Below are 60948 nucleotides of genomic sequence, written 5' to 3'. Positions count from 1 at the left end.
CAACACAGAAGAAACTGAGGCCCACGAAGGGAAAGCATTCGCTCAAGGTCATCCTTGGAGCTTGGAAGTGGCAGAAGCAGGTCAAGGCAATGTCTTGACTTCAAAACCCGTGCATGTAAGACAATTTCAAAAATTTTGTCGAAAGTATCTTGCTCTATCTCCCCCCCCCGCCCCCGGTCCATCCAACTAATGCTGCCCCCCTCCTCCCAGAAACAACATTTGTCAACCCATGCCACTATTTATCATTGTATTTGCTTCCATATTTACAAGTCATAAGTATCTCTTGATTCATTGATTTGACCATTATTGCTTGACTTCCAGTTTTACGGCAGATAAAGTTTTTAGCCCACTTATATCTTCTCATTCCCTTTCCCTCCAATATAATTTATCTCAGCATTTTATAAAAGCTTTATTCAGTATTTACATTATTGTGACCTTGTAAGCATTATTCACTGTTGAATCTGCTAGTCTACTGTGGTTAAATTTCCTTTCTTGTACAATTTTTTTGTTTGCTTAGTTTTCTTCCAGTACCTAACCAGTCATGTCCTGCTCTTCAATAGCTCTGTAAACCTCTCCGTATAATTTTCTATGCAGTCACATCTATCAGGTAATTAATTCATCAGTTTAACAGTATTCTCCAAGCCCTCCCTCCTTCCACATAGCTATTGGCCGTTGTGGTATTTCCTTTCACTCCTACGTGGGATATTCGTTTGCCTTTTTCTCATGTTGGTTTCCTTTTCCCTCAATCCTTTGCCTTCCTTGTTTCCTTGGAGAATACCTTTCAGCAATTTTCTCAGAAAGGATGCACAAAAGGTGAATTCTTGAGATCTTGCATGCCTAAAATGGGTTAACTTTTAATCTCTTTATTGGATTTATAGTTTGGTTGGATATAGAGGTTGAAATTAATTTCTCTTAACATTTTGCAGTCATTTCTCCATTTTCCTCTAGCTGTTGAGAAGTTGGCTACCATTTTATTTCTTGATCTTTTTCTGTGTGATTTGGTTTTTTTTTTCCTCTATGGATGTTTTTAGTATCTTTATGCTCACTGTTCTGAAATTCCAAAATGATGTTTCTTGGTACAGTTATTATTATTTTTTTTTATCATTTATTGTGCTGGGAACTTTGAGGGCTTTTAAAACCTAGAGACTCGTGTCTTGTGATTTTTTTTTTTTTTCAACGTTTATTTATTTTTGGGACAGAGAGAGACAGAGCATGGACGGGGGAGGGGCAGAGAGAGAGGGAGACACAGAATCGGAAACAGGCTCCAGGCTCTGAGCCAGCAGCCCAGAGCCCGACGCGGGGCTCGAACTCACGGACCGTGAGATCGTGACCTGGCTGAAGTCGGACGCTTAACCGACTGCGCCACCCAGGCGCCCCTCGTGTCTTGTGATTTTGTGGAATTTTCTTGTATTCTTTTGGTGATGATTTCCACCTTGCCATTTTATTTGCTCTCATTTTCTAGAATGCTTATTACTTGGATTTTCATTGTAGCCTTCCTCAATTGATTCTCTGATTTCCTTTTGATCTTTTCTCACCTTTTCTCATTTCATTAATTTTCTACTGGGGGAGAAATTCTAATCCTTTTATTGAAGGATTGTTTATTTCAGCAATAATTAAAACAAAGAAAATTACCCTGAGAAATTTCTTGTTCTTCGGCCTCTCCTTTTGTGTAGTATGCTGCTCTTGTTTCATGAGAACAGTATCTTTCATGGAAGCAGAGGGTATTAATTATAATTCTTTGAAGTGTCCTTGAGCTCTGAATCCTCTCTGTTAACTCTGAGTTTCTTCATTGTCTTTGAATGTTTTGGTTTCTGTCTTTCATGGCCAAAGTGTTTTCAAGATTCTGGCAGTCCTTGCCTCTGAGTTTATATTTAAATTTTTTTAATGTTTGCTTTTGAGAGAGAGAGAGAGAGAGAGTGTGTGGGAGGGGCAGAGAGAGAGGCAGACAGAATCCGAAGCAGGCTCCAGACTCCCAGCTGTCAGCACAAACCCTGAAGTGGGGATCGAACCCATGAACTGTGAGATCATGACCTAAGCTGAAGTGAAGTCAGATGCTTAACCAACTGAGCCACCCAGGTGCCCTCTCAGTTCATATTTAAATCAGAAGAAACTGGTTGTAAGCTCTGTGTACTCTTTTTTTTTTTTAAATTTTTTTTCAACGTTTATTTATTTTTGGGACAGAGAGAGACAGAACATGAACGGGTGAGGGGCAGAGAGAGAGGGAGACAAAGAATCGGAAACAGGCTCCAGGCTCTGAGCCATCAGCCCAGAGCCCGACGCAGGGCTCGAACTCACGGACCGTGAGATCGTGACCTGGCTGAAGTCGGACGCTTAACCGACTGCACCACCCAGGTGCCCCCGTGTACTCTTTTTTTAAAAAAGTTGAGATATAATTCCCATACACAAAATTTATCTTTTAGTGTACAATTCAGTTGCTTTTAGTATATATATAAGGCCATCCAACCATCACCACTCTTTAGTTCCAGAACACTTTCATGACCCCAAAGAGAAACCTTGTACACATTAGCAGTCACTCCCCGTTGCCCCTTCCCCCAGCCTCTGGCAATCACTAATATTCTTTTTTTTTTTTATTTTTTTTTTTTTATTTTTTTTTTTTCAACGTTTATTTATTTTGGGGACAGAGAGAGACAGAGCATGAACGGGGGATGGGCAGAGAGAGAGGGAGACACAGAATCGGAAACAGGCTCCAGGCTCTGAGCCATCAGCCCAGAGCCTGACGCGGGGCTCGAACTCCCGGACAGCGAGATCGTGACCTGGCTGAAGTCGGACGCTTAACCGACTGCGCCACCCAGGCGCCCCCGAAATATTCTCTGTCTTTGTAGATTTGCCTATTCTGGGCATTTTATATGAATAGAATCATTCAATATGGGATCTTTTGTGTCTGGTTTCTTTCGCTTAGCATTGCTTTCAAGTGTCATGCATATTGTAGCCTGGATCTGGACTTCATTCCTTTGATGGCTGAATAATATTCCATCCGATGGATATATCACATTTTGTTTATCTATTCATCTGTTGGTGAACTCTGTGTACTCTTTAAAGAGATTTTTCAAACAATTCCTGTTTTCACTCCCTGTTCTACCTCTCTCTCTCTATATATTTTTTCAAGTGGTGGAGCCTGACATGGGGCCTGAACTCATGACCCTGAGATCAAGATCTGAGCTGAGATCAAGAGTTGGATTCTTAACTGCCTGGGCCATCCAGGCACCCCTCTACCTCTATCCGATGTGGGAACTTGATGCCTCCTATTCCTGAGCCTTTTGGGCAGTTCTGTGAGAACAAATGATGTCCCTCCACCCAACCCCGCAAGCCCTCGGGTCCGACATGCTTCTTCCCTCTTGGATCCTTTACGTTCCTTCAGTTGCTGTGGTTTTATATGTTGGGGTTGAGGGCTACAGGTGTCTCTTGGCTTCACTGGAGATGCAGTTTGTGCCTGTTTCTTCTTATCCTTGTGTGGTTTCTAAGAGGAAGACTTTGTTCCGCCCTTTTGAAACTGAGCCACTGATGTGCCTTCCATTAGGCTGTGCAGCGTCGTGTAGAGTATAGTACGTGGGTCAGGTGGTAAGTGCTAAGAAGAGTTATTCATTTCATCGACTCGTTCAACAGATATTTACTGATCACCTATTATATCTGGGCAGCATGCTAAGTCCTGGGGAATCGGGGACGATAAGAGAGATGCATCCCCTACCCTCAAGGAGAGTACACGTTAGGGAAAGATCTAGACGAGGAAAGAAATTGCAGTGCAGTGCTCAGGACTCAGATGGTAAGATCGGAGAATGGGTGCACATGGGGGAAGCACTTAGCTCAGGCTTGGAATAAAGCTCTGACTTTCCAGAACACTTTCACACGTTCAGAAGAGCTCCAGTTAAGTTCAGAGATGAGAAAGCAGCCCTATATTGTGTCCTTCCTGCTGTCCAGTGGCATCTTCCTTTGGTGTGGAGAGAGCTCCCTGAGGGGTCCCGGCTCCCTGCAGCCTCTGGGAGGTAACGATATTTAAACGGCCAACCCTGGCCCAGGTTGGATGCAGTGAGGACACACTACAGGTGATGGCTGTGATGGCTGTCGGTGGAGGGGTGTTCGTGCTTCTAAGCAGGCCTGGCTCACATGATACAGGCCTTGTGGACAGAAATGTGTTTTGAACCCAGCCCTGCCTGCGCCATTTATTCTCAGTGCCTGAGGGTGCTAGAATAGGACAGTGACAGCGCAAAAGCCCTGGAACAGACACCTGGACAAAGGCCTCATTGCAGGAAAGCTTTAGCTGTGAGGATGAGGGTGGCCGGGGGAAAGAGTGGGGATAGACGCTAAGAAATCAACAAGTGTCTCAAACTAAGATTCGTCGCTTCACAAGGAGCTCCAAACACAGCTATACTTTTTGTTTTCAATATTGTACCTTTCATGTCTTTCCTCCTACTGCCACCCCTCCCCCCATTTTGTTAATGTGAAACAAAAGGGGATCCATTTTGCATTAATATTGGCCCAGGTCAGGGAACTGGCAGGGCCCAGCTGGACCCCTGCATCCTGCCATGGGCTTCTAGGGACAGGGATGCTGAGTGTGAGGGGGGCCTGGTGGGGCAAGGGGAGGGCTCTGAGGGCCCAGGCACTCAGCTTGGAGGCACTGCCGAGCGGGAGGGGGACTGGCTTCCTTCTGTCTCTCTTCCAGGGCAGAAGTAGACTTGGGGGAGGATGTATGTTGCGCGAGCCAGATTTAGCCCAATGTATTAGGACGATGTTTCTAATCGTGAATGCCTTAATGAAAGAACAAGCTGCCTACTGAAGCAAGGATGGCTCCTTGGAAGTTGAAGCAGAGACAGGAAGTTGTTACACGATGTCGGACCAGGTCACTTTGGTCTTTTCACGTCCGGGCCCTGTGATCTCCAGAGCAGTAACTAAGATCTACTGAGCACAGACTCGCTGTCACTTTACTTACCTTAACTTGTTTTACTCTCACAGCAACCCTCTGAGGTTAGGTGTTATTATTTTTTCTAGCCCATTTTACAGATGAGGACCCTGAGGCTCAGAGGGGTTGCTGCGTTTTTGTCGTTGTTCTTTTTACCATCGAAGTGGCCTGGCAGAGTGAAAGGCACCATATTGTAGTGGTTGGGAGCTTGGACTCTGGAGTCTGTCCTACTTTACCAGCTAAGGGGCCTTGGGAAAGTTCCTCCTTGTCCCTGAGCTTTGGTTCTCTCATCTGTGAAAGAGGTACGGAAGCAGGGCCTCCCTTGTTAGGACTCTGTCCTACATGCAGATGTCAGGCAAAACCCAGCCCAGCCCAACCCAGGTTATGTCCCATGAGAAATCCTTTCTTTTGACGCATTTGCAGATTGGCCAACACCATCCTCACAGGCGCTGCTCACGCGAGTTCTAGGCAAACGGGGTTTGAACTGAGCTGTTTGACCTTGGAGCTTTCACACAGTGGAAAGACTCTGGCTTCATGGGCCGGTGGGCTGTGTCCCCTCTCCGGCTGATGCTAAGAGGCAGGAAGACCAGAGAGAAGGAGCAACTGAAGGAGCCAAGAGTGGAAACCGGGACCCACGAGCATCTTCTGAACACCCTCCCTGCACAGCCTCCTGCCAGTCAAACTCTTCGCTTTAATCCCAGCAGCAAAGGTACCCAGAACCTGCTGGCACATAGCTCTCATTCATGTCACCATGGGGATGAAGACAGGGTCTCTGTGCAGCCTTTTCCCCCTTGCTTGGTGTTTAAGGCCAAACCCGGGTCCTGCCCCCCATGGAGCCCTGCTGGGTGTCCTCTGGCTATGTGTGTGGTAGAAGGAGCCCAGGCTTTGGGAAGGGACACCTCTGGTTCAAGGCCTACACCTTCGTAAGCTATGTGACTTCAGGCAAGTGGCTTCTCACAGCCTCTATTTTTCATCTATGAAAGGAGGAAAGTAGCACCTACTATCTCATGAGGTTGTTTAGTGCATTCAGTGGAAGAACATGCGTGAAGTGTCCGGTGTTCTGCTTGGGACCTAATAAACAGGAATGCTTAATAAATGGCAAATTATTACGATGATGACAGGAGCAGTAGGTAAGCCAGGTCTGCTCAAATAAAAGATGATTATTATGGAATAGTATCTCCTTCCGTTTTCTTCCATTCTCTTCCCTTCATGTTGAAATTCTGCTTTTCTTTTTTTAAAAAAATTTTTTTAACGTTTATTTATTTTCGAGATAGAGAGAGACAGAGCATGAATGGGGGAGGGTCAGAGAGAGGGAGACACAGAATCCGAAACAGGCTCCAGGCTCTGAGCTGTCAGCACAGAGCCCGACGCGGGGCTCGAACTCACGGACCGCGAGATCATGACCTGAGCTGAAGTCGGAGGCTTAACCGACTGAGCCACCCAGGCGCCCCCGTTTATTTATTTTTGAGACAGAGAGAGACAGAGCATGAACAGGGGAGGGGCAGAGAGAGAGGGAGACACAGAATCGGAAACAGGCTCCAGGCTCTGAGCTGTCAGCACAGAGCCCGACGCGGGGCTCGAACTCACGGACCGCGAGATCATGACCTGAGCCAAAGTCGGCCGCCCAACCGACTGAGCCACCCAGGTGCCCCGAAATTCTGCTTTTCTACAAGAAAGGGAGCTAACCTATTCAACACCCACGTTCTTCTTTTCCAATGTATTAAAAAAATTTTTTTTTGTCTACTTATTTATTTTGAGAGAGACAGCACGAGTAGGGGAGGGGCAGAGACAGAGAGGGAGAGAGAGAATCCCAAGCAGGGTCCGCGTTGCCAGAGCCCTACACGGGGCTTGAACTCCCGAAACTACAAGATCACGCCCTGAGCAGAAACCAAGAGTCACACGTTTAACCGATTGAGCCAGTCGGGTGTCCCTCCAGTGTGTTTTAACAGTGCTTGTCCCCTCCTACTGGCTGAACATTTTCTTTAAAAAAAAAATTTTTTTTTAATGTTTATTTATTTTTGAGAGAGACAGAGACAGAATGCAAGTGGGTTAGGGGCAGAGAGAGAGGGAGACACAGAATCTGAAGCAGGCTCCAGGCTCCGAGCTGTCAGAACAGAGCCTGACGCTGGGCTCGAACTCATGAACCGTGAGATCATGACCTGAGCTGAAGCCGGAGGCTTAACCGACTGAGCCACCCAGGCGCCCCTGGCTGAACACTTTCTAGCTAGTCTCTCGAGACCATTTGTATTTTAACTCACAGGATTACCTCCACGGTGGACGCCCAGTGACTTCAGGGGCCAGAAGCAGGACTGTGGGATTATGGAATCTGCGTGTTTTCTGCCACATTCTGCTGCACCAACACCCACTAAGAGTCCCGAATATTCAAAAAGGGATTAAGCAATATGAATGCAAAACAGAATATATGAAAAAGTAACTTATAGTCCTGTTACCTCAGGAATTCCTTTTTTTTTTTTTTTTAATTTTTTTTTTCAATGTTTGTTTATTTTTTTGGGACAGAGAGAGACAGAGCATGAATGGGGAGGGTCAGAGAGAGAGGGAGACACAGAATCTGAAACAGGCTCCAGGCTCTGAGCCATCAGCCCAGAGCCCGACGCGGGGCTCGAACTCACGGACCGCGAGATCGTGACCTGGCTGAAGTCGGACGCTTAACCGACTGCGCCACCCAGGCGCCCCTAGGAATTCCTTTTTTAAAAAATTTATTTCCATTTCCTTTTTCCTACAAGCATATATAATTTTGAGATGGCTGCCGTATATAGAACAAAATTCGCATCTTCGTTCTGCTTATGTAATTGTCCCAAGTTGCTGGGTACTATTCATCATTAGAATTCAACACGTCCATTCAAGTGGATGTGCCATAATTTACTTAGTGATCACAGTCATTGACATTGCTTGCAATTTTTTTATTATCCATAGCTAGGTCTGCAAAGGTGCACATAGCTCCCCATGACCTCATCTTATTTTTTGTCTCTTTATCTTCTGACACCAGCTTGTACCACTTTTAGGGAAGTAGCATGTTTCTACTTTGCCTCTAGAATGGCTCTTCGAAAGTAAAGAAGAGCCTGGTTTTGAGTCCGTGCTCCGGTCTGGGGAATTGAGAACGAGGAGGAGCGGTCCCCCCCCCCCCCCCCCCCCCCCCCCCCGCCCCCCGCAGGTTGGAATCTGAAGCTCAATGTTGCCTCCAAGCGAGAACGCGCGGAACTGCAGGGTTGGGAGCCGGGGTCTGAGCCTTTAGTGAGGGACGCTTTGGTTTCAGACTTAGGAAGTTGAGAGAACAGGCCGTCCTCTCCAGTTTTGAGGAGACGCTGATCTGGTTAAGAGACGGACCTGGGCAGTTAGACGACGACTGCCAGGCTGGAGACTTTCAGAATTCAGTTTTATGGTGGATTCCTTTCTAGAGGAAGAAAAACGAGATTAATAATGAGTATGGTCACCGTTAATTAAATGCCTATTATGTGACAATATTTTTTGTTAGGTGGTTTGTGTACGTCAGTGCTGAGTTTTACAGCAAAGCTCTTGGAACTGCTCTTTTGCAAATGAGAGAACTGAGGCTCAGAAAGGTCAACTCTGTTGCCTAGAGTCAACTAGCTGTCAGATGTGGGAGCCAGGTTCAAAGTCAGATCTGTTGGGTTCTAAAGCCCTGCCCGTTTTATTAGACCAGGCCCATCTGCTGATGAACCTGTTTGGGCAACATTGACCTGAGTCCGGGTTGGATTGGCAGGTCCCAAGGCGATACCTGTTGCTTTCACAAGACCACGGTCCTGCTATTCTCCCAGAGCTCTGTTACCCAGGCCCTGCTGGGAAGCTCTGTTTTCTATGTCAGTAGGCCAGAGGGCTTTCCTGGTCGGGACTGCAGTACCAAGCACCAAGCCCTCAGTACCCAGCGGACCTGTCCTGGTTCCTCAAAGGTGGCCACCAAAAATCAAATGGTGCCAGCTTCCCGGTAGCTGAGGGTGTCCTGGGCCCTGTGCCCCAGGGCGGAGACTGCCACCCTGCCCTGGAGAGGGAGGGGCACTGTGGAGCCCACCTCTGCCAGCTGCCCACCTCCCACTGTGGGTGCCAAGGAGGCGGGGCCACAGCAAGCCCTACACTGCCACCCTCCTCCATATTGATTAGGTTAAAAATTAAGAGCATGTGAAAAGGGAAAAGCAAGCAAACAAAAAAGTCTCCACAAACTCCGGTCTCCAGACCACCCTCATTAATTAAAAAAAAATCAATGCATTCCAATGGCAAAAAAGTACCTCCAACAGCATGAAAAGGCAGGAAGGAAAAAGTAAAGCTTCTTCTTCCAAAGGCAGCCTTCAAACAGCTGCTTGGATTTCCTTTAAGACTTTTCTTTTGCATGGACTAGCGCACCAATAACACATAAACTTATTTGCACGTGTGTAAAACTTACACAAATGAGGTCGCGTTACGCACAGGTCGAGCACTTTGCTTTTTTCTCATTCAATGTATGTTGGGGACTTTCCGTATCAGCAGGGGCCCCATTCTTTGTAAGGGCTGCGCAGCGCTAAGCTATACATGCTGTGATTGTTTTAAGCTGCCCCCTAATGGCAGTCACTGATATTTTGGTTATTCTGGTGTTTTCTTCAGCAAGTCCAGTGTGGTTACCCTACCCCATCAGCCGGTGCAGGAACGAACCTGCTACAGGGGGCCGGGGGTGGGGGGCGGGGGCATCTGGTGGAACCTGCTCACCCAGCGGTGGCCTCCTGACCCAGCACTGGCCGCGGGGTGGGGGTGCGTGTACCCGGAGATGCTGAACTGCTGCCCCCTTGTGGCCTGGCGAGGGCGAGCCTCTTGCTAACCAGGTGCGATCTAGTAAAACAGAATCCCACCTAAATCCTCTCCATGGAACCTCAGCTCATCAACCCATTCTTGGTGTGAGGGAGGGAGGAAGGCAGAGAATCTTTGGTCCTTACGCCTCATGGTTCAGCCCTACCTGTGGCTGAGTCCAGCACTCAGTCTTGGAACAAGGATGCTCAGCTGCTACGGTGCTTGGGCGGGAATGTTTGGCAGTGATTGGGTGCCTGTAGCCTGCCTGCTTAGGGTGCTGAAACCCAGGATCTCCCTTATGCTCAAATGGAAGGATCTTGTTGGAGTTAGGTAAACCTGGGTCGGCCACTGACTTGCTGTCTGTTCATCCATCCATCCATTCTTCCAATCATTCAAAATTATTTATCGAGTGCCAACATCTTGAGTGCTAAGCTCTGTGACTTTGGATGAATTACTTCACCTCTGTGAACTTTAGTTTCCACACCTGGACGTTGAACATGTTGACATTTAAATCATACTGGGAAGGTGTAGATGAAATACGTGTTGTATGGTATAGACTCAGAAAAAGATATTTAGTGGATCTGAGAATTAGGAGATGCCTAATCTTCCAGAAGCTTACACCTTAGTTAGGGAGACCTGATGTAGGTACATAAAATGGTCAGGGACTTTTAGCAAGCACAAAATAGTGTAAGCCCATTGTGTGTGCACATGTGTGTGCACGGGTGTCCAACCTGTAGGCCTGTGGGCTGAAGCAGTGCAAAGTAGGAGGCGGACCGGAAGGGGCTTCTCGGAGAGACAACTCTTTAGTCAGGCTGTGAAGCATCGGAATTGCTAGAGAGAAGATGTCAGGAAGAAGGGACCACACAACCCAAAGGACTTTCTTCCACAGAAGTGCAGTGCTGTGGTTTTACTTGCATTTCCAGCCCGTGCGCCGTGGCTTCCACCCAAAAAACAATGGCAGGTCCTGTCGAGACAACCTGTTTCCTGGGGCAGTGAAGCACCCAGCCTATTCCAAGCTCAAGCTCAGTCAGAGTCATTTCTTGCTGCCCAATCAGTCAGTTGACCGCTAAATGCATGCAGTAATGTTGCCCCTGCCCCAGTAGCCTCCCTGGCAACCCAGATAGACTTTGTTAGATTAATTGCAGACCAAAGTTCAAGGATTCTGATTTAACCAATGATTATTGAGCACTTGCTTTGTGCCGGGCCTTGTGCTGGATTCGTCATGTAGTTGTAAGGTTGAACTGTTACGCTCATTTTTCAGAGGAAAAGACTGAGGGTCAGAGAGGATAAATGACTTGCCCAGGACCTCACAGCTAGTAAATTATAGAGTCAAGATTCCAACCAAAGCCTCCTGACTCATTGGTTTCCCCCTATATTTCCTCTGCCCTCTCCCATCCACTCTTCTGGAGTTTAGCTCCAGGTGCAAATTAATTCCCAATAATTGGGTCTTCCATGATGTTGGCCTGAGTCTCCCTCCCCATCGGGGAGGACATAAATGGCCTCACCCCATCCAGAGTGATTGGAGGGGACTCAGGAAACCCCTGGGGGCTTCTCTTTCTTTAAAAGGTAACCCCAGGAGCACTGGGTGGCTCAGTCAGTTGAACAACCAACTTCGGCTCAGGTCATGATCTCACGGTTTGTAGGTTCGAGCCCCACACTGGGCTCTGTGCTGACAGCTCAGAGCCTGGAGCCTGCTTCAGATTCTGTGTCTCCCTCTCTCTCTGCCCCTCCCCTACTTGTGCTCTGTCTCTCTCAAAAATAAATAAATAAATAAATAAATACATACTAAAAAAAAAAAAAAAAAGTAACCCTAAACACAACTCTGAATTTCAGTGCCAGAGTCCTTTTTTTTTTTTTTTTTTAGAGAGAGAGAGAGAGAGAGAGAGAGAGAGCATGCAAGTGGGGGAGAGGCAGAGGGAGAGAGAGAGAGAGAGAGAAAATCCCAAGGAGGGTCTGCATTGACGGTTCAGGGGCTCAGTCTCACCGACCGAACTGTGAGTCATGACCTGAGCTAAAATCAAGAGTCGGGTGCTTAACAGACTGAGCCACCAGGTGCCCCCGACTCAGCATTTCTACCTCTTTAAGAATCTGCCATATAGAAACCTCCCCCACCCCCACCCCATGCCCCAGTCCCCGCAGTGACCAGAGTTATAGGTACAGGGATGCTCTGCTTGTGTAGTGACATCCAACTGCAAGGGACTGCTCTGAGAGCAAAACTCTGTGGCAACACTGATGAGAATACAGTAGCTTATGGTAATGTGGGAAGACGTCCAAGATAGGTAAAAACAAAAAAAAACAAAAAAAACAAACAGCTGTAATGCACATCTTATTCCAGTTTCATAAAGAATATACTGTGTGTAATCTCTGGTTTTATGTATAGAAATACTTAGTTGAATATGCACCAAATTATTTATGGGCATGTGGGGGGGGTGTTGTCCATATTTTTTAATACTTCTCTAATTTTATTTTATTTTTTATGTTTATTCATTTTTGAGAGGGAGAGACAGAGTGTGAGAAGAGGAGGGGCAGAGAGAGAGGGAGACACAGAATCTGAAGCAGGCTCCAGGCTCTGAGCTATCAGCACAGAGCCCGATGCGGGGCTCGAACTTGCGGACTAGGAGATCGTGACCTGAGCCGAAGTCGGACGCTTAACCGACTGAGCCACCCCGATGCCCCAGTATTCCTCTAATTTTAAAATTCTGTGTCAGGTGAGAGGCCAGCCTGCAATCTCTACTGGCCAAGGCAGGCAGGCGGTCTCCATCTTGGGGGGTGTGGAGACGAGGTCAGCAGGGCCTCGGGTGTACAGGTTCCAGGGCGTGTGTGCTCGTCTTGACATCACTGGCTGTGTGTGTGGAAAGGTGGAAGGTGGGGGAGCAGCTGTGAGATGGGCTGTCGGCTGCACAGGGTGGGGACTGCTTCTCTTCTACTTATCCTGGCCGACTACAGGCTGAGCCCACCTGCACAAGGTGGCTCCCACATCTGTAGGGTGCCTTATAGCGTCCCAGGCTTGGTTCCTGGTCCTTTTCATCCAGGCCCCAATAGCTTTGTGACACAGAAATTATTACCATCTCTATTTAATAAATGAGAAAACGAGGGCCAGGATGGGTAAGTGGCTTGTCTGAAGTTACATGGTTGACGGTAGAGCCCAGACTGTAGCCCAGGTCCTTGGGCTGTGGAGCCGTTTCTCTCTCTCTCTCTCTCTTGCTCTCAGTAAATTTTCCTTGAGTCAATGGTATTTTATACACTTAGGATTGAACAGTTCAATGCTCAATCTAGTTAAAGAAAGAGGGACAGAATATATTAAGTTACAACATTGACAACTGCAAAGAATAAGGTTTCAGGCATAGCTGTATCAGGGTGCTCAAATGGTGTTACTAAAGATCTACTTTCTCCATCTCCCAGTTCCTCTTTTCCCTGTACTGGCTCAAATCTCAGGCAGCCTCTTTCTACATGGTGGCAAGACAGCCCTCAGCAAGCCCCAATTTCTTTCCGTGGAAAGATGCCTTAGAGAGGCAAGAGGCTGGACTTCAACTCGGACTGAATCCCTGTGAAGCCAGAGCCGGGACCCGTGAGTGAGGAACATCGCTTTGCATCAAGACTACAAAGTGATGGCCGAAAGGGTCTCTTTGTTTGGCCTCCACAGTGTTTTTATTTATTTACCTTTGCATTTTAATTAATTAGTTAATTAATTAGCACAGTGGTTTTTTTTTTTTAAACTTGGAGTTGGTTGCCAATATTTGAAAATCAGATTTCATGTTCAATTCGTATTTCCAGCTTTTGAAAAATAAATCGGAGTCCTCATCCTCGTCAGGGAGCACACTCACTGGTAGCTTTCCCCTCCAGTCTGGGTGTGCGGTTTCCAGAGCATCACAGTCCCCACCCCTCCTTCTTGTCTCCTGTACCTGGTCTGCTTCACTCATAGAAAGTATAAGTCGTAGAAAGAGTAGTTAACAGCGTGGACTTGAGCCAGAGTGTCTGGGTTTGAGTTTTACCTACTGGCTGTGTATCTTAGACAGGTTAGCTAATTGTTTTCTGCCTTAGTTTACAAACCTGTGAAATGGGGACAGTAGTAGGGTGTATCTCATGAGGCTGTTTGGGGAGGCTTAAGTGAGCATATATAGAAAAACTGCCTGGTGCACTGACAGCATTTTATAAAAGTTAACTATTATTAAAATTGTCTTCTGGCTATATATATGTGCAGTTTTTGGACAGCCCCTTTCCCCTTACAGTGACAAACGTTTTTCCTTCTCAAATTGTGAAACCGTCTTCATCCAGTCTGATAGACAGAAGAGTTTGCAGAGGGGGTTATGAACTTGTCCAAGATGTTGGTCGAAGCAAGGCAAACAGAGAAAGGAGGCCAGTGTGAACCTCCCGCCATGGCCGTGCCTTTGGAGGCTGCTGCTCCTGGCTGGGAGCCTGCCGTGACCCCGGGGAACCGCTGAGCAGGCTGTCACTCGGCGTCCCCAACACCCTGGCCTGTCAGGCAGAGACCATTCCCTTCTGCTCGGCACCAGACACCTTCAGACCCTGGAGTTGGGAGGCCCTGCTCTCCTGCTGCTCAGCTGGGCTGCTTGGCCCTGCTCTGGACAGGCTCAGAGGACAGAGGCAGAGCTTAGAGCCCTTTCGGATGGCAGCTGGGATTCAAGCTGTCAACCGGAGGCGAGTCGACACAGCCGGGCTGCGGAGACCAGGCGGCCGCGCGGAAGGGCAGGAGGTGATGCTGTGCAGGTCTCCCGCCCCTGCGCTCTCTTCTATTTATAATTCCCCTTGATAATAGGGCACATTCATCCCCCTGCAGGCCACTAATTGCTCTGGAGCGAAGGGATGACAGCCTAATTATTCACTTCACAAAAATTAAAGTTGGGCCATGTCAACAAAGTCCATTCGCTGTCACCCAGATGCAATTTGTTGCCCTTCGTTGGGGCAAAGGGCAGTTAGAAAAAACCCCCAGACCCTGGCCTGGTTCCAGCTCGAGCAGACTTTTATTTTCTGGCCTCAAATTATCTCTGGGAGGTTCTGTTTCTAGGAGACAGAATGCCTCTTCCCCTTGGCCGTAAACTGCGGTCAGCCGGTCACTGCTTCCCTGACAGGAGGCGACATTTTGGTTCCTGGAAATAAGGCATCTGAGAGCTAGAAGGACCTCAGGGAGATTAAAAACCGGCAACTACTGGGCCCAGTTTAGCCCATGGATTTGTTTTATTTGGCTAGCGGGGTGTTTAAAAAGCTAGACGAAAACAATTTGAGATAACATCCACATTACATAAAATTAACCATTTTGAAGTGTGCGATTCAGTGGCATTTAATACATTCACGATGTTGTACGACCTCTATGTGGTTCCAAACAATGTCCATCACCCCAGAAGGACCCCCCAGTCACTCCCCATTGTCCCTTCCCGCCAGACCCTGGCAACCACCAGAGTTGCTGGTCGATACTCTCTACTCTGGATATTTCACATAGATGGAATCATATAACAGGTGGCCTTTTGTGATTGGTTTCTTTCACTTTGTGTAATGTTTTTGAGGCGAGTCCACCTCAAAACGGTGCGGTGTGTTTCCGTACTTTATTCCTTGCAAGCTGAATAACTTCAGAAAGCTTTTGCATTAGTTTATAACAGCCTCCCTGAGATACACTCTGCACGCCATCCAGTTCGCCTTCTGAAGCACGCAGCTGCGTGCATTTCACGATGGCGTGCAGCCATCAGCACAACCAAATTAGCTTTTGACCCTGAAGAATCAGATTTCGCAGAATGCCTTGGAAAACCAGAAGATGCGGTAACACCGAGCCCCCGAGTCACAACACGGTACTGCGGCCCAGCCCTCTCGATGGCACTTGGGTTTACGGGTCGTATGGCTTCCTGCGGTGCGGAACAGGCCCCTTCACTCGTTTGCCGATCGCCTGGTCCTAGAGGCGTATGTGAGCGTGTGAGACTGTCCGATGCCCTGCATGGACACATGAAGAAGCTGAGACCCCGCCAGGCCACGCTGAGGTCACGTGAGATGGGCTGCAGGTTAGAATGCAGACTTTCCAACTCCTAGCCCCACACTCCCTCCACTCTCGCATGGCTCTTTCTACAGCTGTTGAAGCTAATTGTCAGAATATCTTAAGGGAGGTGTGACCCTATGTTTGTGACAGCCTTTACACCGTGTTATTTGATTAACGGGTGTGTTGGGGATGTCTGCTTCCTTTGGTGATTATACTCCAAGCTTCTTTTGGGGAAACCCCCCAAATAATTCCATGGTTTGGGTGGGGGCAGGCCCTGAGCGCCCCCATCTTAGGGAAGCGCTTGTAAATTTCCAAGCCTGACAGTCAGACTCTGTCCGGATCAGGGCTGAGGAACTTTTGTTGGATTACTGGAAAAGGGAAGCTCCTTCCCTGGTAAGGGTCCTGATGCGGTGAGATGTGAGTGGAGGCCTGCTGAGGGCTATCTCACCATCGTGTGGAAAACCTGCCTGAGACTTGAGGCAGTGTAGGAGGAAAAAAGAACTGAGAGATGGCGAAAGCAGATCTGTAGTAACATTTGAGCACCCTGATACAGCTGTGCCTGAAACCCTAATCTTTTCAGTTTTCAGTGTTGTAACTTAATATATTTTGCCACTGTTTTTTTTTTCTTAAACTAGATTGAGCTGGGTTTCTGTCACTCACATTGAGCCACTGAATCCTAAGTGTATGAAATGCTATTCACTCAAAGAACCTTTATTGAGCACTTATCCCATATCAGTGTATTCACATACGTGATCTTATTTATGTGAAAACTCTGTAAGATAGGTAGCTACAATTATTTCTGGTTTATGGACAGGATGGGAGGGTTGGAAGGTGACTTACCCAGAGATACTCAGACTATGAGTGAGTGACCTGGGCTTTTAACCTCATTTCCAAAGCTAGTTCCCACACCATAGCTCCCCAGTGCATGTTGGAAATGTTTTCCATTTTCCAAAGAGCTTAAACACATTCTGCCCCCAACTCCGTGATAAACTGTGAAAATGTTGGAGTATATAGAAAGTATATGAAAAATTCTACAACTCACAAATAACCCTCGTGAACATTTTAATGTAGACACTCATGATTTTGTAACATACGAAAGTTTATATAGAAAGAATAAAAGATCAGCCAGTATGTACCATTTCATATGCTGCCTTTATCACTTAAAATGATGTCGTAAGAATGAAGACAGTTTTCCTTGTGTTTCTTGAGTCAGAGGAAAGAGGCAGCTTGCTAAAGCTTTGGGGTAGAGCTGGCGCTGACCCGCCACTGGCTTGTGGCCTAGAGCCCCGTGTGGCACCTCTGTGTCCAGGTGGCCCCTTCCCCGCCTGGGGCTTCATAGACTAGCGGGACTCCCCGGAAGGGTCGGCGACCCCAGGTCTGTACTGGATTCTGTCCAGCGGCAGCCAGAGCCACGGGAGACCACAGGGCCAGGAAGGGACGGCTTCCATGTCCGTTTCCTACACAGGTAGGGTGTGTTGTAGTGGAGTCAGTATAAATGTGAGTCCCATGGGGAGGTGGAGCAGGCTGTGCTGGAAGCTCTGGTTTTGCTCCCGGTGTGACATTCCCATCACCTCCAGGATCACCTCCAGACCTAGGAGGCGCTGAGGCTTCCTCCCTTCGCCCGCTTGATCAAAAACACGCTGTGCTTTCAACGGCCGCCAGGTGGCGCTATAGAATAGGAAACGAAATTGCCGCTCAAGCTACCGGAGGAGACCTGAAGGCCGAGGGAGATGAGATCTTGAAGAGAAGGAGGCAAGCTGGGAATGTACAGTTACTGAGGGTGCACCATGCAGGGTGAGCAGGGAAGGTGAGATCCCAGACAAAAGTAGGAGCACACTGGGGAAGAAAGATACAACGGTAATGAATCAATTAACACGTCGTCATTGGAAGCTAACACGAGAGGCATCTGATGGAGAGGAAATTCCCGTGGGTGGTGGGGTCACACAGACTGGGTGTGGATCCACGTTCAGGGAGTTACTGGCGCGATCACAGCAAGTCACTTCGTTTCTGAACCGGAGTTTCTTCATCTGTAAAAGGTACCGAGCTCTTACAGGCTGCGTTGTCCTGAGGCAACCTCTGGGCTCCAGGGCTGATGAGAAAAGGAGGAAGGGAGGCTCTTGTCTGGATGGCTCCCATTGCCTGTTGGGAAGGTGTGATTAGCCCAAGATTCGCTATGGTGTTTTGGTCCTCTGTGTGCTCACTGGGGCCAGGATGGTGTCATTTTTTGCACAATGCCTGCCCTGCTACCTTGTACATACAAAGTGCCCAGGACATTGTGTATTTTATTTGAATCAGTTGAATGGATGTAAATTACAGAACATAACCATGGGTTTCAAGCTGTGATATGGACAGTGGATAGTGGCCATCAGGTAAAATAAAGGGGTTTAGGAAGGCTTCTTGGAGCAAGTGGGGCTTAGAAACAGGGCAGGATTGACTAGGGAGATGAGAATCCCAGCGTTTTGGGCTAGGGGGCAGCATGAGCAAAGGCCCTGAGGTGGGAGTGGGGGAATGGATGTGGTGCAGGAGGGAGGTGCCTTGCTGGTGCTGGGAGAAGAGTGAGGAGCTGGAGCAGCTAGGAGGGAGGGGCGCCGTGTGGCAGCCCGAAGAGCCCAGCTGTGAAGTGCTTGGATTTGCCTTGGCAGGTGCAGGCCACTGGGCAGTCAGGTCTAGGACACCTGTCCCTGGGACAGTCACCAAATCAAGTCTGTCTTGGTTCCAGACCCTCCCACCTTGCCCAGAGGCTCAGGGCTACAGGGGCTGCCGTTCATATAGGTGCCTGCCTGGTCTGGAGGGTGTCAGTGCAGGCAGGGGCCATGGATATCCAAGAGTCTTTTGAGGTTCAAGGCCCCCTGCTGTCTGAGGCCTTACCTGCGAGGAGGGAGAGGAGAGGTTAGGAGGCTGTTCTAGGGGTTTGGAGGGACCGTGGTAGGCCAACATACTCTCTTCCATTGGATAGCTTCTGTGAAATGGGAGTGGCTACAACTGCCCTCCTTGTGGCTTGTGGGGCAAGGAGCCAGGAGGCCAGGCCCAGGGGCCCCTGACTGGGTGAGTGCTAAATAGGTCTGTGTAAACTGCAGGGCTCTGGGACCAGGAACAAACTGGTGGGTAGATGTGTGCTTGCTCACAGGCAGCTCCTGGATCCTGGCTGTGGAGATCCTAATTCGGAGGTTTATGGTGAGGACCTCAGTGCTTCTGGGGCATGTGGTCACCGGACTGGACTTGGAAGAAAATGCTGGACTTTACCTGTGTGATTGATAAAAGTAATGTGCCCCACTGCCCGACTTGGTAGGATCTCCTGACAAGGGGAACCGAATTTACTGTGCACCTATTTTGCGCCAGGAATACATAATCTTATTTAACCCTTTTCATAAATTTTTTTGGTGTGTTTCTTTATTTTTGAGACAGGGAGAGGCAGAGCCTGAGCAGGGGAGGGGCAGAGAGAGAAGGGGACGCAGAATCCGAAGCAGGCCCCAGGCTCCGAGCTGTCAGCACAGAGCCCGACGCTGGGCTCGAACTCAGGAGCCGTGAGATCATGACCTGAGCCGAAATCGGACACATAACTGACTGAGCCACCGAGGTGCCCCTACCTAGTACTTTCAAATGCACAAACTGCTTTTGCTTCGTTCTCTCTCGAATCTGTTTTTAATCCCCTGATACCCGGTGAGCAAATAAGGCAGTTTAAAGAAAACCATCGCCCTCATTTTACAGATAAGGAAATGGAGGTGCAGAGAAGTTGAGGCTGGCCTAGGAGGCAGCTGACCAGCGAGAGGAGGGAACAGAACAAGCCTGAGTCCACAGATCCCAGGTTGGGTAGTGACAGGCAGGGGCAGGCTGCATTTCCTGTTGCCACTGGGGGCCTGGCAAGAAGGGTGTATATTCACGCTCTGGCTGGTGGGCAAGAGCACCTCAAGCCTGGGCCCCAGAAGGCACCGTGGGGCGAAGGGAAAGGAACTCGCCTACCGTTGTATCAGTTAGACCGCCTTTGGCTGCAAGTAACAAGAAACCCCACCGACACTGGCTTGAGCTACAGAAAATTGAATGATCTCATGGACAAAGAGTCTGGAGAAGGCATTTGCAGGTATGGCTCAGTAGCCCTGCCATGGCCTCGGAGGTCAAGGCCTTCTCTTGCTTCCTTTCTTTTTTTTAAATTTAATTTAATTTTTTATTTTTTTAAATTTACATCCAAATTAGTTAGCATATAGCGCAACAATGATTTCAGGGGTAGATTCCTTAGTGCCCCTGACCCATTAAGCCCATCCCCCCTCCCACAACCCCTCCAGTAACCCTCAGTTTGTTCTCCGTATTTATGAGTCTCTTCTGTTTCGTCCCCCTCCTGTTTTTTTTTTTTCAACGTTTATTTATTTTTGGGGGGACAGAGAGAGACAGAGCATGAACGGGGGAGGGGCAGAGAGAGAGGGAGACACAGAATCGGAAACAGGCTCCAGGGCTCCGAGCCATCAGCCCAGAGCCTGACGCGGGGCTCGAACTCCCGGACCGCGAGATCGTGACCTGGCTGAAGTCGGACGCTTAACCGACTGCGCCACCCAGGCGCCCCCCCCTCCTGTTTTTATATTATTTTTGTTTCCCTTCCCTTATGTTCATCCGTTTTGTCTCTTAAAGTCCTCATATGAGTGAAGTCATGATTTTTGTCTTTCTCTAATTTCCCTTAGCATAATACCCTCCAGTTCTATCCACGTAGTTGCAAATGGCAAGATTTCATTCTTTTTGATTGTCGAGGAATACTCTGTTGTGTGTGTGTGTGTGTGTGTGTGTGTGTGTATGTGTGTGTGGGTATGTGTATATGTATATATATACATATATATACACCATATATACATATATGCATATATACGTACATGTATGTAGATATATACATCTATATATATGTATACATATGTATATGTATATATACGCATACATATGTATGCGTATATATACACCACATCTTCTTCATCCATTCATCCATCCATGGACATTGGGCTCTTTCCATACTTTGGCTATTGTCGATGGTGCTGCTATAAACAAGGCCTTCTCTTTCTACTCCACTGGCTTTAGCATGTTGGTCTTACATCTGTCCTCTAGGTCACTAGATGGTTGCTGCCGCTCCAGGCCACACATCCTCACATAGAGCAGGATGCCAAAGAGGACATTTCCCACAGTGCTCTTTTTTTTGGGTCAGCAACCTCAGAAAATCTTGGCAGACTTCTTACATCTCATTGACCAGAGCCGGGTCACACGACCATTCCTGGACTCTCACTGGCAAAGAGGAGCAGGATGGCCGAGACTGGCTCAGACAAAGCATAACTTATCTGCTGGGTCTAGGAGCGAGAGTCTGGCTTCACTCAGCAAGGTGTCTGAGCAATGTCCATGTGTGTTATTGAGGAGGAAGGGGCAGGCAGGTGGCGGGGTGATACAGAGGAAAGCTTGTTGTATAGGAGACCACTTGTGTCTTCCTCGATCACGGTGGGGCTGGGTCTAGCCTGGCTCTCCTTGGGCAGGGGCGGGGGCCGCCGTGGCAGGTGTGTACCTGTGATATGGTGGGCCCGCCTGTGAGCGAGGGCCTGGGTGGCTCCTGACTCAGCAGCCAGCAGGACGGCACAGGTGGGAGGGGTGAGTGCAGTGGCCTTTGCCTTGCAGTGGATTCAATAAAGCTTTTTTTTTTTTTTTTTTTAATGTGGGGCTGCAGTCCCTTTAATAGGGGAGAGAGCAGGCCTGGAGCTTGGTGTTTCAGAAGAGCCTTTGGGGGCCGTTTACCTTTCTTGGAGCTTTGCCATGATCATTCTATACCTTTGTCTCAATGTCAGGGGCAAGGTTAGGGTGGAGGCTGCCAAGGTGAAAGAGAGAGAGTTGGAGGAAAGCATCTAGTGGGGATGGATGTGTCCCAGGGGTGTGGCGAGGGGCTGCCCAGGCTGTTCACTGCACAACCCAAGTGGCTGTGACTTGCGTAGATCACGGCATTTAAGGGCCCCCTAGAGCTGTGTGGGCACAGTCTGGAAGACCCGATGAAACCATACATGTGTGTGGACAAAGGGCACGGATTTGGGGCTGTGGGACACTTGCTGCATTGTATTTGCCATCTCTCCTCTTCATTCCCCCCACCCTGTTCCCCCTCCCTGCCTCTCAGTCACCTGGCCCTGCACATCTGTCTTCCTGCTGTTGTCTTCCACTCCCTGGGGCCACCACTCCCTTTTCTGGCCACCTTAGCCCTCAAGGCAAGGTTCTGGTGCTGGAACCCAGAATCCAGGCCTGCTAGTGTGAAGACGGGGACCATTTTCAGTCCTCCCTGAATTTTCTCCATCTGCCCACGCTCCAATGTCTCTGAGCAGCCTCTCTCTCACCTCCTGTTCCCCTCAGGCTCTTCACTGGGGGCCCAGCTTCCATCTAACGTCAGCTGAGTCCAGAGCTCAGTGAGGGAGAGGGCACTGGCGAGTCAGCGGATGCGGGTGGGGCGCAGGCCCCGTGCCGCCGAGGTGTGCTCCTTCCCCTTGCCTGCTGGATTGTTCTCTTCATCTCAGGTCAAGGGCTGCCCTCTCCATTTCTCCAGCTGACCTGCAAATGGGCCCCACTGTTTTGGGGCAAATGGAGAGATACAGGGGGAGGAGCTTGGAGAAGGATCCGGGCCAATTCCTTTCCAGGGCTTGATGAGGCTTCTTGCTCGGGACTGCAGACCAGTAACGTCACCTTTCTATGGGAAGAATGACACCCTGTTGCCACGCAGCCCTTGAAAACTACCTCGGCCCCTTTGTTGTCTATAAGCCCCGTTGGGGAATGTGGTGAGTGATCGTGTCCGATGACCAGATAACAACAGCAGCAGCACTGTCCCCACCATGGCAGACCTGAACAGAGCCTGGCAGACAGCTCCCGGGGCACACACTCTTTGGATGGGATGCCAGCATTTGCACGCCAGTCTGGTTCTTGAGCTGCTGTTTTTCCATTTCCTTGTCTGACTTTTAACATCCACTTTTGCAATGCTGATCCTCGGAGGGCAGATATCTGGGCAATCTTGCAAGAAAGGTACCCAGGAGATAAGAAAAGTAGAAAGATAGACACGATAAAAGAACGATAAAGGACTGTTAAAGGAACGATAAAACTGACTTTTAAGTTGTGAGTTCCCTCTCTTGAATCTGGATTTTGAAATGTTTTGCTGGAGACCTCTTTTCGCCCCCCGAAACCTAATAACACTAACGACAACAATAAAACAACAACAACAACAACAACAACATCAGTGACAGCAGCTACCATCACTGAGTGAGTTTTATGTGCTGGTTGCTGAGCTCATTTAATTTAACATAGCAGCTATTATCACCATTTTACAGATGGCAAAACTGAGGCCCAGAAAGGGGAAATGACTCGCTCAAAGTCACATACCTCATAAGACTTGGAGGCAGTATTTGAACTCAGCCAAGGGGGCTCTAAAAGGTAGGTCCTGAATTTGGCTGCATTGCCCCCTCCAGTGAGCTGTAGTGAGAGGAACGCCAACTCAGAGAAGGTCAGTGATGCACGGGGTCTGTGCCAGGTGGACCTGATGAGGAAGAGGTAGTGGTCTTTCCATTCTTTTTATTTAAGAAAATTTTTAAAATTCATTTGAGACAGAGCGAGTGGGGGAGAAGGGCAAAGGGAGAGAGTCTTAAGCAGACTCCAGGCTCAGCCGGGAACGTGATGTGGGGCTCGATCCCGTGACCCTGGGATTGTGACCTGAGCCGAAACCAAGAGTCAGATGCTTGACTGACTGAGCCACCCAGGCGCCCCCAGAGGTAGTGGTCTTTTAAGAGTTGCACCCCGGGGCTCCTAGGCCAGGGGTTCTTGCTCTGGGTAGGTCCTGTGGTTGGTGAGTGGAGCAGTGGGGGAGCCCAGAAGCTTCCCTAGGCTCATGGCTCTCACTGCCTTCTCTGCCGTATCTTGCTCCCACCTGGGGCCTGGCACGGGTCTGAGGGGACAGATGCTAATTCCAACCTTCCAAACTGGGAGATGAGGCTCCAAGTCCTGCAACCCAGAAACGACAGGAAGCCGGAGTCATCTGTCACACCTGCTCTCCTGCAGATCCTCTGGTAGAGCACATCTCCCCTGCTTGGCTTGCTCTGACTGCACTTGGGAAGGTCTGGAGGGAGGTTCTCAGTGACAAGAATCTCTTGAGGAGGCGAGAAAAGGGAAGGAAGGACCTGTGAGGCTTTTGGGATGGCCTCCCAAAATCAGTGGCCTGCTCTTTCTTCCTTGTGACTGCTCCTCACTGGATTCCCACCCACATCTGGGCCGTGATTGCTGTCATCGTGTGGCCCTTTCCAGGAACAGTGGGTGGAGTTATCCTGATGTTTTTCTGAATTCAAAGAATTTCTCCAGCCTCTCAGAACTCAGGGATGGCCTGGACTTGGCCCGAGAGCTGCCGGGCTATGTTTCCCCGGCCTCTAGTGAGGGTCAGATTCCGAAGGTCACTTCTCTGTCCCTTCCCTCTGCTTCCCTTTCCTGTTCCCCACTCTTCCCCGGCAGTCCCAACCCCATTCCCACCTTGATGCTTCCCAGCCAGAGATGCGTGTTTGGAGGCTCTGCATTTGGCTTTCCTGGTGGTCCTTTTCCTGGCCCTGTGGTTCTTGATAGCTCATGATGGCTTGGGTGGAAACTCCTGCTCCAGCCCCAGATCCCTAGGAACCCAACCCCAGCCTCGGCCCCTCCAGGGCGCCTGGCATGCCCCATCCCTGCCTCCCAGGCTGCGGCTGCGAGATGGAACACGCTGAAGCCAATGGAGAGATGGGTGCAACAAGGCCTTACGCTCCCAGCCCCCTGCCGTCTCTCCACCCCCAGCACTTCCCGGGGCACTGAGTAATGCTGAAGGGTGGCAAGTCTCTGGCAGTCTTAAGGTAGAAACAGAGAAAAGGGAAATAAAGTGAGAAACAAGTGGCAAATAGAAAAAAGAATAGCATTACTGTTGTTGAGTGCACTGTGCTTGGCACCTTACATAGATTATCTCGTTCTAGCTCCATAGCAGTCCTCTGTAGCCGGCACTGTTAACCCCATTCACAGATGAGGAAACAGGTTCACAGGGGGACTCTGACCCCCTCAAGGCCCCACAGCTGGGCAGTGGCAAAGCTGGCAACCCTGGCTCTATCTTTATCCCAACGAATCCCTTTTAAATCTCCAGTCCAGGCCTTTCTCTCAGAGCTCCAAATCCTCATATCGGATACTCCCTACATGGCTCTGCTCTGAGCAATCAGTGTATTTCTTCTCCCTGGCCACAGTGACTGTGGAAAACACACACACACACACACACACACACACACACACACACGGGCCAACGAGAACCCTTGGGAAGGAGAAATTTTTTTCCTCTGTGATTGCCAGTAGGAAGGAGGCTGTAAGCCTGCAGCATCCAAGGGATGTCACATGGCATCCTAGAAGGAGGCTGGCATGGAGAGAATCGGGTCTGAAAGATGGAGAGGAGGCGGCTAAGTCCTCATGGCACCGTTTGAGCCTGGATCCAACTATGCCTGAAGCTGGAACCCTGACCTTTTTAGCCAATAAATTCCCTTTGTTGGCTTAAAGCAGTTTGAATTGGGCTGCTGCCACTGGCAAGCAAAATCGTCTAATACAATTGCCAGGACTTGCCCTAATTCCCATTTAAGTGATTTTGTTAGATCTGTCCTTTTGAAGCACCTGGTGCACAAAGGCCTTATAGTCCGCCTTGCTCCCAAGTGGGCTGTCTTTTATAATTAGTTGTATGCTCCCAAGCCTGGGGCATAGAAGGTGCTTTATACAGACTTTTAAAAATTTTCTCTCTCTCTTATTATCATTATTTTTTTAAATAAATAACTTTTGAGTTCTAGACTAACAGCCAGCAACCACCTCCCTCTTGCCTGTTCTGACCTAGTCATATATTTAGTTCTTTTCAACCCTCTCCCTAAACTTTGTAGCCTCTCCATCTCCCTGGTTCTTGCTGTCTTTATAAATACATGAAATGCTCTGAGTGGCAGGTTGTGAATCCTCAGGGGCTCCCTTCACTTTGGTGTTCCCAGATGCAATGTAGGAGCCTAGGCCCTAGAGTTTCGGGACACTTTGGCCTGTCCTGCTTTGCCCCTCTGCCAGCCTCTGGCCTCTTCTGAGAAATGCTTAGGGAGCCATACACCTACATCGAGTGGCTCAGTCCTCCAGATTTCTGCTTTGTCCAGTGACCTGGGTAGACCGCGATTGAAGACACAAGCTGAGCTAGACCATGGTTCTCTCTCCTACGGTGGGGTTGGGAGTCCAGAAAGTTCTCTACAAAAATGGTTGGCTTGGTTTGGGGCTCCTGTTGGACCCAGCAGAACCTGGATGGAGAATCTCCTACTTTATCAAAGCCTGGCTCACTTCCTTGAAATGATCTTTCTCACTCCCACTGCCCCAATGGGAAAACTGAGGCAGAAACGAAGGAATGACCTGCTGGAAATCATAACCCAGAGTCTGACCTTTGGACTCGGAATCCCACGCTGCGCTTTTCTGCACACGTAATTCGTCCTGCTGCTTTATTTGGTCTCTTTCCTTCCGAGCGGGAAACACAGCTGTTGGAGCTTTGGGGGAGGATGTAATGCTTATTAAGACCCCCGCTCCCCAGGCAATGGCTCAATGGCTGAACTCCTGACCCTCGGGCTGCTGCAGGAAGTGTGACGTACTGGCTCCGGCTGGATTCCGAGGTCCGTGGGGAGAGGCAGACAAGCCAGATTGAATTCTTGCGTCCAGGAGGTTAAATATGTGTAAGGGAATGGCAGAGCTAAAGCTGCTGATGCACTTCTCTCGGCTCCCGGAGGAATCGGCTCTGCTGGAATGATGTGTGAGCATCCGTGAGCCTGCTGCTGGGAGGGTCCTGGCGGGATCTGGTGGCCCTCAGAGGCTGCAGGTGTGAGCTCTGGGCCCCGGGGTCGCCTTCGGACACCTGCAGGCCTCCCCCGAAAGGTTGGGAGACTCCACAGCTGGGAGTCTTGGCCAGAGCACGTGGCGGGGGGCAAGGGGTTGAAGGGGAGCGGGACAGACCTATCCCTCCTCTGGGAGCCCCAAGCTCTCGACAGGAACCTCAGCTTTCATTTGAGAATCTCCTGTGGGGAGGCAGGGAGGTCGGTACCTTTGTATGACTGCCTCGGAGGGTGGGAAGTTGTTAGAATGCTGGGCCCCGGAGGCAGGAACGGTTGGTATAAAGTCTGCCCAGCCTCCCTCCGCTCCTCCACCACGTGCCCGTAAGAGTTCTGCTGATTTTTGATGCCTAGTATCCATTCCCCTTTCTCTTTGGTAGCACGTCTTGACTTCTTTGGGGAAATCTGCCACCGACCGATTAAGGTGGGGCTGGCCTTAGCTTCCTGATTCCAGGTCTGTGACTCTGCCCAGCCAATCAGAGCCCCACACCCTGACTCAGCCTAGCCAATCAGAGCAGCATGCCGTGACTCAGTCTGGCCAATCAGAGCACCATACCTTGCTGGTGCAGGGGTGAATCTGTATCCCAAGGTAGACCAAGGAGACATGCATTAGCGTAGGCCACGTTAAGCTGCTTTAGCAAATCCGTTTCTAATTTCTTTACAGCCACAGTGTTTTGCTTGTTTGTTTTGTTTTGTTTTGTTTTAAATCCCTTCTCAAGTACCTGCTGTCTTCCTACTGGGGTGGCAAAACTGTAAGATCGAAGTGTAGGAAGCCACTCTTGAGGGAACCTGCCTTGGAATGAAGCCAACACCGAGGAGAACGGAATGGAGAGAGGCAGTTCCTGATAATCTATCATTTGAGCATCTGGATCTAGCCACGCGTACATCCCATCTCCTGAGCCAATACAGTGACCTCTATTGTTTTCTCTTTCACCCCTCCTCTCCTTCCTTCTTTTCTTCCTTTTCCTTTTTCTTTTTAAAATGTTTATTCAATTTTGAGGGAGAAAGATAGCGAGCGGGGGAAGGGCAGAGAGAGAGGGAGACAGAATCCCAGGCAGGCTCTGTGCTGATGGCGCAGAGCCTGATGCAGGGCTCCAACCCCCCAACCGTGAGATCATGACCTGAACCAAAACCACGAGTCAGAGTCTTAACACACTGAGCTTCTCAGGCGCCCCTCTTTTTCTTTTCTTGTTTGGCTTAAGCTACTTTGAATTAGATTACTATTGCTCGAATCAAAATAACCCTAATATATAAGTCCAAACTCTTTTTCTCCCACTGGCTGGTTCAAAACTCACCTTCTCCAAGATTAACAGTTCTTCTTTCTGACTCACTTATTTTTTTCAATGCTTCCTCAGAATTTACAACTTTTTGCATGACGTCCTTTTGTGCCTATTTGTGTATTGTCATTTTCTCATACAGTTCTTTTGAAATTTCCTTGACTAGAGTTTCAGTCAAGTAAAAAACAAAAGATATTTACTGGGCTCTTCTGAACAAGTGGCAATGTGCTGGGTGGTGGGGTGGAGGGAGGGTAAGTCATTTAAAAATAACAATAGAACATTTGAATTGGGTCAGAGACAAAACTCGTGCATTAGGAAGGCCCATTCAAGCTGGGAGAGTCCAGGAAGGGGTGATGCATGAGCAGGGCTTTGTCCTGGCTGCTGTCATGGACTCAGGACTGGTTTGCAGGTCACTTGCAAATCTGATGATGTGGAGAAGAAAGACCTGTAAGCAGCGGGATGGGACGGGAGGGAGCTAGCTGAGCAGGTGCCACTTCGCGAGTTGCCTCCGGGGCTCTCTGTCCTGAGGTCTGTGAACTCTTGAAGCTGCTTCAACTGCAGGCTCAGGCGTCAGTCTTGTGACCTGTCAGGGAATATGAAAATTCTCTAAGGTCTCTCTGGCCGAGTCAGCGTTGTATCACCTCACTCTGACCTAGAACTCAGCAGGCCTGTTTCCTGATGACCAAGCCTTGACTAACTTCTGCCTGGACCCCTTGCCTGACAGCAGATTCCCTTCTGGGCACGCGGTCCTGCCTTGACCAAGGCTTTGCAGGTGCCGAGCCCCAGGCTGGGTCCCTCCTGCTGGCCTCCACGTGCTCTGTCTGGCCCTCTGCTTATTTCTGTCTATCAGGCTCTCCCTGATCCACCTGCTACTTTCCTGTTGGGCCGTCTGGGCTCTGGGCTTTGGTTGGTCCCCATGAGCCCATTGCATCCAGACGGATCTGGCTAAGATGGATTCCGGGGGCAGGAAGCTCCCTCTACCCTCTGCCAAGGTGCCTCCGTCTCCCTGAGAACCATCTGCTTCTCCTCTGAGACCTGGGGTTCAGGGGCAGGAAATGACTGTCCCAAAGTCACTTGCGAGGGTCTGCAGTTTTCCCTAGAAATGTTAGTGAGACATTGTGGGACCTTCAGACGGAAGGCAGCAGATAACTATCATTAGAGCAGCAGAGAATGACTCTCCCTTCTGGTATTGGAGAAATTGGAAGAGAAGGGCTTGGAATTCTATATGCTCAGGCTCATAGCCCAGGCTTGACAAAAGCCCTTTCAGGATTGAAATAACTGCCGCTCCCAGCTCGGCTGTCCATTTCTGGTCCCAGCAGCACTTTCTCTTTGTCTGCAAACTGCTGTGCTGGTGTTTGCAGAAGGGGTTCCTGCCTGCTAACTGTGTACTCTTGCTGCCCTGCAGAAGGCAACTTCCTAGGAAACAGGGCCTCTCACCCCACCGGGCCTGCCTGTTGTTTATCTTGTCTTCAGATGAGTCACTGCTTCTTGTGACTTATTGACAGGCCTGATGTGGCTCTGCAGAGAATCCAAAAGCCGCGGGTGCTTCCTTGGAGGAATGCCTGTCTCGTGGAGGAGAGAAACCAGGACTTAGTCCTGGGGATTCCTGAGGTCATCTGTCGGCAACTGCAGTCGTGACCTGGGGAAGTTGCTTAATCTCTGGGCGTCTGTTTCTTTATCTGTTTTTTTTTTAATTTATTTATTATTATTTTTTTCATGTTTATTTATTTTGAGAGAGAGAGAGAGAGAGAGCGAGCTGGAGGGGGTGGCACGGAAGAAGAGAATCCCAAGCAGGCTCTGCACCGTCAGTACAGAGCCCAACACGGGGCTTGAACTCCCGAACTCCGAGATCATGACCTGAGCTGAAGTCAAGAGTAGGACGCTTAACCGACTGAGCCACCCAGACGCCCCTGGCTCTTTATCTGTAAAGGGGGAATAACCATTTCTGTCTCTCAGGGGCATCGTGCAACGTCATCTTTTGAAACCCTGGTCTAAATGTGGAAGTTGAAGAAAGATTTCAGAGCTTGGGGCTGCCTGCAGGGCTGTTGTCTCGCAGTTACCTGGACCGGTGCCAGGTTATTGCCCTGTGTGCGCTACCCAATACCTTAATTCCCTGACGTCAGCTTCTCAGTCTTCCTTCTGTGGGCCTGCTCCTGTTCCCTGGCTCTGGTGGGAGGCCCGAGGTGGCGTTCATGCTCTCATTAGGTGTTTTCAGCTGCCTGCCCAGTTGTGTGCTCAAGGCCCACGAGCCTGCTGTGCTGGTCCACCCAGCACAAGGGAAACTGCTCTTCCCTTGGCTGGTGGCTGCTCATGCTATTCCTTTTCACTTAAATTTTAAGTTTCAGCTAAGTAGTACCTATATATAGTTAAACATTTTAAACACAAGTTCTATTGGCACAGACTCCTTTTCCCTCACAGGCACATGCCTTTCCAGAATAGACATGGTTTTTTTTCCAGCTCCCCTTTGCAGCGGGGAATGACCATGGGACTCAGTTCTGGCCAGTGGGATTGACACAGAAGTGCTGTGTGGTCATGTCAGGGAAACATCCTGGAAGGACAACTGGAATATACTCTCTTTCTCCTCTTTGTCCCCTTTCCCACCCAACTGGCAGGAATATGGATTTGATGGTGGGAACTGGAGCAGCCATATTGAACTATAAGGTGATCTTGAAACTGGAGGCCATGTGTGGTCTAGCAGCAAGAAAAAGGAGCCAGAGTATTTGAGAACTTTGTGGAGCAGCCCCGAGTTGCTTATCTTCAGTCTTTTACCTGGCACAGAAATGCATTTCTGTTTTCAGGATGGGCTTTTGTTTTGGGTTTCTGTTTCTTTCTGCCAAACCTAATTCTAGCAGACCCAAATGACCTGCCCTGCCACTCCCCACTGACAACCCCTTGCTGTCCTTTAGCTGTTTCTTCTAGTATTTTCCTCCAGATGTCTGCATAATACACCTTCATGCTATTTTGTTGTGTATTTGATTTTAGACATTATCTATGACTTCATGCTACAAAATATTTGGATGTAGCTTTCTTTGCTCATCCCCTCACCTTCTGCTAGCCTTGCATACTGCCCTCCTGCCCGATCTGGCCAATATGGATTCTGGTTGAATCCATAGATAGTGTATTTATCCATTATTACCACTGTGTAATTACTGTCTATAGTACAGGGAGTATCCCACAACTACATTTTCTTTTTATTTATTTATTAAAAAAAAATTTTTTTTTTAACGTTTATTTATTTTTGAGACAGAGAGAGACAGAGCATGAACGGGGGAGGGGCAGAGAGAGAGAGGGAGACACAGAATTGGAAGCGGGCTCCAGGCTCTGAGCCATCAGCCCAGAGCCCGACGCGGGGCTTGAACTCACGGACCGCGAGATCGTGACCTGAGCTGAAGTCGGACGCTTAACCGACTGAGCCACCCAGGTGCCCCTACATTTTCTTTTTAAACATAACGTTTTGCTTTTCATGCAATTAATAATGAATCTTTTTTGGTTTGTTTAGTTTTCTTTCGAGGCTTTATTGAGGGGTAAATTACGTGTAGCAGAATATGAATCTCTTAAGTGCCCGGCTTAATGGCTTTTACATGTGATGTACCTGTGACACCAGACATGTGACATCCCAGAAAGTTCCCTTGTGTCCCTGTCAGTTAATACCCACCGTAGAGACAACCACTCCTCCCCCACCCCAGAGATAACCACTTTTTTGGATTCCAACTCCGTAGACTGGTTTTTTCTGTTTTTGACACTTATATAAATAGACTGATACCACGTGTATTCTTTTTTGACTGACTTCTTACCCTCATCGTTTTTATTTATTTATTTATAATGTTTATTTTTGAGAGAGATAGAGAGAGGGAGAGAGAGAAAAAGTGTGAGCGGGGGAGGGGCAGAGAGTGAGGAGGACAGAGATCCAAAGCGGGCTTTTTGCTGACAGCAGAGAGCCCAAAGTGGGGCTTGAACTCATGAACTGTGGGATCATAACCTGAGCCGAAGTCCGACGCTTAACTGCCTAAGCCACCCAGGCGCCCCACCCTCATCATTTACAGATTCACTCGTGTGCTTGTGTGTATCAGTCATTCATTCCTTTTTAATGATGAGTTGCATTCCTTGGATGGAAATATCACACTTTGTTTATCCATGGACATTTGGGCTGGTTCCAGTTTTTGGCTATTATGCATAAAACTACCCTGAATATTCTTGAACTAGTATTTTTCCGGCTCTATGTACTCATTTCTGTGGACATATGCCTAGGAGTGGTGTTGCTGCCATAGGATGGACGTATGTTTACCTTTATAAGAAATTGCCACAGAGCTTTGCAGAGTGTTGTAGTCACCATTTGGCCCCCATCAGCAACATATGAAGGGGCTCCTCCTCAGCACTTGGGATTGCCTATCATTCTTAAAATTTTTTTAATGTTCTTTAAATTTTACCTTGGGGTGGGGAGGGGCAGAGAGAGAGGGAGACACGGATTCCGAAGCGGGCTCCAGGCTCTGAGCTGTCATCCCCCGACACGGGGCTCAAATTCACGGGCGGCGAGATCACGACCTGAGCTGAAGTCAGATGCTCAACCGACTGAGCCACCCAGGCGCCCGTATCATTCTTAACTTGATCAATTCTTCTGGGTGGATAGTGATCATCCTTGTGGTCTTAATTTGCATTTTCTTAATGACTAATGTTGCTGACACCTTTTTCATCTGCTTGTTAGCTATTTGGACATCTTCTGTTGTAAAATGCCTGTTTGAGTCTTTTGCTCGTTTTTGGTTTGCTTAGTTTCCTGGAGCTAATTTAAGCATCACTAACTTACCCCTCAGCCCTCTGACAGAACCATGAAGTGACCATCTGCATTCCCCTCTGCCCCCTGCTCTCCTCACCTTGGACTCCTCTTCCCACCATCCTGGGAAGCCTCTTCCCTTTCCTTCCCCTGTGCTCGCTCTCTGCTTCCCGGATCAGATTATGTCTTTGTTCCCACTTTACTCCCTCCTTTTGGTGGAACACAGCCTCTGAGCTTCCTGTGAAAGGATATTTAAGAAGGACATTTTTGGGGACTTGGCATTTTTGAAAAATATCTGGATTGTACTCCACTTAATTGATGATCTGACTGGGTGTAGTATTACTTCCCTCACAGGGGTGAAGGCTTGCTCCTTTGTCTCTGGCTTCCAAAACTGCTGTTGAGAAGTCTGAGGCCATACTGATTCTTGATTCTTTTTATGTCACTCCTCCCCCTGCCCCTTAGAAGCTTTTGGGATCTTTCCCCCCTTTCTTCCTAGGAGTTTCAAAATTTCACAAAAATGCTTCTTCTTGGGCAGTTTTTCGTTCATTGTCAGGTCCTCTTTCAGTCTTTTCAGGCAGATAAGTCGCGTTCTTCGGTTCTCTACTATTTCTTAGATCATTTTCTCCCTACCGTTTCCTCTGTTCCCTTATTCTGGCATTCCTGCTGGTCGGATGTTACATCTCTGAGACTGATTTTCTTTCTTGCCTTTTCTCTTCCATGATTCATCTCTTTCTGTGGGATTTTTCCCAAATTGGTCTCCCGGTTGTTTTATTGAATTTTTTATTTTTCTCGCTTATATTTTAATATCGAACTCCTTTTAGGTTTTCTAAATGTACCTCTTTATGTCCCCAAAGGGAATGGAATGACCGTGAATGGCTTGGCCGCATCCACGCGTGTAGACAGGTGGCCTACAGGGGCCAGGCTCACCTAGTGTGCGCGGGAAACAGGTAGAGTGTAAGACAATAGGGAGTGGGGGGACCGTGCTGAGCTGGAACGTGGACTTGGGGTTGGTGGATGTTTTTATTCTCGAAGAGAAGCTGGACATCTGGATTTTTACGGCTTGTATGTGCTAGCAACTAATTTGGCTTAAAAAAAATTATCGACATGTGAGTTAAACCAAATACACGTACAGGCAATATTTGACCTGTGAGCGAAGGGTGTGCCTTCTTGTTTGAAAATTACCCTTGCTTTCATTCTCTACTTCGTTTCTCACAACAACTCCGTGAAGCCCCTTGCCTCAGGGCTGGTCATGGGTAGAACCGTTCTCAAGAACTAAGTATAGTCCTCTGCTTAAAGATGCTCGGTCGGTTGGGCGTCTGACTCTTGGTTTCGGCTTGGGTCACGATCTCACAGTTCACGGATTCGAGGCCTGTGTCAGGCTCTGCGCTGACAGTGTGGAGGCTGCTTGGGATTCTCTCTCTTCCTCTCTCTGCCCCTCCCCTTCTCGCGCGCATGTGCGCGTGCTCTCTCTCTCAAAATACATTTAAAGAAAGGTGTTTTTTGGGGCGCCTGGGTGGCGCAGTCGGTGAAGCGTCCGACTTCAGCCAGGTCACGATCTCGCGGTCCGTGAGTTCGAGCCCCGCGTCGGGCTCTGGGCTGACGGCTCGGAGCCTGGAGCCTCTTTCCGATTCTGTGTCTCCCTCTCTCTCTGCCCCTCCCCCGTTCATGCTCTGTCTCTCTCTGTCCCAAAAACATTGAAAAAAAAATTTAAAAAAAAAAATTAAAAAAGAAAGGTGTTTTTTAAAAAGTGTTGCCAATGAGCAGCGATGGGAGCGTGCTGCTCGGGTCTCCCTCCTGTGCAGGGTGTAGGGAGCTCAGCCTCCACCTGCCTCTCCTTTGGAGCCTGTCACGGTGTCGAGGCTGAGCCATACTCTCCCCAGGCTGTTGCCAGCAACCACCGACCACAAAGCAGTAGGGAACAGAGCCGGCCATTTCTGCCCCACTCAGCCCATCTCTAGCGTCACACCTTGCTCTGGGGTCCCCAGGCCCTGGATGACACTTTCTCAGAGCTTCACTGCAGTCTCACTCAGCTCCCCCTTCCTTCTCCTCCTCCCCCTTTGCAGATGTCAGGCCTGCACCGTGGCCTGAGGCTCTGTCTGCCCGCTCCTGCTCTCCACCTGAGCCTTCCCAGCCTTTCCCCAACAAATCTTGCACACTTTTAATTCTGTCTCTGCTTCCCCAACTGACGCAGCTTCTGAGGCCCCAGGCCCTTGAAACATGCGTGTGGAGGTTACTTCCATCTCTGCCGGTGGTAAAGGACTCCTAGGACATTCATGCCTGGCAGGGAAGGGCCTTGAGAGGGCAGCTGGCCCCATTCCTTCTGCAGAGCTGTGGCCGTTAGGAGGCCAGAGGGCCCCCCACGCCCCCAGTCCCCGAGTCCCCTTCAGGTGCTGGCAGTTGTTTGAATGGGTCAGAGAAATGGCTTCTCTTCTTGAAGATGCTGGGATGACAAAGGGTCTGGGGGGCGAGGGGTTCTCTGCTGGTTTCCCGTTTTCTGTCAGAATGTAGGGGATACAGTCAAGGAGTTTCCTCACAAGGGGCAGGGGAGTACCCCCTCTGCCCGCCCCCCTACCCCTGGCTTCTTACTTCGGGACAGTTGGGGCATTGGGGTTTGATCTGCTGACCCCCTCCTGGGGTCTTTCTCTGTATCCATCATCGTGTTCCCTGCCAGGCTGGCCTCCCTGCTTTACATCCTCCCAGGAAAACACATATGTTTGGTTTCCCCAGTGACAGGAGCCTCTGGGTAAGAGGAGGTTGGGACACCCTTACAAAAGGCTGGTAGGGTTGACCTGCCTCTGAGGGGTTGCGGTTCTTAGGCCATGCTGAGCTGCAGTCTTCCTCCCAACCCCCTCCTTTTCTAGAAATGTGAGTTTCCACAGAGTTCCATGCTTGGGAGGAGGCGGAGCGCCGATGCGAACCCAGCACTTATTGGATGACCCCTGGGAAGGGACACACAGAGCTGTGGCTTCGCGTGGTTCTCGCATCTCTTCTCATTATCACATTTGTTCTCCACTGAATGTTTCAAGATGAAGCTTTTGCAATCAGGGTCATCTGACCTTGGCTGTCGGAGGGGACGGAATTATGGCAACCTCTGGGGAGGGTGCCTCCTTCCACCTCCCTCCCTCGCGGTCCCCCGGATGGTTTTGTGGATGTGATACTGTAACAGAGCGAGGGAGGAGTCACAGGGCCCGCGCCAGCCCCCCCTCCCCCCCCCCAGGTGACTGAGCCCGAGGTCACCTTTCTACCCAACTCCTTGGTCACAGAACTCACTGCGTCCTCGGAATCAAAAGTGTGGAGAGGCTTCCTCACTGCTGGGTGGCTTTCAGCATTTTTCCTGCAGTGGTGGGCACCAGCCCCCGGGGCCCATAGGCCTGGCAGGCCCCAAGGACTCTCTTCATTTTCCTGGTGTTATTCTTGGTTTCGGAACCCCAGCGAGCTCTCGAGCTTTTTGTAGATGCGTCCCACTTACTCTGAGAAGGCATTTGGACCCTATCCTGGGGCTCCATTTTGTTCCTTTGTGCCTCTCATCATTTTGCTTTTTAAAAATACATTTCTCTTCATTTCAGCTGAGTCATTTTCCTCCTCCTCCTTCTCTTCTTCTTGACACTCCCAGGAGCCGGAAGGAGCCCTGTCCCAAATCCTTGGCTCCACCAGGCCAGATCTTTTCCAAATGTCAAACTCTCAGGAGCCTTGGCACAGAGCGGAGCCGACTGGGTTCTGGCCCTGACTCTCTTCCCTCCCTCATCTCTGTCAGCCTCTGCTTTCCTTTCTCATTAGGGAGGTTTATTAACTGGCTTTTCTGCGGGTACCTTTGCCTTGAGGTTTGCAGACAGAGCCTGGCAGGAAGGCCCTGTGCTCCCTCGCATGGCCCTGCTGCTGTCTGGCCCAGCCCGCCCCTCAGAGCTCCCCTGGGCACTCGCCTCTGTCAGGAGGTGCAGCATCAGGGAGCTGCTTGGGGGCCACCCTCCCATCAAGAGAGGGGCCGGGCCTTGCTCCAGGGTCTGGGCCTAGGCGGCTTCGGACCCTCGTGTCTGCTTCAGGGAACGCTCCCACCACGAGGGACCGCCCCTGCCCCGCCCCCCCGCCGGCACCGTGGCCCTGGCCACGAAAGGCTTTGTACCCGCCTCACAGAACCGCTGAGACAGTGGAAAGGTTGGGCCGCTCGTCCCGTCTGTACTCTTGGCTGTAGGGGAGAAGCCTCCCAAAATGGCCGGGAGAAAGAGCACCCAGCCTTTGCAGGGCACTTCATGGGCTTCGAAGACTTTCCCATGTATTGTGACTCCGGTGCAGTTTCAGCTGTCTCGTCCTCACCGACCACTGTGAGGGAAGCTGGGTAGCTGTTCGTTTCCTTATGTTTGTAGCTGAGGAAACAGGCTTAGAAAGTTTAGCAGATTTGCCAAAATCTCAGGGCCAGTCCTGATTTAGTTTTTCAGTTGTTATTAAAGAGAGAGAGAGAGGGAGGGAGAGGGAGATTGACCTAGTACAAGACAAGTAAGGGGCTGGATCACTAGTCCTGTCTGCGTCCCCTGATGCCAAAATTACAGGCTTCTCAGTGATTTTCAATTTTGATAGCCACTCACTGATTCTATGACATGTTGGGGCCTCTCACAAGGACAGAAGGGTATATTTGCTTTATTTTTTATTTATTTATTTAAATTAAAAATTTTTTTTAACGTTTATTTATTTTTGAGACAGAGAGAGACAGACCATGAACAGGGGAGGGGCAGAGAGAGAGGGAGACACAGAATCGGAAACAGGCTCCAGGCTCTGAGCCGTCAGCCCAGAGCCCGACGCGGGGCTCGAACCCACAGACCGCGAGATCATGACCTGAGCTAAAGTCGGAGGCTTAACCGACTGAGTCACCCAGGCGCCCCCGTTTATTTATTTTTGAGACAGAGAGAGACAGAGCATGAACAGGGGAGGGGCAGAGAGAGAGGGAGACACAGAATCCGAAACAGGCTCCAGGCTCTGAGCTGTCAGCACAGAGCCCGACGCGGGGCTCGAACTCACGGACCGCGAGATCATGACCTGAGCCGAAGTCGGACGCTTCACCGACCGAGCCACCCAGGCGCCCCGGTATATTTGCTTTAGAAGTGAATTGAAATGGGTCTGATTTGACAGCTTGGCACTCTTCTAGACATTCGTTCATACATTCACTCTGTGCAATGGCTGGGCTGCTGGGGAGACACGAAACTGTGTGCAAGTGACATGGTCTCTTCCCTCATGGCATTGAGGTCCTGGGGTTGTTACGGTACCAAGGATGAAATCAAAATCCCAGTTTGGATTTGAAGAAGGTGCTGCAGGATTCTCTAAGTTCACTTAGGGAAGCCAGTCTCCGTCTGTCACTCTGAGGGAGCCACACTGTGAGAGGTCTTGGGACCTGATCATTCTTCCTGTGCACAGCCCTCTCTGGCACCCTCCGTCCTTTGCTGAGTGCCATTCCTGACTCTGGAGGGCCAGCAGGCGGCTGGTCCCCATCCTTGTTAGCATCCCACTTCTTTCCATGCATGTGGGCACTCCCCTTAACTTGAAGAACTATAAAAAGTCCTGAAAACTCTCTGAGGAAAAGTGGAACCAGCTGATTGTCGTCCACACCTTGTGAACAGTTGCCCTGCCTCTGAGAATTCCGTCGGGGGGACTGTCGCTTGTCCCTCACGCTTTTAGTTCACCTGGGCAGACCTGATGTTAAGCGCTGGCGAGGCGGACGTGCGCCCTCAAGAGCCACAGGGCTTGGGTTCTGTGGAGCAGACATCGGGGCTCATCCCGGTGGGGCCCGTTTCGTGCATAAGCTGAGGTTGGCTTTGTGGGTTTTTTTCCGTTCTCTTTGGGGAGTGACTTTTGGTGTGTGTGTTCTGAGCTGCTTATGCAAGCAGCAACGCATGACTCCTAGCCCAAGGCTTCTGTTACTCTTTTCTTCTCTTCTCCGGCCACAAAAAATAATTTCACATGAAACCTGTTCTCTGGCCAAGGCTTGTCCCCTCCTCGGCAGGGGGCTCTCTTTTGTGTTGACTTTAGAACAAATTCAGATTTCTGTCTCCAGATTTTGGGGCGCGCAAGCTCCAGCTTCCTTTGGAAACTTTGCTTAAATACCAGCATACTTGGAAGCCCTCTGCCTTCTTCCTCCCACAGTCTAATAATTCCTGAACTGATGGATGGGAGCAGTCCCGAGGGCTGGGGGGGGGGGCGGTGGCGGGGAGCCAGCTGCCATTTTTGAACACGGTGTATTTCACCCACGTTTTCACACCCGGGGTGAGAAATTGGGAGTAAGACTGAGCAGAGCGAGCCCTCGGTGGGTTGGCACGCCGAGTCTAGAGCTCGCTGGCCTTGTGATGTGATGAGCTCCAGGCATATTAAGATGCCTTTGAGCCTCAGTTTCTCCATGCGCAAAGTGGGGTTCAGAAATAATGCCCATAAAGTGCGTGGGGGGGGGCACACAATAGAAACTGCAGGTGTCACGAGGAGGGTGGTGATGATTTCCGGGGAGCCTGGCTTCAGATGGAGCTGGTGATTGGGTGGGTTTAGTGGAGAGAGTTCTAGCTGCATATTCAGAAAAGCCAGCCGCTCCCCAAAGCTCCCCTCAGCCGCGCCCGAGAGAGCCTTAAAAAAAAACTACCTATGTGCACAGAAAAGTGATGAGACTCCACGATTCTCCTGCTCTCCCTTATCTGAACCAAAATTTGAGTCTTTGCAGAGAGGAAAGGTGAGGGCAACAATTTTCCTCTCCGTTCTAAAGCAGAGCTCCTCAGAGGTGCTATAAATATAAAAGTATAATTATTCTTTCTCTAAGCCTTGTGTAAAATGGGCATACTAGTGATTGGTTTAAATTAAGAAGAAATCAAATGTGGAGGTTCTAAGCCCGAAGAAGGGGAAAGCAGGTGGGCTTAGAGTCACAGATCTGGGTTTGGGTGCAGACCCCCCCCCCCACTAGCCACATGGTGGGGCTTGGGGCCAGCTGACCTTCCCCCAGCTCAGTTCCTGTGCCTGTGAAATGGGGGTGATACCCACTACTTGTAGGACGGAGTCTGGAGGAGGTAACAGATGCAAAATGGCGCCCGGCACGTGGTAGGCACACCAGTGGCGTGTACCCTGGGGGGAACCAGGAACTCCAAGCTCTGCTCTGCTGTGGTGAGGCGCCAGTGAGCTTCCCTGCTGGTGCCAGGCCGCTGAGCTGTCCCGCCGGTGGCACTTGCCGCAAGCTCAGTGTGAAAGAAAGGGTGGCCAGGCCACAGGGGAGATGCACAGGTGAGACCAGAGGGACTGGCGCCTCTAGGCAGGCTGCACGGAGTGCATCTTCCTCTTTGTCTTGGCGACTCAGGCAGCGGTTTGGACAGAGTGCCTCTAATGGAGGAGAAGCCCGGGCTGGTCATCTTCACCTGGTCCCCACCCCCCCACCCCCGCCCCGTAAACGGAACACCCAGCATTTTAAACGGACTCAAAGGCTCACTTGCTCACAGCCTTCCCCCCACACACTGGATGCCCAAAGCACTCTCAGACAGGAACAGTTACTCAAGGGAAAGCCATTTATTTCAAATCTTTATTCATGATTGGAGAAAAATAATGCCATGTGACAGTGTACAGGTCCTGCTGCCTAAATCCATAACAGAGACAGACGTTATGACTTAGCAAGCTCACGTGGTGCCAATTCTGAGATCAGATGAGGTTGTTCTTCCGTAGGAAATGGGCCCTGGTAGCATTGTTTTTCCATGTTGTTCTAGAAAAGCCTTTTGCTTGGTTCACGTTTAAGTTTCTCTCTTTGTGTGTGTGTCTAAGTATGACTACAGCTCTGGGCTGGTGTTTTCTATTTATTTGGTGTCAGGTGTCAGCATTTCACGGTACTAGGGTGGTCCTCTCCTTTGAGAATAACAGGGCTATTTATTGATACAAAGGAGAGGTGTTCAGATCATCTTGTTAAGATGCAAAGCTCAAAATAAACACCGTATCTTTATTTGGAAATCCACATCCTTCCTTAAAGGAAGGCTCATGAGTAAATTTGTATGAAGTATGAAGCCCAAGCTGAGTGTCTATTTTTAATGACTTCTTTGCTTACATTTTAGATTGTACAAATGCCTCTGTCAACCCTTACAGGAATTTGGACTTCACTCAGTTTCGAGCAAAAGAACCTCAGCAATAAATACTACCGTATGCCTCGAAACATTACGAACCAGAACGAAAGGAGATCTACCTGACTTCTGAGAAGAAACAAACCAGTGGCAATGAAAAATATACAACCGAGATCAGTGAAGGGATTTAAATGGACACAATAAGCAATTTGATGCCTGGGGGGAAAACACGGAGATAATAAATACAAATGACAAATATTTACAATGGAAGCAACAAACAGGACATCAGTAGGCGAACACATAAAACATTTACACTGAGGAAAATATAAAAGCGATGCCTTTCACACATCCAGCCCAGGAGCCGACGAACAAACGAACAGCTGACCCAGCAACGCGGGAGAATGTTATTGTTTCAGCCTTTGAGTGATGTAAGTGAAATAGTCAACGTGCTGCAGTGGCCCATGGCATGAGACAGCCATGGTTTACGCTCGGTTCCCATGGCAGAGCCTGACACATCGCTCCTCCTCCCCCCGCAGGCAGAGCTGGCTTCAGTGCACCATCTTTTCTGCTTCCTACAGCTCTAGCTCTTTCTAGGTGCTTCTCCCAGCATTTTGTCACCTTCCCCCCCCCCCCCCATACCCGAATGGTTTCTTTCCAACGTGCACATGAAAGATTCGGGGAGATGACCTTCCAGCCGGAGGCTGGAACCAAGGAGATTGGATTTGGGGTACATAAATACTAGCTGGGTTGGGGTCAGGGCATTCCCTGGAACAAGTTATGTTAGAGCAGATAAATTTAGCTTCTCTATCTCTGGCCTCAGGTTGCTTTGAGGGAGAGCTATAAGCTGATATAAACGGAGGATGCTTCCTTGTTTGCCAACTCACTAGAACGGGGGTCAGAACACTCAGGCCCAAGAGCCAAATCCAGTTGGGCACCTGTTAAATATAATTTTACCGGAGTGGAGCCAAACCCCTTTGTTATGTGTTGTCTCTGTATGCCTGCTTTCATGCTATAATGGCAGAGTTGAGTCTTTGGGACAGAAACCACATGACCCACCAAACTGAAAATAGTGTATTTACTATCTGGACTTTTACAGAAAGAGTTTGCTGACCGTTGCTCTAGAAGGAGCTGGCCCAGAACACCCGTCTATTCTTTGTAATACTGGCCTTCTATTTGAGTACTGGCTGCAAGAAAGGATAAGCTTTAATGTGATAACCCAGTGGGAAAGAAAGGGCCTATCTATGGAACATTTTGAACAATCACAAGAACCCCAGCGCTGACCCTTTATTATAATCCTCTCCTTCCTTGCCTTGGAATTTTACTTCTGTCCCTCCGCTCTTTCTTTTGTCCACTCGGACTCTTTTCTTCGTTGCTAAATTTCCAGTCCGGATCTGGAAAATCCTGTCTCTCAGTGCTTCCTGGCGGTCTCCTCCATTTATGTAAAAAAGCTCAGCATTTCTCGCTGGAAATCACAGTCATCTGGTTCTCTTCTCCCCCTTTCCATGCTCTAAACCCAGAAGCCACGTTTCCAACTTGGCCTCATGGCATCGGGTACAGGGCTTTATCGATCTTGGCTGAGGGTCAAGGAGAGGTAACAAAATGGTAAAGAAAATCTGTCAAATGTACTCCTCGTGTGTGCATTTTCCTCCGGGTGTGTGGTTTGCCCTAAGTGGCTAGAAGCCCACGCCAGGCAGTTAGATGTACAGGTACACCGTTCTTTGATTCCTTTTAAAATATCACTCAAAAGAAAAAAAAAAAAACGCAGCCCCCAAAGATGGGCTGTATTTCTTTTTCCTTTGAGTTGGTTTTAATGACCCAGTTGCTTTGTTTGAAAGCCATTTATTTAGACGACAGGTATGTAGATGTAACTGGATAAATAAAAAAGTGAAATAGAGATTTGAAGCAGTGGTTAATATACAAACACACAGGGGCCACTCCCTCGGACATGGTCCCCCAGACAGAACAATGGCTCAGAACTTACACGTAGAACCCTTGCCCTCCCCGTCCCAAGCAGCTCTAAACCTCAAGGTCCCATGCAAGAAACGGAATTTCCGTTCGGCACCAAGCACCCACACGGCCCTGTCTCCTCTCCACCCTTCTGACTCCCAGCTCGATTTTTACATTCACCCCTGCATCCGAATCCAGCCGCCCTCTGCCAAGACAGCACCGGAAGATGTGGGCCGGGGCCCAGCACCAAGTGCGAGGTCTAGCTGGTGGGCCTGCCGACCCCTGCCCTTCCCTGGCCCACCTCCCCCACAGCAGAGCAAACCGCAGGCCGCCGCCCAGTGGCTCCACGGTTGGAAAGAAGACAAAGTTGCAAGGAGGCTGCGAGGCACGCTCACTTCAGGATGTGCAAGTGTGGAACCCACCGGGCACAGCCGAGACCTCGCCGCTGCCCAGGCCGTCTCCGCCTCACCTGTTCGTTCCGCTAGCACACGCCTTCATCAAGTCCGCAATCCCCACCAAATCCTGCGTGTGACATCCCCCCTCTTTAATGGCAAATGTTCTGGAATGTCCATAGAGAAGAAAATGGACGGCATGGAGGAAAGATTTCCCGGCCAAGCCTTTCGTTTCACCTCCGGATATCGGAGTATTCAGACTGTTCCTCCTCCCACTCGCTGCTTCCAGAAGTTCCCTGGCCCCCGTGGCCGGCTGCTCTGCCCCGGGCATGAGCGTTTGGGTGGCTTTTGCTACCTCGCTCACCCTTGACACCTCGGCCCGTCTCCCGACTACTGGCTTCCGAGAGGTGGTGACCTGTGTCTCCGTGGTGGGCCCTAGAGAGCTTGGCTCTGTCCACCTGGAGCTGGCGCTCAGGGGGCACCGTGGGAGGCCTCTGGATGGCTGAGGTGCAGAAACTCAAGATGGAGCACAGGCTTCCCCAGTTCTGCTCACATTGAGCCTGAACGCTGTGGGTGATGGCCTCCTTCACCTCCTCCCCACAGGTCAGCAGTAGGTTCACCAGGTCCACGTAGGGTCTAGAGATTGAAAGCAGGAGAGAGAGAGAGAGAGAGAGAGAGAGAGAGACCGAGAATGGAACCAGTCCCGAATGGGCCACAGAGGGCAGCGGTGACACAGGCAAGAGAGATACAGCCAATGCCTGGCTTGGGTTTCATTTGGTGAAAATGCTTTCTGGAATGGCCTCCAGCTTTTATACATATCCTCTGGAGTGCTGGCCTCCAACTACCATTTACTAGGTGGCCATTACGTACCAGGCTCCACGCCAGGCATTGGAGAGAGAGAGGCTGGTGACGGGGCCTACCATCAGGAAAAGGGCCAGTGGCAATTTACAGGTGCATACAATAAAAGGAAGAGCCTCTGGGGAAGGTGGGTGAGAATGCCAGGTAGGGCGGCTGTGTGAATGTTGAAAAGGAGCACAGGTCATGCTTAGGGTCTGCTTTTTAGCAGGAGGAGCAGTGAAGTGTCTTGGGGGCCAGTGGAATAATACTTAGGCAAATGGTGAAGGGTCTGAAATACTAAACCGAGGACTCTTTTGGCAGGGGAGGAGAAGCCATCAAAATTGGGGCTGGGGAGCTCCCCATCGCCCTCTTGCAGCATGGTGTCAGGTGGGGCCGGCTGGCTTTGCACTTGGTGCCACTCTCCTGGGTAAGCCTTAAGCCTTAAGTGAGACTCCCAAGAAGCCAATCTCCCATGTCTGTGTCTGCCCCTGGTTTAGGCTCATGATGAAGAAGGGTGTTTTTGGAAGGTACTGGATGCAATTCCATCTGTACCTGGAAGAGTCTGAGATCGGTGGAGAAGGGTGGGAGGCAGACGGCCACCCTGGGATCTTCCCTTTCCTGGTAGTAAAGGTTGAGGAAGGGGAGTGGCTATCCAAGCATCTCTACTCTTCCCACCTCGGCTTGCCTGGAACTCGAGGTGAGGGCTGGCTGCAAGGTGCCTGTGTGTTGGAATGAGCACCAGCCGTCTGTGAGATGAACACACTCGGTTCTGGAGGGGAGAGCATTGCTCAGGCCATCCAGCTGCCCTGGGTTGTTCTTTAGGAAAAGTGCTGGAGGAAGAACGGCCGCATCATGCCAACATGGGGTGGGAGTTGTGTGCCGAAGGCGGACACGGTGTGTCTGCTTTTATGGGCTTATCTGGTAAGAGGCGGCCCCAGCAATGGGCTCTCATGGCCCACTCACTGAACCTTTCTTACATCTCACTGGCCTTTTAGAATCCCCGAGGCGGGTATGGAGTGTTTCATGTGGCTAACTAGCATTCTCAAGCAGTCCTTGGCTAGCAGTATTTCTGGGTATATCTGACCATGAGCATTGTGCCGCTCTGGGCCATCACCCGGGGCAGGAAAATCACTCCGGAACGGGAGATCATTTATAAGAAGGGGCAAGACTTTTTTCCCTCTGTGAGCCTGGGCCACCTGGGTGGCTGCATTTTAGCTCACATCATCTTTTCTTTGCAAGCTGACAGTTGCTGCTAGGCACGAAGAGCAGATTGTGTTTTAGGACTTGTGAAGTAGTTTACTGCCATTTTTATGAATTAGTCCTCAAGTTGTAGTTGATTGAACTGTCCTCATGTCATAGATGTAAAAATGGAGATGGCTGGGGAGGGGGCGACGGGGGGAGAGGAGAAAGTAGTTTTTGGAAGCTTCTGGGCTGGGAAGGCCTAGAGCTGGGCTGAGAGCAGAGAAGAGGAATGTTCTGGCTGATAGAGATCAAGCTGCCTTTTAAGGCCTACTTGATGCCTTTGGAGTCAGAGAGTCTGTGCATGGCTGATGGACAGGGTGCTTAAACTCTCTAAGGCAGGCCCCTAACAGTGACAAGGACAGCGATAACACTCCTCGGGCTAACAGAGGAGGGGAGAGGGCAACACAGAAGAAATGTTCAATGCATGTTTGTTTCCTTCCATCTTTTGACAACTAGCAACTGATTGCCTGAGGGAGCTCAAGGTCATGGAATGTATCTGCTACCACAGCATCAGGATTTTAGCACCTGATTGCACCTGCCACCCTCTGGGGCTGGATGAGCAAATTGTAGGGGCTGAGACTCTCTCTTTTTTGGGACTAGCCCGGCGCTCTCCGAGTTTCTTGCCCCAGGGTAAGGGGAGGGCTCTCTTGGGGATGTATAGGCTGCCTCCTGGCCTCCTTTGCCAGGGCAGTCTGCCTGCCAGATGAGCTCTCAGAACCCCAAGGCGGATCCGAGAAGGCTGGACAACCCCACACTCTCTCCTGCCCTTGGCACCCTCTCCCGAGGAGAAAGCTGTGAGCCATGGGGAGGGGTGTGTGTTAATCTAAGCCGTGTTTCGAGCTGGCGTGGTGCCTTCTCAGGCTGCAAACTCAGCCCGTGTCTAATGACAAAGCCCAGCTTTCTGAACTGGGTGTCAGCAAGGCTACAGGATTTTAAAAAATACTTGGAGGGGGATGTGCCCGGAGGCTGCCAGCACCCAGTGACAGGGCGTGTGGTAGCCAAGGCAGTTGATATGGAGAAAGTGGGGCGGGAAGGGGTGAGAGGAACAGAGGGAAGCAGAGAGCTTGAAGGGAGCCGCTTCAACCAAACATGAGTGTTTTGGGGTGGTTGGGGGTTGGGTTGAGGAATGGGGGTGATGTGGATTCTGGAGTGACTGTGATTTCCTCTTCTCTAAAATGAAAAGCAAATTCAGTTCTCATTTTGTTATCTGTGACCAATGCCACACGTTCTTAAATGGTCTTCTTGATAATTGGGGACTGACAGGATCCTTTGTGCCCAAATCGGTTAAGATAGTTAAAGCACAACTCAGTCAATTCAGCCTGAAGTTCAAGTTGATGCAGTGCATAGTCATGGCTTCAGAAGGGCAGGTAGTGGGTGGGGGGTCCGTGGGGAGTTGGGGTTAGGTGAGACCCCCTTTTGGAGGTCCTGGCTTAGCAAGAGGGAAGAGGACTTGTGTGCAGGCACAGTGAGTGTTCTCAAAAGAGGCCCGGACTCACTTACAGGGTGAGCCACCTGTACTCCCAGAGCGGGCTGGGGTGGGGGGCTATGTGTTCATTCTAAATGACCAAGGAGTCCTTCGGAAGTAAAAATCTCATGCCCCCATAGGCTATATTTCCATGGAGGAGGCACCAGAAAAGCCACAGGGCTTTCCTCCTTCTTAAATTCTAGGGGGGAGCAAAAAACAAAACAAAACAAAACACCAAAAAACAAACAAAAACCCCCTCCGAAACCTTCAGTTTTCCCAAAGAAGATTTTTCTCCAATCTTGAAAAAGGCAAAGTCTCCTTGCACTCCAGGAATGTATTATTGACTTATAAACTAGTGCGCATCATCCATTCTTGAGGCCAAACAAACTATCTATAGTGGATGACAGTGGACTGAGGACAAAGGAGCTTCAGGACTCTCTCAGCCATGGGACATTTGCCTCTTCCAGAGGCAACTCGAAGGAAGGGAATTTCACAGTGCTCTCTTTGTGAAATGGGGTGTATTTGGGAAAAGGGAGAAATCTCTGCTACATCTGGGGGCCAGTGAGCCTTTAGCAGGTCTAATGGGGACAGAGAAGGTCAGGAGCAAGGAGGTTTGATGTCTATTCCTGGTAATCAGCTTTAGTCATATATATTGCCAGTTCCCAAGCTGGCAAGTAGGGATCAAACCTCAGAGCAGGATCTTTAATCTCTTAGTTTCCCTTTCCTCCTCTATTAAATGGGGATAGTCATCTCTATTTCCCAGCCCTGTTGGGAAAGGTGCATGAGACAGTCCAGGTAAAGTCCCTGGCCAGGGGCCTGGCCCACTCACAAAATGATAGCTATTATCATTATTGTTATTGTTGTGGAAGCTGTTGTTGCTTTGTTTCCTTACGGGTATTTGGAAGAATGATAGATATTTTAGTGGATGTTAGTGTGACTAAGGAAAAGGCAGCATCATTTTGCTCCTGGCAAGAGCTGCCTGCAGAGATTCACGGCGAATCTTATAATTCGCAGCAGGGGTGTTGCAAGATACCTACAGCCTCATAACCTGATGGAAAGTGACGGGTGATGGTTGGCCTCTGTGACCCAAGTGGTGTGGGTCGGGTGGGGAGCAGTCTGCTTAGTGACATGGCTTGGCGAAGGCCACGGCACCAACGAAGGAGCAAGATTTCATAAAATTGTACAGATAGAGACCAGCGGTGCCCTAAGTTGCTGAGGCAGGAGCCATCGTAAGCCACCGCCCATGTTTCATGTCAGGAGCAACTGTGTACCATGTGCTTTATCACTTTGCAAAGTTTAGGATCCCATAGATGGGATATATGTATATATGTATATATATATATTTTTTTAAGGACTAAGATGTCCTGGGTTTATTATGGCATTGCAAGTCTTTAAATAGGTGAGCTCATATTTACCCACTCTGGCCTAAAGGTGTTTAGCTGGTAAGTTTTTGACATTGGTCTTGTGAAAGTTTCCTGTGGGAGGGCATTCATGTGTTAGGGAAGGTGAAATGGACCTTTGAAGGAAAGAGGGCTATGGAGGCAGGGGAAAAAAAAAAAAAGCTATTGCTGTCAGCTTTTGGCATGTAAGATTGTGGAGCGGGACTGCCTGCCTTTGCCTCTCATTGTCTGTGTGACCTTCGCCTCAGTGAGTCCGTTTTCTCATCTATAAAATGGAGAGAATGACGCCTAGCTCGCAGAGCTTCTGTGAGGATCCAGGAAGAGGGGCGTGTGAACACCTGAGCACAATGCCTGGCACTCAGTAAACGGCCAACAACTGTTACGAGTGCTCAGGGGCACTTTCATGGCCACTTGGAGTATTCACAACTGTTGGGATCTGGGCTGAGGGGAAGGCGAAGCCGTATTTCTGAATCCTACACATTTCGTGCTTAGTAAAATGTTTTCTGTTGCTGTTGCTTATGCTTGTGAAGCCAATGGTGGAAAGTTCTTTCGCTTTTCCTGAAGGCCAGCAGGAAAGGGACTCCCAGGGGAGTCAGTGCAGCTTTCTGAGGTACAGCGCAACCTTTCCCGTCTGATGGGAGTTTGGCCTCCAGCAACAAGCCCCTTGGACCGCCTCTAACACCAGCCAGTGGAGCGGGGCCCCTTCTCCCCATGGCCCCCGTGGGGGCGGCACTCACTCGTGCAGCAGCAAGTCCTTGAAGTGAATCATCTCCACCATGACTCGGGTGTTCTCCTGGGCGGCAGAGCACAGATCGTGTTTGAGGTAGCACTCCCGTTGTAACTGGAACACCATTTCCTTAATGGCTGGGCACTTCCGGCTTATGCAGCCGAATCTGTGCCGCAGAGCATGGGCCTTGCACTTCAAGGCCTCTTTGATAAATGACTTGCCCTGGGAACAGAGAGGACAGAGAAGACAGAGTGGGGCAGAAAAGACAAGTCCTCGTTATAAGCTTAGACGTCCGCCCTTCTTGGGCTTACACGGGGTCTTTGTGACAACTGAACCTTAAGGCCCTGCCTCACGCTGACGTCCGCGCAGGTGACGGGCTGACGCTGCATCGGGAGGTATGTCTCGAGTGACACGATACCTCCGGCATTTGGCCAAGAAGGATGTCACCGGGAGACTTAACAAATCTGCCTCCTTCCTCCCCAGCTGCTCGCCTAGTTTCCCTTGTCCCGGGGCTGCCGTGGCCATCTGTCCTCAAGGCAGCTCAGTGTTGGCGGCTTGGTGGTAACCTTTCTGGAACACAAGGGGAGTTTGGCCAGATGCAAATCCAGAGCTCCCAGCAAGAGTTTTCCCCAAGTAGAAGGTGTCTGCTCATCCCACTCTCACATCACTGCCTTTTCCTCCTGTTCCACGAATGACATCAAGATTGGGTGCTATCTGTGCCTCCTTTTCCTGTCTCAGCGCCTCCCACCGCCCCCAACCCATACCCTTGTCTCCTCCTATCCTTTAAGGAGGAGCATTCTTTTCCTTTTTGAAAATGATTCGACTCCTTTAAACTGTTAGGATTATTGCCTCTAAAAGGCCCGCCTGGCACATTGCCTGGCAGCATCTGGAGTCTGAACTGCCCAACTGACAGCCCCTCCCCCACACTCCCTGCCTCTGAGTGGCTAAGGCAGCCAGGCATACATCTGGCCCACAGTTCTCTTTCCTGGCAACCCCATTAGATTGTTCTTATCCTAGAAAGGAGACAGCTGTTGGGGGTGTGGAGGCAAGCTGGGGCGTTAGGTCCCTTATCAACCTCTCAGGGCAGGGAGGCATTCTGGGATGCCTACCTAGGGATCCCCATTCCCCCATCACTATAGAAACAAGCTGTCGTTGGAGAGGTCACCCCTCTGTTTTTAGCCAGGCCTGAAAGTAACTGAGTTGAGAAAGTAAACGGGGTTAGGTTGGAAGCGGGAAGCCAGCCAGCACATTTATTTCAGTTCTTCCTTTAGAAGCAACTGAAATGGCTACAGACAGTGGCTCATCACTGAAGAGCTACCTCCCTGAGGCCCCTTTTGCTCTGACTTTCCAGTGGGAGCCAAATAGGATGGAGGGTAGGGTGTGCCGGTCTATGAAGTAGTTACATGCTGAGAACCAGCTTGAAAGGGATGCTCCGCACTTGAGAACATAACTCCTGTTGGTTGAGAGAAAAAGGAAGATTAATTTGTCTGAGGGCTGCGGCAATCTGTTTGGGTATTCTTCCCCAACATCCTGTGGGATTGCCCTTCGGTACACATCTTTCCTCCGGATTTCCTATTACGTTTCCTAATTCCAGTTAATCCAGAAGGGATCCTTTATTAGGGAGCCTCGAGGAGTTCAAACGTTCTACTCTTTCCTTCCCTGGCTTCTGTTTCCCCTCCTGCCACCCCACATCCTCTGTAGGGTAGGTTGCCAGGCCCGTCGCATCCCTTTCTGGTTCCCAGGCATTGCTTTGTCAGGCTCTCTACAGGATGTCAGTAGATGATGACTGGTGACATTCATAAATCACACCTAAACTGTTGGCCTCATCCAAACATTGTCTCCCACTCTCCAATGCAGTGGGAGAGGAAGTTGATGAGAGAGAGCAACGGGGGTGGTGGCGGGGGGGCGGGGAGCTTCAGAGTGCATATATGGGTTGGGGAGAACGTGAAGAAGGTGAGCCCAAGGCCATCTGCCACCTGAAATGTATTTGGATTGTCAGCACTGGGACCATAAGATGGCTTGTTGGGTTCTTGCCCTACCCTGAGCAGCAATTAGGCTTTGTTTTCTACCCTGGGGATTCTGGGGTAGCTGGATTGCATTAGGCCTTATTAGAGGACTCTGTAGACTAGAGCTCATTCAGGGTTTTCAGGTTAGGAGAGGAGGGTCGGTCTGCTACTTAGGAAGAATAAGTCTGTTATTCTGGAGGCCCCAAATTATCCATGTTGCCTGCTCACACACCCATTGGAGATGATGAGTTTCTACAAAGTTCGTGTCCCATTTATTCTTTCTGAGAAGGTGAGAACAAGTCTTGGAATGTATAATTGGAGTCGCTGCCCTTCCCTCCCCGAACCTACTGTTTCTAATGTGATGGGCCTTGCAGACCGAGTTCTGGGTGGCCAGACATAGTGTGTCCCCTTACAAGATGTTTATTATTTGTTGTGACTTTTGTGCTCTCTGTTAAGAATACTTAGATGATTGTTCAACTTGCTCTCCGTCCCGCTCTGCCTGTGTAGACACAGCTTAAGAGTGGAGAAGGGTTTCGCCACCCCCCCTGACAGTTCAGGAGAGAAGAGTCCCATGAGTGGACTGGGGAGAGACTGGCATCCTGCTGTGCACCAAGAATGTCTCTTGCAAACGTTAAAACACACCACGAGGATCAGCCACGGAAATCTGTTCACAAGTCCTTCCAATGAACGTTTCAATCATGTGATGCCAACCTAAAACATTTTGTGCTCTATGTGGTTTTTACCTGCGCATCAAATTTTCCAGCGTTGTGCAGAAAAGTCATGCAAATCCCATGTAAGCCTCGAATCTCACAAGAGTTGTTCTCGAAACATTCAAACACACCACACCCCACATCGCCAGCGTTGACCAAACAGTGCTGGATTTCCGCTAAAATGAGAATTACATACAAATGTATACAAAATTCTCAGCCGTGCTGGGGAATGCAGAGAGGTCGGCTGAAAGAAAAGTTAGTAATGACTAAAAGAAAATTTAAGAAGATAAAGTTAGAAATGACTATTTTGGGATCTAAAAAGCCAGGGCAAGAAAATTTCATCATTTAATCTACTTATGGAAATGTCACTACTTGTAAATACTGTATCTGTAAAAAATTAGCCAAACCTACGTTACAAAAATCACAATCAGAAGTTAGGTCTGAGCACTCCACTTTTCATCCTTTCCATCTTCTTAAAGTATTTGTGGAAATACTTAGTTTGAAAGCAGAAGATATTTCAGCTTCCTAAACCCACACACAAAAATAAGATTTTAAATGATTAGCTTGCTCTCTTCCTTCTGTACTTCATCAATGAAATACCCTTCTCTACTTGGAACTTGAAGCTGCTGCTGTTAAATCACAGCCATTTCCTTCCTGACCCCCAAATGCCAGCGTCCAAAGAGCAGTTTCAATTCAGCTTTGTGATTCAACACCTAAAAATCAAAACAAAATTCCTATTAAGGCAGCGCCTCCAAACCATCAGCATTAAAAATACCAGGCTAGGGAAGCTGCGGTTGCGAGAAGGCTCAGGAATCAGGAGTCAGATGGGGGCTAGCCTGCAGAAACGCAAACGTCGCAGTTAGAGGCTCCTTTTAAATAGAGATCCGGTGTGAGATATCACTTAATCGCCTAGAATTCCCGCGACCGGGGAGTTTGCCGCCCTCCTTCGCAGAACGTGGCCCTAATTCATCTCTCCAAAAGGAGAGACTGAGGGAGTTAACTGTCAGGGTGCCGCACGTAAAAGCCTCTCTTCCGTCCCTCCCCCCTACCCAATTCACTGATTTAAGCCAACCACAAAATTACATCAGAAAAGTATATTTTGGAAGAAGGGCGGGGTCGGAGTAGATAATCCGCATTCAGATTAAATCTACCGAGAGAATGAGGGGCGTGTATTTGTTGAGGTCACCAACTACCGAGAATCACGTTCAGTTCTCAGGGAAAGCACCGGAGAGGGGGAAGGGTGGGCGCGGGTCCTAGGGTGAACCCCGCGCCGGCGGGGGGTGCGGGCGCTCGCGCGTGGAGGTGGGAGACTCCCGGATGATCCCACGCGCGGCCCCGGCGCGCCGGGCAGGAGCGCGCGGGGCTGCGATTCACTCGCTGCGGGCGTCCCTAATGGGCACTCGTGCATTCTTGCTCGTGCGGTGAGCGCACGCACGCCGTAGCTGGGTTTCAGACCCCCACATAAAGGTTGGGGGGGGGGGGCGGTGCGCCGAGCGAAGGAGCTGCAGGCAGATTTTCTTTCTCTCTCAGGAGCTGGGAAAAGGGCCAGCCCCGTGCCCTGCACGCCTGGCTCTGCTCGGCAGCATGCGGGTGAGCTGAGAGCCGGATGAGCAGCGGCGGAGCACAGTTCGGGCCGTGTCACCATTTCTTCGCCTGCTGACCTGCCCTGGAGCGGGAGAAGGCGGCAGCACCTCAGAGGTACGCTTTGAGCCACCTCCCCTCACCCCTCCCCGGAAAGCATTGCCCCCATGGGGAAAGTTCGCAATGTAATCGGTCTGGCCTACAAAGTTCTCGGGTGTCGGGCATCTTTTGAGGGGGGTGGGGTGGGGTGGGGAGTGGTCCCGTCGCGGCCAGCCGGCTCGGAAGAGTTCCCCGGGTGCGGGGCGCAGGCCGGCTCCGGGGACCCTCGGTGCCTCCCGAGGGGCGGCCCGGATGGAACAGGGAGCTCTCGCCGGAACGGAGATTCCGGGGCCGGCAGTGGCCTGGTCAGATGCTGCCTCTTTTACCCTGACCCCGGGGAGGACAGCAACAAGTCCTGCCCCAGCCATTTCATCACCCTGCCAGCACGTGCGGATTCCCGGCGCGCGGAGCCGGGCGCGGACCGAGTCTCGCCTCGCCTCGCGCTTTCCTTTGCATGTCCCGCGCCACCCCAAGAGTTTGCGCTGCCCTAGGTGGGCGCTCACTAACCAGCAAAGCGCCCGGGGTGCGCTGCGTGGGTGCGCGGTGTTGTCTCCCCGCAGCTCTCCGCCTCGGGGGCGCTCGCACTTACCTGTGTTCTGCAGGGACAGGCGGCCTTTCTGCTGGGAGCCCCTGTCTTGGGGACCCTCCGGCGGGTTGGTGGCGTCGGTCCCCCGCGCCGGGTCGAAGGTGGCCAATACCAAAGCCAGGGTCACGAACTGGCCCAGCCGCTCGGCACACATGGTTCTTGGTATAAACCTCCCTCCCGGAGACCTGGATTCTTTGTGCTCCCCTCCGCCTCTTCCTCCTCCTTGGCCGCTTCCCCTCCTCCTCCCACTCTTCCTCCTTGCTCGCCTTTTCCCTCCTCCTCGCGGCCGCGGCTCGGATAGAGGTTACCCAGCGCCCTCCCGTAGCTCTCTGGAGAGCATGTGACCAGGCCGTTAGCGGCGCCGCGAGTGCCCGGCAATGGCAGGGATGGTGCCTCAAATATCCCTGGAAGCTCTGGTGTCACTTGAATGAAGGAGTCGAGCAGGTGTTGTCCCAGCGGCTGGACCAATCCGAGACCCCGGCCCGTTTGACAACACGGCTGGGAGGCGGGGCCTGCGCCCAACTACTACAGGAGGAAGCGGAGCGCCGCTGGGAGCGCCCGACAAAGTTGCCGACCTGGCGGCGGCCACGCGTTTGCGTGCGTGTACGAGTGTGAGCGCGGCCGAAGATGCGTGCGCGTGTGCTGATGCTCCAGAGCTATGGCCGAAGGCACTTTAAAAAAATAAAAGTGAATCCCAGCTCCGATTGTAGCTAAAGAAGGGCGGGAGGCGACGATCTGCGCTGGGACAGCGTTCCCTGGCTCGCATCACACCCGCAGAGTGCTGGGAAAGTTTCCTTTCTGTCGTTTGGAATTGAGTGTGCTTCCCAACCCCGAGCCTTGACAGATTGGGAGTCTCCTGGGCACAGTGACGCTGGGGGCAAACTGAGCACATATGGGAATTCCTGTCTTTGTGACGCTTTGCATTAAGAAAAAAAAAAAAAAAAACCCACCACAACTCTCAAACTCAGATAGGAGCAGAAGCACTAGATACAGGACTTGGCCTGAGCAGCTGGCCCATCTTCCCCCCTTCTTTTTGCTCCGATTTGGTGGGCGGTGCAACACCTAGGGTGCCAGTTCCTCGCCCCTCCCCCAATCCAGACGGATTCCGGGCCGGGCTGCAGGGATCCAGGTGACCGACTGGACTTGCATCATTTCCAGGCGGGTGGCTGTGAGGCCCAGGCAGCCCTGAGTCAGCCCTCCGCGGAGCATCGCTTGCCCCGGAGGTCGGAGCTTGAAAGGCAACTTTACGCGTCTCCAAACACACTCTTCCATTTTCCCAAAGCGCTACTCGCCGCCCTGGTCCGGGTTCCTTTTACTCTCCAATCATCGATGTAAATGGTTAAAACAAAAACACAACCCCCCAAAACCAAACCCGGGGAAATTCTCTCCATCTCTTCTTTCTTGTTGGAGCTTCCTCCGCAAGCGCGGCCGGAGCTGCATCGCCCCGGCTGCTTTCTCCCCCGGCCCGCGGAAGCTGGGAGAAAGTTGGGCGCCGCTCGGAGCGCCTCTTCCCCCGCTGTGTGTGTACGTGTGCACGCTCACGTCTCCCCGGCGCCGGGGCCGGGGACAGGAACTGCTCTGGGCACCGTCAATCCGACGGCGCAGCTCCGGGGGCTCGCGCGGCTGGGGGAGGGCGGGGACCCGAGCGCCGCGGCCGTGCGCCCAGCCGCACGCACTCACCCGGGTTGGCCCGCCCTCGCCCCTCCCCCGCCGTCCCCACCCGCCTCCCGGAGAACAGGTGAGCTCGGGTACCAGCTCCCACCCCTCACCCCCACCCCGCTGCCCGCCCGCGCCCTCTGCGGTAATGCGCGGGGGAGGTTTCATCACCCACCGCCCGCGGCGACGCGGCCCAGGGTCTCCGCGGCGGGACGCACTGCGCGCCTCGTTGGGGCCGCCATGTGACACGGTTGGGGGAGGGGGTGCGGAGACGCGGGGGCCAGGTCGTCTCGCGGCCGCCGTAGGGTCTCCCGAGCTTCCTTCCAGGGTCCCGCCTGCACTCGGGCGTAGGGAATGCGGAGGCGGGAGGCCTGGGTGGCAGTCGCTGGCCGCAGCTGTCCGGCGCGTCGAGCGGCCCTGAGTCTGGAGTCTGAGAGGAGGGGGTGGGGAGGGCGCCTTCGGAGTGGGCAGTCCACCATCCCCGCCCGACTTTCAGAGCCCCAATAAATGGTCACTTTGAAGGTTTGAGTCTGCAGCCGTGACAAGAAACCGAGCACTTATGCCCATGATTCCAATAGCAATTACTTTGTGCAGCCTCAGATCTTTTGTGGAAGGAGGTGGGGTCCAAGTGCATTAAAATGGGTGGTTCGCATTTCCCACCCTGCTTTTGTTTGCATAGTTAACTTAGCTTCCTTTATTAATTTATGAAAAACATTCTCCTGGAGATTCTTAAAAGACAGAACATAACAGACAGTGTCATTCCGGCCTCTTCAGGAACTCCAGAAGCCCCCGAATTTCCTGGGTAGGCTTTCCTTCCATGAAGCCTCTTTTGTAGGTGAGAGCATGAGCAGTGTTGGCATTTAAAAAGGCGTCTGGTCTCTTGGTGCTTTGAGCAACAGAAACAGAAGAGGTCCAGGGGGCAGGAGCAAGCCCACCTTTGCTGGATGCAGACACTGTGAGTCTACTTGATAGAAGGCTCCCAGGGCACCTGGAACAGTAGGGAGGCAGATGGCAGGTCTCCAGGCTCCTGCCTCCCCACTGCCTTTGGCTAGCCACTGCCTTGTGCCCCAGGGCCCTGGGGCTGCCCTCAGGGGACCTGCATAATTTAAGTAATCATTTGCTCCACTTTCACAGGGGACATTCCTGTCTCCCACCTGAGCCAACTGCCTCTTTAGAACTAAGTGAAAAGTAGTAGTTAGATTTTCAGGTGTTGCAAGGACAGGTACTCATTCTTAAACGTTTCATCTCCAGGCCACTTGGCTAGGGCCAAACATCCTGAGGAGAATGCCCATCCCATTCAGTCTCATCGGAGCTGAGAAAATTCTGCGGAACCAGTAGGCAGTTTGCTGGAACAACTACCCCGGGCCTGTGGCCTGGGGTGAAACCTGGGAGGGGAGACCAGACTGGTGACCTTGTTGTGACCACCCCCGCCTTCATTTTTTTTAGCTCTAGAACTCTGGCCTAGTTTGGCAGATTGTGGCTGATGAGAGTGGGGGTGGGGAGGGGACAGTAATGATTTTATTATTATAAAGCTAACATGAATTGAGAACAGACACGGCACCACACACTGAGTTTGTGGCTTTGGTGTCTCTCTAGACCTGAGTCCACCCTACGTGGGAACTGGGACTTGGGAGGAGCAAGCACAGACTGGCTGGTGTTGTCCCAAGCTTCGGCGGAGAGTCTGGCTGTCTGGGCCCTCCTCAGTTTAAGACCCAACCAGCAGTGGGGGCAGTGAGGCAGCCTGCCCGGTGACATCCCGGGCCTCCTGTGGTTGATGCCCAGGATCCATGTTTTCCTCTCTGATTCACCAGTTAAATTCAGTTAAACAGTTAGTAGGTTTTTTTTTGGTGGTGGGGGGGGGAGGATATTTGGTTAGACTTTGAAAGGCGGGAGAGGATACTGACAAGTAGAGGTAAGGAAAAAAGAGAGGGCATCACAGGAGGGAGGACCAGCGGGAGTCAGTGAATGGAGGAGCCACTGTGGGATTTGCATCAGGAATAGGGGTTCTCAGTTCAGAGTTAAAGTAGGAGACAAAACTGGCCAGGGCATCTGGGACCCTGTTGTTAAGGCCTTGGGACAAATCTGTGCTCACCATGTGGAAGATCTTGTTCTGTCATTGTGATGGCATTTAAGGATGAGACTCCAGCATGCTCTTAGACTAGCTTCCCCTTTGGAATTAGGACACGGAGGGGTCCGGTGCTGACGTGGTGAAGGGGGAGGTGGGAGAGAGGAATGGGAAGTAATTAGTTGGAATCTTGATGTGGGTTTTGAGGCCTGCAGGACAGAGGTGTTCTTTCAGGGGCAAGCAGGCGGGGCCGTGGAGGGTGGGAACACTTGTTCGGTGATGAGGCAGCGATGTGTAGGTTGGTACACGGCTGTCTGGTCCAGGCTTTTTGCGAGTTCCAGAGCCTGAGTGGAAAACGTGGCTTCCACGTGGAGAGCTCCTCCTACTGCACACCCCGCCCCCTTGGGGCTGCCTGTCTGGGCTGATGGCACCACCTTCTGGTCGGAGAGGGAACTGTCTGACCACATAGTGGACTCTTCCTGACTCCAGGGCCTGGGGCACTAATATTGGGTCCCCTGCCCTCTTCTCAATTTCCTTGACAGATCAACTAATACCTATTTTGGCAATCTCCTCATAAAAACTGCTTGAGCCTCATCAAGGAAATCTCTTTCAAACTTTTTGCTTTTCCTTCTGCATCCTTTGCTATCTTGCTACCCAATCTACCCTCTTCCTGGCTTCTTTGAGTCATGCCTATATGAAGGAAAATGTGGGCAGACAAAATAACAGACCGCTGCTATCAGCTTCCAAAATTCTTGTAAGCAGAAGTCTCTCCATAGAAAGTCTCCATCTTTCCTCTTGTTTTCTTTCCTTGAAGTGGTTGTTATGTTAAATAGAATTCGGGATAAAGGAGAATACGTCTTCAATATTTGGGTTTGTTTACTACTATTCCGACAAAATTGCTCTCTACTAATTTTTACTGGAAAAGCACAGAGCTTCAACAACGTTATGAATTAAGACTTTTGTGGGGCTGGTTAGGAAACCTCACCATCATTTATAATGTTATTTATTGAAGGAAAATATATCCTGAGTTCCCAAAACAACCAACTCCCAAAGTTTTGGAACATACTACTTTTGTGAATTGGACATTTCCTCTGGTCCTAGATTAACAGTCTAGTGTATTCATGAAATGATTGGAAACACAAAAGATAAAAAAGAATTTTTAAAAACCCCACAAGAATAGGAACATTGTCTCCCTCACCATAAATTCATTTACTGGAAAGAATATAAAGCAGTAAACATCGGGTGTCTGATTGTGGTCGGAGTTTTCTTGGTGCTTTGAAGCCTGAATAGTCTTCCAGAAGTCCTCTCTGTTTTCCTTGGGTCATCATTTTTGTTTCCTCATTGCGTGCCAAGATGAAGTCCAAGGGAAAATGTTCTGGGCGGGGGGCTGAGTGGTCTCCATGGGGAGTGCGGAGGAACCCAGGGGTGAGCATCTATGGTGTTGAAGCACTGTGGAACTTTCTTGGCTGAGTTTCAACTTTGGTCTGAGAACTGATGGATTTCAAGTGGGTGAAGAAAGAGTCTTTTGGCGGGCCAGTTTTCCAGTGGGCCAGATTGAGAAAGTCTTCATGAAGCAACCAAATCTATAAATGTGATTTTAATGGTCAGTATACAGTCAGGGTCCATTGGACCCAGTTTTGGTTTCTGAGTTGTTGTTGTTTTTTTTTCCTTAGCAGTTCTAACGGTCTGTAAAGGTTGATGTTTCGTGACTTTTGTTCTTTTTAAAGAAATCTTCCAAAGATCAAAGAGGACATTTACTTTTTAACAAAAACAGAATAAAGCTCGTTCTCTCTTGAATTTACCATATGGGACCATTGGAACCATTTATAAATCTAAGATACTTCATGGGATCTTAGTGATCTTCTTTTTTTTAATATATTTTTTTAACATTTATTTTTGAGAGAGATTGAGAGAGAGAGAGAGAGAGAGAGAGAGAGAGAGCATGAGCAGGGGAGGAGGAGAGAGAGAGGGAGACACAGAATCCAAAGTAGGCTCCAGGTTCTGTGCTGAGCTGTCAGCAAGGAGCCCAATGTGGGGCTCGAACTCATGAACTGTGAGACCATGACCTGAGCCGAAGTCGGATGCTCAACCAACTGAGCCACCCAGGCTCCCCATGATTTTCTTTTTCTTATATCTTGAAACATTTTCCATTTTATTATCCTAGGAATTATCTCATCATTACCCATCAATTATTGCTAATTGTTTGATACTAAAAACACTAAAATAATAAGCAAGTGGAAGAATGATGGAATCACCACCTAGCAGGATGAAGCAGTAGTGATATAAACCATCACTACTGCATTGCCTTTCTATTTTTTGTTTGTTTGTTTTGTCCTTTTTTTTTTTTTTTTTTTTTTTTTTACATTTCTTAGAGTATTACACCATCTTTCAAGAAGGTATAGAAGGAGACGGAGGACACCGTCTTTGTCCCTTTCATTGCATCCAGTTGAGAATTCAGAAGTTTGCATTTCCTGCACAAAATGGTAAAGAGAAGAAAATTGACAAAGGAAAATGTTTTATCATAGTTGGACACAGCAGACGAGACAGCAGTGCTGTTGACTTTAATGATAACAGTAAAATTGCTTGTCTAAGCAAGATCTCAGACTCTGAGCCTTACAAGGTAATAATCTGGATGAATTTTTGTCAGACTTCTGAATCAATGAATAAACAATATCTTTCTGAGGACAAAGAGAAACTATGATATTCTCCTCCTGTTAGTCATTCCTCAGGAATGATTTCATCACCCGATATTTTGCAACAAGAACCTGGACCATCCTGTTTTGCTGAACGAACGGGGGCCAATATTCTTTTACCTCTTGTGGTGTTTGGTTACCAGAACGTCCCTGATATAGTTCGCAGGGGACAAATGATGAAGTCAGATGTGTTTACAAGGGCAATCAAAAGGAAATAGATGATACAGAAATGGGGGGGGGGAAGTTATTGGTCTAGTTCTTGCTGGTGTTTGTACATTTAAAAATAAAAACCCTTTGCAAGTGGGGGGAACAGAAGATGCTCATCTGCTCTTTAAGAAACAGATGAGCCATCAGAGGTTTCAAAAGTAACCGATTTTATCAAGTGCCGGTGCCAGAAGTACCAGAAATAATGGTAAGCTGGAACTTCTGGGAGATTTACTTGGAATCCGTATTGATAAGATAGATTTGTGCCAGGTTGCTGCACGACGGCTGAGGAACAGTTAGTTCACGTAGATGACGTTGCGCAGTTTGGGTTTATATACCTTCGAAGTCAGGAAAAAGAGAACGGAAGTTTGCTGTATTTAAACCGTTATATTTTGTAATGAAGTTCTAAACACTATTTCTTTATTATTACTTCTGTAAATTGCTCATGAAAATAAAAAGGCCCCCATTCGCCCCTGCTGGCAAGTGACGCTGACCATTTTTTTCACCGAGGCAAAATATTAAAATAAAAAATCAAGTAACCCCCCTTAGGCCAGCGGGAGTCCGTGGAGCAGTATCCGTCCACTTCTGTTTCCCCCATCCCACCTTCCTACATGTGCTCACCACTAGGGATTGATGATTGTTTGAAAGCAAGCGGTTTGAATGAATGAGAGAC

At 50.1% G+C, this 60948-nt stretch overlaps 1 protein-coding gene and 1 long non-coding RNA gene across 2 annotated transcripts; both read right to left on the bottom strand.

Annotated features, from left to right (window-relative positions):
- Positions 1 to 20638: 20638 nt before the first annotated feature.
- Positions 20639 to 26236, bottom strand: LOC122492181. The gene is made up of 3 exons (XR_006299569.1): positions 26123 to 26236; positions 22785 to 22870; positions 20639 to 22691 (listed from the first exon to the last, which is right to left on the bottom strand). It is a non-coding gene; the product is annotated as an uncharacterized LOC122492181 (long non-coding RNA).
- A 13892-nt stretch (positions 26237 to 40128) lies between these two features.
- Positions 40129 to 58525, bottom strand: STC2 (stanniocalcin 2). The gene is made up of 4 exons (XM_043595801.1): positions 53661 to 58525; positions 51425 to 51567; positions 48686 to 48897; positions 40129 to 43640 (listed from the first exon to the last, which is right to left on the bottom strand). Exons 1-4 carry the CDS (start codon positions 53809 to 53811, stop codon positions 43238 to 43240), a joined length of 909 nt encoding a protein of 302 aa, XP_043451736.1. The 5' UTR covers positions 53812 to 58525; the 3' UTR covers positions 40129 to 43237.
- Positions 58526 to 60948: the final 2423 nt, after the last annotated feature.

This window comes from Prionailurus bengalensis, chromosome A1 (assembly GCF_016509475.1).
Source record: "Prionailurus bengalensis isolate Pbe53 chromosome A1, Fcat_Pben_1.1_paternal_pri, whole genome shotgun sequence".
NCBI lineage: Eukaryota > Metazoa > Chordata > Mammalia > Carnivora > Felidae > Prionailurus > Prionailurus bengalensis.
Note: the sequence above shows the minus strand (reverse complement) of the source record. Positions and strands in the feature narration are given on the sequence as shown.

Coding starts and splice junctions, on each gene's coding strand:
- STC2 (XM_043595801.1), bottom strand. CDS start 53,811: ATGTGTGCCGAGCGGCTGGGCCAGTTCGTGACCCTGGCTTTGGTATTG. Junction 51,568..53,660: donor CCTGTCCCTGCAGAACACAG/GTAAGTGCGAGC, acceptor TTCTCATTTTAG/CGGAAATCCAGCACTGTTTG. Junction 43,641..48,685: donor AAGGACTTGCTGCTGCACGA/GTGAGTGCCGCC, acceptor TTCAATCTCTAG/ACCCTACGTGGACCTGGTGA.